Source organism: Bos taurus, chromosome 15 (genome assembly GCF_002263795.3).
Source record: "Bos taurus isolate L1 Dominette 01449 registration number 42190680 breed Hereford chromosome 15, ARS-UCD2.0, whole genome shotgun sequence".
In the NCBI taxonomy this organism is placed as follows: domain Eukaryota; kingdom Metazoa; phylum Chordata; class Mammalia; order Artiodactyla; family Bovidae; genus Bos; species Bos taurus.
The window spans coordinates 79,443,185-79,515,273 of record NC_037342.1 but is presented as its reverse complement, the minus strand read 5'-3'; the positions used below and the strand labels follow the sequence as shown (position 1 = coordinate 79,515,273).

Genomic DNA, 72,089 nt, shown 5'->3' with positions numbered 1-72,089 from the left:
CTCCTTTCTACAAGGATATTTGTGGTTGGATTTAGGGCCCACCCTGATTACTTTCTTATTTCAAAATTCTTAATTTTTAACTTAATTATCCTTTCCCCATAAAGTACATCCCCATGTACCAGCAATTAGTAAAACACTAATTTGAAAAGATATGTGCATCTCAATGTCCCCAGCAGCACTATCTACAAAAGACAAGATATGGAAGCAATGCAAGTGCCCATCAACAGATGACTGGGTAAAGATGTAATATATGTATGTACATAGCAGAATATTGTGAGCTACAAAAATTAATGAAAGTCTGCCATTTACAGCAATGTAGATTAATCTAGAAAATAGTGAAGTAAAATGAAGATAAATACTGTATGACATCACATATGTAGAATTTGAGAAGTAATGCAAATGAATATATGCAAAATAGAAATAGACTTACAGCTACCAGAAACAAACTAGTGGCTACCAATGGGGAAACGAAGGTAAAGGGACAAATTAGGGATATGGGATTAAGAGATACAAATTACTATGTATAAATAGATAAGCAACAAAGATACAACGTATAGCACAGAGAATCATAGCAAGTATCTTGTAATAACTTTAATAGAGTATAATCTGTAAAAATGCTGAATCATTATGCTGTACACTTGAAATTAATGTAATAATGTAAATCATCTAAACTTCAACTTTAAGAAAAAGAACTTGAACATCTTAATGGGCCATATTCTGCTGACCACGTTCCCCCAAATCATTCAGTTTGATAAGTTTAGTTTTTGTTTTTAATTCTCATTTCTATAGGAAATTAAACCACATTTTGAACACAATTATCCATTGATTAATATTTTCACTTCCTTTCAGCATGCATTTGAATGTCATACATACATAGATATGGTTTCAAATTCCTATTCTCTAAGTAAACCTATTGTATTATTCAAGTTATACATTTTATTATTCATTTTTAAACTTTATTTTTAGCTATTTTATTAGTTTTGTGGATAAAGAGTTAAAATATAAGTATGGCCTTCAAAGAAATTAGCATAAATGCACTTTCAAGGTTATTCCAAAGTGTGACCAGGCTAATAAAAGTATGCTTCTTCTGGTAATTCATTAGCAAAAACAAAGATTAAGAGCTCAAATGCAAACTCCCTTTTTTTATGTCTTCCACGTGCTCCCCAATCACTCTAGCTGCAAACAGAAAAGAAGATAAACAAATCACCATCTCTCAAAAGGAGAATGATTAGAAAAAAATGTATGGTGACAAACTATATTATGTTCATAATCTGGTCTTTCAAGGCAGCATAGAAAAATTTAACAGTTTTCTAACAGGAATAATTTCCAGTTCAGCATAAACAATTTTTTTTTTTTAATGAACATGGTATATGCATTATTTGAGTATTTAAACAATCTAAAATGACATATAATGGGGAAGCTGATAACATCAATACCTTAAATCATGACATATTGATCATTTTTTTACAGAAAGGAATGAAAAAAACTCAGATTCAATGGATGAAAAAAGAATATACCGTGGTGAAGGAGTTCATACTTTTAGGATTTATGACAGACCCATGGTTACAGAGAGTTCTTTTTTATATCTTCCTCATCATATATATCAGCAGTCTTTTAGGGAACATCACCCTGATTTCTCTGATCTGTGCTGATTCTCGGCTCCACACACCCATGTATTTCTTCAATGGGAATCTTTCATTCCTGGATCTCTGGTATGCTTCCGTCTATGCCCCCCAAATCCTGATGACCTGCATCTCTGACGACAAGCGCATCTCTTTTGCTGGCTGCCTAGCTCAGTTCTTTTTATCTGCTGGACTGGCCGACAGCGAGTGTTACCTGTTGGCTGCCATGGCTTATGACTGCTGTGTGGCCATCTCTAACCCGTTACTTTACTCCCAGGCCATGTCCCCAAATTTATGTACCAGTCTTGTTGCGGCTGCCTACTTTAGTGGCTTTGTGAACTCAACCGTCATCACCAGTGAAACATTTACCTTGAGCTTCTGCAAGAACAACGTCATTGATGATTTCTTCTGTGACCTGCCCCCCCTTGTCAAGTTGGCCTGTGATGTGAAGGAAAGCTACCAAGCTGTGCTGTATTTCATACTTGCTTCCAACGTCATCACTCCTGCCGTGCTTATCCTTGCCTCCTATTTCTTCATCATTGCTGCCTTCTTGAAGATCCGCTCCACCCAAGGCTGCTTGAAGGCCTTCTCCACCTGTGGCTTTCACTTGACATCTCACCTTGTACTATGTATCAATTCTCTTCATTTACTCCTGGCCAAGTACCAGCTATGCCCTGGAGAGGGAAAAAGTGGTGTCTGTGTTCTACACAGTGGTGATTCCCTTGTTGAATCCCTTGATCTATAGCTTAAGAAATAAAGATGTTAAAGATGCCTTGAGGAAAATGTTAGATAGAGCAAAGTTTCTTTAGCAAAGGCTTTGGTAAACAGTAGGTATAATGGTCATCTGAGTTAAATTCACCAATTCCAGTCCATTTTAGCTCACTGATTCCCAGAATGTCAACGTTCACTCTTGCCATCTCCTGTTTGACCACTTCCAATTTGCCCTGATTCATGGACCTAACATTCCAGGTTCCTATGCAATATTGCTCTTTATAGCATCAGACCTTGCTTCTATCACCAGTCACATCCACAACTGGGTATTGTTTTTGCTTTGGCTCCATCCCTTCATTCTTTCTGGAGTTCTTTCTCCACTGATCTCCAGTAGCATATTGGAAACCTACCAACCTGGGGAGTTCCTCTTTCAATATCCTATCATTTTGCCTTTTCATACCGTTCATGGGGTTCTCAAGGCAAGAATACTGAAGTGGTTTGCCATGGGAGAAGATACTTGAGAGTCCCTTGGACTGCAAGGAGATCCAACCAGTCCATCCTAAAGAAGATCAGTCCTGGGTGTTCATTGGAAGGACTGATGCTGAAGCTGAAACCTCAATACTTTGGCCACCTGATGGGAAGAGTTGACTCATTGGAAAAGACTCTGATGCTGGGAGGGATTGGGGGCAGGAGGAGAAGGGGACAACAGAGGATGAGATGGCTGGATGGCATCACCAACTCAATGGACATGAGTTTGAGTGAACTCTGGGAGTTGGTGATGGACAGGGAGGCCTGGAGTGCTGCAGTTCGTGGGGTCACAAAGAGTCGGACACAACTGAGCAACTGAACTGAACTGAACTTGGTAAACAGAGTGTTTTTTTTTTTTTTTTGCTTGTCTTGTGTTTTGCAGATTAGTTTCTATTTTATTGATAACAATCTGTAAATCTCAGAAATAAATAAATTAAGCAAAAATAAAATCACTGAATAATGTAGAAATACTAGCCTGTATTTGTCTTTTTAAGTCAGCACTGATGTTCTTGAATATTTTTTAAAATAAATCAGTCTGTGGCAATTGGAAAAACTACTAGGCATGCTAGCTCAGAACAGAGTCTATAGTACTGGAATTCTGAGAGTTTTTTTTTTTTTTTTTTTTACAATTGACAGCTTATTAATTAATTGTAAGTATAATAGTATTGGTTATGCAATCACTGTCATGACTAGACAGATGAAATCTCTTGGTTCCAATCAGATAAATCATAGGTAAGATAAAATAACACAAACACAGATTTTTTGATTCCAGAGGTACTTATTCATTTGTTATGAGTTAGTGCTAGTTGAAAGTTCATAAGTACAATATCTACTGTAAAATGCCATTCAAAATAAATTTATTTTTCTTTTCTGATTTTCATATTTTTGCTTACTGTGAAATAAAGATGTTCATATCTTTGTTTCCTTGACAGCATATATAGGAAAGAAACACTATATTTAGAGTCATGGCAAGCTTCCAATAAAATACTATTTTCCCAAAGAAATAAAAGAATGAATGGCAAAAGAAGAGCTGCTCCATGAAACAGAAATGGAGAAGAAGATAAAGATAGATAATTAGAGAGGTAAAAAGATTTCAAAAGCTTTACATCCAAGAGAGGATTTAGAGTTTGTCAGGGCTGCCATATCAAAATACCAGAGACTGACTGTCATAAACAATTGAAATATATTTCTCACAACTCTGGAGGCTGAAAGGCCAAGATCAATGAGTCAGCATGGTTGGTTTGTTCTGACGTCTTTTTCATTTGCTGGCACTTGGTCACTTTCTTACTTTGTCCTGGCTTGGATCTGTGTGCATGTGTGTGTGTGTGTGTGTGTGCATGAGTGCAAAAGCATCCCTGGTATCTCTTTTCCTGTTTCCATTTTTGTTTGTTTTTATAAAGGTACCAGTCAGATTGCATTAAGGTTCATTCTAACCATCTCATTTTAACTGAATTTCCTTTATAAAGGCTCTATCTCCAAATTCAGTCACATTTGAATTTACTGGAGGTTACATCTTCAATACATGAATTTTAGAGGGTTGCGATTCAAACCATGGCCCCAAGAATAGGTAGTGTTTCCTGATGAATGAGACAAGGAAGTGTAGCCTCGACAGATAGTGAAACATAGGAGAGGGGAAAACACTATGAATCACATGATAATATCTAGAAAATACAATTAGTACAATTTGGAGAGTTTTTTTTTTTAATCACGCAAATGCTGTGTGTGCCTGGTCAATTCAGTCCTGTCCAACGCTGCAACCCTATGGACCATAGCTTGCCAGGCTCCTCTGTCCATGTGATGCTCCAGGCAAGAATACTGTGGGTTGCCATGCCCCTCTCCAGGTAATCTTCCCAACCCAGGGACTGAAACTGCGCCTCCTAGGTCTCCTGCATTTGCAGGCAGGTTCTTTACCCTAGCACCACCTGGGAAGCCCACACACACAGTCACACACAGGTATGATTACATTTGACATATTCATTTTGAGAGGGGACTTTTAATGAAATGCTCCTTACCAGGGTCCAGCCCCGGCTGATCCAGGGTATTCGAAGGAGAGATGGCATCGGTGACCTATTTATTTAAATATTCATCAAAGATATAAAGAGTAATAGAATGAGGATAGCTCAGTGAGGAAATTCAGTGGAGAAAAGAGGCGGAATAATTCAGCCAGAAGGTGAGAGAAAGAACGACATGGGGAGACCAAGTTTCAGTGAACAAGGCTCGCGCTTTATTTCCCAAAGTAGTTTTTATACCTTAAGTTATGCATAGAGGATAATGGGGGAAGGGGTAGAGTCATGCAGTAAGCCAGGCTTTCTTCCTGCAAACTTATCATATGCAAAAGTTTAGGTGATTTGCATCATCTTCTGGCCCGGAGGCCTGTTAACATTTTAAGACCCTTTCTTCAGAAAACTTATTTTTCTCTAAAGGTGACTAGTCAGGCACCACCCTCCAAAAGCATTAAAGTTGCATTCCTACAGGGCAAAGGTGTGGTGGGCTACAACAAGAGAAAGAATTAACTCAAGGGTCCAAGGTTACAAACATTAAAGCTACTACTTACACCAATTATATTAATCAATACACTGCCAGGGACATAGCAGGTAAGGGATATGGAGAGTTAGCAGCAAACATTGGCCCAACAAATGAAAAACCCTTCACCAATACAATTTCTAATCAATCTTTAAACTGCTCAAAGGAATCTGTATTTAGACAGTTTAGAACATCTCATGCCTCTCACAGTTGGGAGGCTCTGAGCAATCACACGTGGCCGGAAAAACCTATTCAGGCAGGCTAGAGGACTTCCAAAGGAGTTTGTAGGTTGAAACACTATCACATCCAGGAACTTTATTAACTGGAGCTGTAAGTTAACTCTTTTTTTAGAGAGAGGTAGTGGGGAACAGCCCCCCATAAACTCAGAGGTGTAGGTGAGAGCACAAAGCAGAAAGTAGGCAGACTCTGGTTTTGGGGGTAGATGCTTGAGAATTTCCAGGGGGACTCCTGAGGCTCGATCCCGCCTTTGCGTATGCTGAGCCTCCTTCCTCATGACCTTTGTCATGGGTGGAGCTCCTGCTCCCGGCAGCTCCTCATTTTACCATATCCTAATTAATACACTATCCCCATGCTCCAAATGAGCTCCGATTGTGTCTTTGGAGAGGGAGGCACATATTTCTGGGATGCTCTGCGGAAGAGGTCCCAATGGACCATTTAGGAAACACTTATATTAGATCTAACACAGCTCCCCAAAGCATCAGAGGAGAGGGAAGAGGGTCTCACTTCCAGGAGTGTCCTTCCTGATCAAGGGTAAGCAACCAGGGTCAGGGGCAGCTAAGTGCTCTGGCTTTCTGTGACCTCAGACAGAGTCTGGCCTGGCTCTCAAAGGGTCATTCTTATGCAAACACACACACACACACACACACACACACACACACACGAGTCTTTTAACTTGAATTTCATTCGTGTTATATGTAACCCTCATTTAGAGTTCTAATTCAGTCTGGTAGCTATGCTGGGTCATCATATATTCATGTACACAGTAGAGAAAATAAGAGGCAAAAAAAGACATGCTTTTTGACTCTAGTGGTTCTGAGAATGCTGTGCTGCTCAAACAGCTAGTGTGTGATATTTTCCTTCTTGGTCCTCATTTTCTGGTGCTAGAAGGATGCATTCTTCCCTCGAATTTTAAGTGCTCCAGTGAAGGGAGAAAGGGACAGAGATGCTTCAAGGATCACACTACATATGAAGTCCTTTTATATGGGAGGCTGTACAGGACTGGCTATGACATTTTCTTTGTTGCTTATTTTATTCATTTTTTTAATTGCAAATTATCTCAAATTCAGAAATTATTTTAGTCCATCTTGGTGGTTATGAATCTTCTCTTTATTTACTCTTCCTTTTCATGTGATGTAATACACTGACCACTTGAGGGAAGATGTGTCCTGGGGAGTTTGAGCAAGGTTAGAAAGGAGACACATTTAAATTATAAAGGTACTTACTCATTAATTAATTTCAGAAATATTAATCAAGTGCCAATTATATGCTAAGAACTGTTCTATACTTTGGAATACAGCAGTAAACAAAACAGAAAAGTCTTTCTGACCTGTGTTGTTACATTCTGGGGAAGAAAGAGGGACAATAAACTTAAGCAAAAGGAGAGGATTGCAGTTGTCCAGTCACTGACTGACTCTGTAAGTGACCCCATGGACTGCAGCACTCCAGACTCCCAGGTCCTCTCCTGTCTCCCGGAGTTTGCTCAAATCCATGTCCATTGAGCCAATGATGCTATCTAGCCATTTCAACCTCTGCCATCCCCTTCTCCTTTTGCTTTCAGTCTTTCCCGCAGACTCTTATGTCTGGGGAAAAAGGGCAGGATCTGAGCAGAATAAGAAGGATGGGGATTGTTGATGGGAAGGGAATGTAAAATTTAAAATAGATTGATGAGGATGGGCAGAAATGCCAGAAAGTGCCATTTGATAGAAACTTATAGAAGATAAGAGAGTGTGAATCTTGTAAACATCTGGGGAATAGTGTTCACACTGGGGAGCAGATAGATCCAATGTATCTGATGCTGGGCCGGGGCTGCTATTCTTAAGAAACATTGAGAAAGTCTATGAGGTTGAAACAGAAATAAAGGAGGAGGGTGTCGTAGAAGGTAAGGATCTGTAGGTAATGGAAGGCCTGCTTGTGAAGGACATTGAGACCACTGCACAGACTTTGACTTTAACTTTAAATAAATTAGTAAATTCATAGTTTTTTTTTTTTTTTTTTAAGAACAAGAGTTACATGAATTCCCTTATTTTTGTAAACAACAATACTGACTGATACATTGAAAATAAACTATAGAGGAACAAATGTGTAGACCAGTTTGAAGGATATTGAAATATTTTTGGCAAAAATGGGAGTAGTTGGACCAAGATGTTGCCAGTGGAGGTGGTGAGAAGGGCTCAGATTCAGGGAATGTTTTGAAGGCAGGGACATGAGGATTCCTTGGAATTGTGAAGAGGAGGCAGGAGAGAAGGATAGTAGGTTGATTCCAAATGTGTGGCTTCAGTAGAATTTACTAATAATAAGAGAAATGAGCAGTTCAATCTGTTTGGGGGAGTAAGGGCTAGGAATTCAGCTGAAAACATGTGAAGTTCAAAGTAGTTATCACTCATCTCATAATTACAGAATATTAGCACTTCAAAGAACTTAGGAATCTTTTAGGAATTGAGTTTTTAACCTAAGAATTCATAACTACTGAATTGACAAATAGATATCTAGGGATTTGTCATCTCTCAAAACATTTGATTGTTTCAGTTCAATTCAGTCTCTCAGTTGTGTCTGACTCTTTGAGACCTCATGGACTGCAGCACACTAGGCTTCCCCGTCCATCACCAACTCCTAAAGCTTGCTCAAAGTCGTGTCCATAAAATCAGTGATGCCATCCAACCATCTCATCCTCTGTCTTCCCCTTCTCCTCCTGCATTCAATCTTTCCCAGCACCAGGGTCTTTTCCAATGAGTCAGTTTTTCACATTAAGTAGCCAAAGTATTAGAGTTTTAGCTTTAACATCAGTCCTTCCAATGAATATTCAAGACTGATTTCCTTGAAGAGGGACTGGTTGGGTCTCCTTGCTGTCCATGGGACTCTCAAGGGTCTTCTCCAACACCACAGTACAAAGGCATCAATTCTTCAGTGCTCAGGTTTCTTTATAGTCCAACTCTCACATCCATACATGACTACTGGAAAAACCATAGCTTTGACTCTATGGACCTTTGTTGGCAAAGTAATATCCCTGCTTTTTAGTTTGCTATCCAAGTTGGTCATAGCTTTTCTTCAAAGAAGAAAGTGTCTTTTAATTTCATGGCTGCAGTCACTATCTGCAATGAATTTGGAGCCCCATGCCCCACCGCAAAAAAAAAAAAAAAAAAATCTCTTATTGATTCCATTGTTTCCCCATCTATTTGCCATGAAGGGATGGGATTAGATGCTATTATTTCAGTTTTCTGAAGGTTGAATTCTAAGCCAACTTTTTACTCTCCTCTTTCACTTTTCATCAAGAGGCTCTTTAGTTCTTCTCTTTCTGCCATAAGGGTGATGTCATCTGCATATCTGAGGCTACTGATATTTTTCCTAGAGATCTTGATTCCAGCGTACACTTCATCCATCCCAGCATTTCACATGATTTAATCTGCATATTAGTTGAATAAGCAGAGTAACAATATACATCCTTGACATACTCCTTTCCCAGTTTGGAACCAGTCTGTTTTCTTCATTTTTAGTTCTAACTGTTACTTTCTTGACCAGCATACAGATTTCTTAGGAGGCAAGTGAGTTGGTCTGGTATTCCCATCTCTTTAAGAATTTTTCACAGTTTTTTGTGATCCACACAGTCAAAGGCTTTGGCATAGTCAATGAAGCAGAAGTAGATGTTTTTTTCTGGAACTCTCTTGCTTTTTTGATGATCCAGTGGGTGTTGGCATTTTGATCTCTGGTTCCTCTGCGTTTTCTAAATCCAGCTTGAACATCTGGAAGTTAACAGTCCATGTACTGTTGAAGTCTGGTTTGGAGAATTGTGAGCATTACTTTGATAGCATTGTGAGATGAGTGCAGTTGTGCGATAGTGTGAACTTTCTTTGACATTGCCTTTCTTAGGGATTGGAATGAAAACTGACCTTTTCCAATCCTGTGACCACTGCTGAGTTTTCCAAATTTGCTGGCATATTGAGTGCAGCACTTTCACACATTATCTTTTAGGATTTGAAATAGCTCAACTGGAATTCCATCACCTCCAATAGCTTTGTTCATACTGATGTTTCCTAAGGCCCACTTGACTTCACATTCCAGGATGTCTGGCTCTAGGTGAGTGACCACACCATCATGATTATCTGGGTCATGAAGATCTTTTTTGTACAGTTCTGTGTATTCTTGCCAGCTCTTCTTAATATCTTCTGATTCTGTTAGGTCCAGGCCATTTCTGTCCTTTATGTGGCCATCTTTGCATGAAATATTCCCTTTGTATCTCTAATTTTCTTGATGAGATCTCTAGTCTTTCCCATTCTATTGTTTTCCTCTATTTCTTTGAATTGATTACTGAGGAAGGCTTTCTTATCTCTCTTTGCTATTCTTTGGAACTTTGCACTCAAATGGGAATTTTTTTTTTTTTCTCTTTTCCCCATTGCCTTTTGCTTCTCTTCTTTTCACATATATTTGTAAGACCTCCTCAGACAACCATTTTATCTTTTTGTGTTTCCTTTTCTTGGGGATGGTCTTCATCACTGCCTCCTGTACAATGTCACAAACCTTTGTCCATAGTTCTTCAGGTACTCTGTCAATCAGATCTAATCCCTTGAATCTATTTCTCACTTCCACTGTATAAGTGTAAGAGACTTGATTTAGGTCATACCTGAATGGTCTAGTGGTTTTCCCTACTTTCTTCAGTTTAAGTCTGAATTTGGCAATAAGGGCTTCATGGTCTGAGCCACAGTCAGCTCCCAGTTGTTGTTTATTTAAACACAGGAAATTTTGGATGCTGGGAAGAAGATAATACTCCTTTTAATGTGTTCTCAAAGAGATCCACAAGTCTACAAATTTAATCCAAGTCAGGTAAAGAACCAGGAAGTGGCAATTAGAATAAACAACCTCAACGATTGATTTTTAGGGAAATAAGAATGTGAAAATTTTAAAGCGAAAAGAGGAGTGCTGTTTTTCTGTGGTGCATCGCGTCTCTCTCTTCAATCAAGATGATGAGACTGGCCCATGTATCCAAACTACATGCATATTTAAGGATTGCTAATCTGTTCTTCTGGAGAAGGGAATGGCAACCCATTCCAGTGTTCTTGCCTAGAGAATTCCATGAACAGAGGAACCTGGTGGGCTACTGTCCATGGGGTCACAAAAGAGTCGGACATGACTGAGGACTAACTCTAATCTGTTCTTATACATGATGTTGTAGACAACCTTTCTACTCTGATCTTTATGATAGATTCTTTTTTTTATTTTTTTGTAATTTATTTTAATTAATTTATTTTATTTTATAACTTTAGATTCTATAAGGGATATTAATAAATGGAATCTTAGGAACTAAATGCTAGAAAAGGATCAACTAATTTTTCCTGGGGTGAAATTGTGCTCCAGGGAGGACACTGGCATTCTTAAAAGCACACATGTTTGTATCTGTTGATCCCACAGTCCTAATAGGTAAGCAAAAGGATTCACTGTACAGAACAGGAAATTATATCTTGTAATAACCTCGAAATATAGGTAGAAAGAGAACTGAATCACTGTGCTATACACCTGAAACTAACACAGTACTGCAAACCAGATCTACCTCCATAAAAAAGAAACAAAAATGCAAAACATATACACAGACACACACACATAGGTGATTAGCATCAGGCTCTGCCCCTATCAAGTCAAGGCACTAAAATGTGCATTTCAAAGCCTGCCAATTATTTACTGAGTGCATGTGAGTAGGCAAATATATGTATATATATTACTTTTCTGGGTTTTAGAAAGATTATGGGGGACACCATTATTCTGGCTTAAATGGTTTCCTTGTGGGAACTTAGCCACATTGTTTTTTCTTGAGGTCAGATTTAAAAGATAGGTCAAGCATTACTCATTTTTCTCGGAATGAAAATAGCTGTTACTTTATGATATTTTCTGGTGACACTTTTATGTACATATCATTGATATTTTTCTCATTTCTTAAACATGAAAAAGTGTGGGTTGGAGGTTATTAAAAGACTTGCTCACGATTACAGACCCATCAAGTGACCCAATCAGGATTTGAACTCAGGTGCCATTCCAACTGTGCAGCTATGCAAGGCTGACTATGCCAGCCCTGTCCGTTCCCAGCTAGGCTTGCTGATGGTCTCTGCTCAGCTGTTATGTTAGCGAGGGCTAGGTGAGGAAGAATGGACTCGCTCATATGACTGGGGTCCAGCTTGCTGTGAGAAAGGAGGTCCAAAAGAGAATGTAATCAGATGTCTCATCTTTCAGCAATCTAGCTGAGGCTTATTTTTATGGTGGTGTCAGAATTTTAAAAGTGAGAACAGAAGCAGGTAATGTTTCTTGTATGTGTGTCACTCAGTCATGCCTGACTCTTTGTGACCCCATGGACTGTGGCTTGCCAGGCTCCTCTGTCCATGGAACTCTTCAGGCAAGAATGATGGAGTGGGTAGCCTTCCCTTCTCCAGGGGATCTTCCTGACCCAGGGATCGAACCTGGGTCTCCTGCGTAGCAGATGGATGCTTTACTGTCTGAGCCACTAGGGAAGCCCAGTGTTTCTTGAGATCGGTGCTTAACATCTACATGGTGCTGCCAATGTGGCAAACTATTTGTCAGTGCAAACCACAAGGTCATCCCAGATCAAAGGGTAGAATAAGAGAATCTACTCTTGATTTCATGAAATCAATTTTAAAAAGTCATTAAAATATTAGTCACATAGATCATTGGTTTGTGGTTAATTTACCTCTCTAATTTAGAGACTGACCCTGGGTCTCCTGCATTGACGGTGAGTTCTTTACCATCTGAACCACCAGGGAAGCCCATTAGAGAGTTCATTTCGTGGGCTACAGTCCATAGCATTGCAAAGAGTCAGACTGAAGTGACTTAGCACACTGCACACATGCACAACGGATAATATGATTAATCTGTGATCTCATAATGATGACTACATGATTTGGTCTTTTAATAGAATGTTCTAAAAGTTCCACCAAATTTATTTATTCACTCTTTTCAAGATTTTGGAACTTCTTGTGTAAAAATACAGAAAAGATGCTTCCACTGTTAACTAATAACTTGAAAAGATCTTGTCTTTAAGACTTTCCTAGTCTTTGAAGGTTAAATTGCTATATTAATACACATTCCTGGTTAGAAGAGGAATTGAAACTGAGAGTTGCTGAGTTTGTTTGTTACCGCAAGTTCCCAGTTTTTGCAAGCCATAGGAATTTTCCTAAGACTTCTGAGTGCCTCTTTCCTACCTTTATCAGAGGTAGCCTTGTTGCTGCTCCTGCTAAGTCACTTCAGTCGTGTCCAACTATGTGTGACTCCATAGACTGCAGCCCACCAGGCTCCCCTGTCCCTGGGATTCTCCAGGCAAGAACACTGGAGTGGGTTGCCATTGCCTTCTCCAATATATGAAAGTGAAAAGTGAAAGTGAAGTTGCTCAGTCGTGCCCGACTCTTCGCGACCCATGGACTGCAGCCTACAGGTTCCTCCATCCATTGGATTCTCCAGGCAAGAGTACTGGAGTGGGGTGCCATTGCCTTCTCCAGAGGGTAGCCTTAGCAGGTAATAAAGAACAAAGGATTTCAGAGAAATTTCTGTTAGAGGGAACTTTTCCTCTCTTTCAGTCCATTCTCTGATTTGCAGTCAAAATGAACCTAGAAAATATACTTCTGACCATGTTACTTCCTCATGATGGCAGTGTTCCCATTTGTGTTGGTTTCAAGACTCCAATTCCCAATATGGCTTCCAGTAAGCTTAGTGAATGGATAACTCTTATGACTCATTCCTGATTCCTCTCTCCACCCCTTTCTTAAGTTAACCATTCTTAGTTTCTTAGTTCACCAGACTCTCATGTTAAGGATCACACACACACACACACACACACACACACACACACACATATATATATATATATATATTTCTTTTGGTTGTGAAAATCCTCTCCTCTCTCACATTACCCTTGACAAGGGGCCAGAACTGGATTCATTTTACAGGGTCATATAAATATTTCTTCTTCTGGGAACACTTTTGGCATAGCAGAACATTTTTGTTTTGTTTTTTTTTTTTTTTTTCCCAGTTATATTCCTCTTTAGAGGGCAGTCATAGAAGGGTAGTAATTGGTCTGTGCAGAAATTTTAGTTTTGTTCCTCAGATTATATTCTATTAAAAATGAATATTATGTTTATGGTGGTACATGTAGAATATTATTCAATCATAAAAATAAAAAATAATAGCATTTGCAACCACATGGATGGATCTAGGCACTTCCCAGGTGGTGCTAGGGGTAAAGAATCCTCCTGCCAATGCAGAAGATGTAACAGACTTGGGTTTGATCCCTGGGTAGGGAAGATCCCCTGAAGGAGGAAATGGCAAACCACTCCAATATTCTTGCTGGAAAATCCCATGGACAGAGGAGTCTGGTGGGCTATAGATCATAGGATCACAAAGAACTGGACAGGACTGAGCAAGCATGCATGAACATTATAAAATCTATAAATAATGAGAACATGTTGTATAGCACAGGAAACCCTATTCAATACTCTACAATGGCCTATGGGAAAGGAATCTAAGAAAAAGTGGAGATATATGTAATGAATTTTCTTTACTGTATATCTGAAACTAACACAAGATTGTAAATGAACTGTACTCTGATATAAACTTTTTTAAAATGAGGCTTAATAAGTCTCAGATATTTTTTATTCTTTAAGTGATAATGTAGTAGAGAAATTTATATTAACTATTGAGATGGTGTCTATAGGCTTCTTATTCATTTATTTTTTGCACTGTGTTTCTTTTTCTTCTTTTAACATTTATGCTTATTAATTTTTTTGGCTGCATCAAGTCTTAGTTTCATTGTGAGACATCTTTGATGTTCGTTGTAGCATGCAGGATCTATTAGTTGCAGCATGCCAACTCTTAGTGGCAGCACATGGGATCTAGTTTCCTGAACAGGGATTGAACCTGGGCCTCTTGCATTGGGAGAGTGGAGTCTTAGCCACTGGACCTAAAAGGAAGAACCTATAATGCACCCTTTTATACATTATCAATGTAAAGAAAGCTGAGCACCGAAGAATTGATGCTTTTGAACTGTGTTGGAGAAGACTTTTGACAGTCCCTTGGACTGCAAGGAAATCCAAGTAGTCTATCCTAGAGGAAATCAGTCCTGAATATCCATTGGAAGGACTGATGCTGAAGCTGAAACTCCAGTACTTTGACCACCTGATGTGGAAGGACTGACTCATTTGAAAAGACTGTGATGCTGGAAAAGATTGAAGGCAGGAGGAGAAGGGGATGACAGAAGATGAGATGGTTGGATGGCATCACCGACTCTATGGACATGAGTTTCAGTAAACTCTGGGAGTTGGTGATGGACAGGGAGGCCTGACATGCTGCAGTCCATGGGGTCACAAAGAGTTGGACACGACTGAGCAACTGAACTGAATATAATAACCAAAAACTCCACCCAAGATAATTCTATTAAGTTTGAGTATATTTAGAAAGTTGTATTGTACAACTGAATAACAATGGCACTATAACTGTGAAGCTCCCAGGATGCATGAGAATCAGTCATGTAACTAATACACTTTGGTTGAAGTTCTAATAGATGAAGAGAAGTGGTAAGAGGGAGGATTATAAAAATTTAAGTTAAAACAAGTTTACAGAACCTAGGATATATGACTAAAGCATCTGTGCTTTAGGTATTGAGAAGAAATCCATTATATGCTGAAAAGAAATGGAACGGCCTTCAGGACTCCAAAGTTGCTTTTACCATCATGTCATCAGTCAAGTCACATCCTCTCTGAACCCTCAGCTACATTGGAAAGGTTAGGATAACAAGTCATTGAAAGGTTAAGCTACTTCACTAAGTAACAAGTGGAACCAATATACCTTGAGGGAGAACATTTGGGTTTGCATTCTAGGTATAGAACTGCCTCTGGTTTGCCTCAGAGATGAGTATTTTCACATTAAAGTAACCCCGGTTCTCTCTGTTTTACTTTCTCTCACTGCCTAATGGGGGCTTCGCAGGTGGAGCTAGTGGTTAAGAATCTGCCAGTCAGTGCAGGAGATGTAAGAGATGCAAGTTCAATCTCCGAGAGCTCTGGAAGTTCAAGATATAAACCTGGAAGGAGTCGTAATTTTTCAATGGAGCTTTGACACCAAAAAGTTGGTTCTTCGTAATATTCAACATTACTGAATCCAAATGTGCTTCAACTATGTATATAAATCTCCCATGAACTAGAGAAAAGTGCAGAATACTTTTCTCACTTTGAAGGCAAAGAAATTCAAGTTGTCAGAGAATTATAGGATTGTCTTAGCTGGAAGAAGAAGAGAAAACTATATTTACTTATAAGAGAGGTCAATGGTTTAACAGTTGAGAACATGAGGTCTTGGTACAGAAAATTCTAGGTTCAACTACTATCTCTGCTGTTGATCAGTTCTAGGTCCTTGGAAACATCTCTTAAACTACATCAAGATTATAATAATATCTTTAAAAACTGTGGAAAGTATTAAGTGGGTTAAGTATAGGATTTAGGGCTCTGTCCAAACAAAGTGAAATGTGTGTGTGTATGTGTGTGTGTGTGTGTGTGTGTGTGTGTGTATTTATATGTGTGCTAATAGTGACAGGAGCAGTACAGTGTATTGATATTTGTTGAACTATCAGCATCATGCTAGACACATAGATTCTTAATAATACATGCAGAATACTCAAAATTTTGACCACTCATCATGTACCAGATGTTTGGCTGACATTTTCCTTTGTATCTGCTTAACTCAATCAGCCAACCTGTCAGTGTCCTCATTTTGTTCATTCATTTGATGAGACTCAGATACTCACCCTGCATCAAGCAAATAGCAAGTGAAAGCCTTAATTCTAAAATCAGCTATTTTCCCCAATTCTAGTGGTCTTCCCAAGTGACAGACTGAAGATGCGGTATTTTACCGACATTGTAAGGGATTAATATGCCTCCTAGCAGTTGTTGAGTTTATTGATACCTTTACTTCTTTATTCCAAAAGAAAAATCAGCAATTTTTTTCTCATTATCTTATCAATCTTTCTCCTAGTGGACATGGATGTTGGAAATCGCACCATCCTGACTGAATTCATCTTACTGGGTCTCTCAACAGACCCCCAATGGCAACTAATACTATTTGGAGTATTTCTGACTGTCTATTTGGTAACCTTGTCAGGGAACATGACCCTGGTTATCTTAATTCATATTGATTCCCACCTGCACACACCTATGTATTTTTTCATTGGCAATCTGTCTTTCTTGGATTTCTGGTACACCTCGGTGTACACTCCCAGAATCCTGGCTACTTGTATCTCAGAAGACAAGCGCTTTTCCTTGGCTGAATGTGGAGCCCAGCTATTCTTTTCTTGTGTTGTAGCCTACACTGAGTGCTATCTCCTAGCAGCCATGGCATATGACCGCCACATGGCAATCTGTAACCCGCTACTTTATTCAAGTTCTATGTCTCATTCTGTCTGTTCCAGACTTGTTGCTGGCTCCTATATAGGAGGCTTCTCGAATGCCATAGCCCATACTGCCAACACTTTTCGCCTGAGTTTCTGTGGCAAAAATATCATTGACCACTTTTTCTGTGATGCACCACCACTGGTGAAGATGTCATGTACAGACACCAAGGTCTATGAGCAGGTCCTCCTGGGTCTTGTGGGTTTCACGGTTCTCTCGAGCATTCTTGTCATCATCATTTCCTATTTCCACATCCTTCTCGCTATTCTGCGGATCCGCACGGCTTCAGGAAGGCACAAAGCTTTCTCCACCTGTGCCTCACACCTGGTCTCGGTCATGCTCTTCTATGGATCCTTGCTTTTCATGTACTCAAGGCCGAGCTCCACCTACTCCCTGAAGAGAGACAAAGTGGCTGCCCTGTTCTACACTGTGGTCAATCCACTGCTCAACCCTCTCATCTATAGCCTGAGAAACAAAGATGTCAAAGAGGCCTTCTGGAAAGCAGCAAAGACCATAAGACCTCAGAGATGATGGTGACCTGTTTTTGCAGAATGTTCTCATTGCATTTTCTAGGCTATTGGCTTATTAACATGTTTGTAAACATTACCATATTTCAAGTAAATGCAGCATGTTGTACTTAAAAGAAGAAACACTGATTAAACCATGTTGTTTTTTATTACTTCTTTTATTGTTAACTATTTTAAACATACGATATTAGTTTGTTTGATGTTTTAAGATACTGTAGTATGCTTGATTCTGTAGTTGTGGTTTAGTTGCTTAGTCATGCTGGAGTGTTGCAACTCCATGAACTGTAGCCTGCCAGGCCCCTCTGTCCTTGGGTTTCTCCAGACAAGAATGTTAGAGTGGTTTGCCATTTCTTTCTGCAGGGGATCTTCCTGACCCAGGCATCAGACCCGCATCTCCTAAACTGCAAGTGGATTCTTTACCACTGAGCCACGATGGGAACTTACTATGCTTCTTAGCAATACTATATTTTCTGTAACATTTATCTGCCTGACTATCTTTGGAAGGTCTTAGAGACATAAAGGAATTTGATGGATTTTTGTATAAAGTTTGATTTTGAATTTTAGTGCACAAGCTTCATTCTGTGGGGAAAATATTTGGAGTGGCTGAATTTTTGGAAATTGACTCAAGATTTTATACATGTTTATTTTTAGGAAGTAACTCCACCATATTTATTCAAGAGCTCTAAATGGGTACATAGAAAATATCATTGTAAATTTTTGTCTTTGTAAAATTGATGTATTCTACATTAATTTAATATAGGGTCAAATATTTGGCAAAGTATTAAATTGATGTAGACAAAATGCTAGGTCCATGAATCAAGGCAAATTGGAAGTGGTTAAACAGGAGATGACAAAAGTGAACATTGACATTTTAAGAATCAGCGAACTAAAATGGACTGGAATGGGTGAACTTAACTCAGATGACCATTATCTACTACTGTGGGCAAGAATCCCTTAGAAGAAATGGAGTAACCATCATAGTCAACAAAAGAGCCTGAAATGCAGTACTTGGATTAAATTTCAAAAGTGACAGAATGATCTCTGTTTGTTTCCAGGGCAAACCATTCAGTATCACAGTAATCCAAGTCTATGCCCTGACCAGTAATGCTCAAGAAGCTGAAGTTGAATGGTTCTATGAAGACCTAGAATATGTTCTAGAACTAACACCCCCAAAAGATGTCCTTTTCATTGTCGGGGAATGGAATGCAAAAGTAGGAAGTCAAGAAATACCTAGAGTAACAAGCAAATTTCGCCTTGGAGTACAGAATGAAGCAGGGCAAAAGCTAATAGAGTTTTGCCAAGAGAACGCACTGATCATAGCAAACACCCTCTTTCAACAACACAAGAGAAGACTCTACACATGGACATCACCATATGATCAATACCAAAATCAGATTGATTATACTCTTTGCAGCCAAAGAGGGAGAAGCTCTATCAGTTCAGTCCAGTTCAGTCGCTCTATCGTGTCCAACTCTTTGCAACCCCATGAATCACAGCAAGACAGGCCTCCCTGTCCATCACCAACTCCCAGAGTTCACTCAGACTCATGTCCATCGAGTCATTGATAACATCCAGTCATCTCATCCTCTGTCGTCAACCTTTCCTCCTGCCCCCAATCCCTCCCAGCATCAGAGTCTTTTCCAATGAGTTAACTCTTCACATGAAGTGGCCAAAGTACTGGAGTTTCAGCTTTAGCATCATTCCTTCTAACGAATACCCAGGACTGATCTCCTCCAGGATGGACTGGTTGGATCTCCTTGCAGTCCAAGGGACTTTCAAGAGTCTTCTCCAACACCACAGTTCAAAAGCATCAATTCTTCAGCGCTCAGCCTTCTTCACAGTCCAACTCTCACATCCATACATGACCACAGGAAAAACCATAGCCTTGACTAGCCAGACCTTTGTTGGCAAAGTAATCTCTCTGCTTTTGAAAATGCTATCTAGGTTCGTCATAACTTTCCTTCCAAGGAGTAAGCTTCTTTTAATTTCATGGCTGCAGTCACCATCTGCAGTGATTTTGGAGCCCCCAAAAATAAAGTCTGCCACTGTTTCCACTGTTTCCCCATCTATTTCCCATGAAGTGATGGTACCAGATGCTATGATCTTCGTTTTCTGAATGTTGAGCTTTAAGCCAACTTTTTCACTCTCCACTTTCACTTTTATCAAGAGGCTTTTTAGTTCTTCTTCACTTTCTGCCATAAGGGTGGTGTCATCTGCATATCTGAGGTTACTGATATTTCTCCCAGCAATCTTGATTCCAGCTTGTGTTTCTTACAGCCCAGCATTTCTCATGATGTACTCTGCATATAAGTTAAATAAGCAGAGTGAAAATATGCAGACTTGACATACTCCTTTTCCTATTTGGAACCAGTCTGTTGTTCCATGTCCACTTCTAACTGTTAATTCCTGACCTGCATACAGATTTCTAAAGAGGCAGGTCAGGTGGTCTGGTATTCCCATCTGTTTCAGAATTTTCCACAGTTTATTGTGATCCACACAGTCAAAGGCTTTGGCATAGTCAATAAAGCAGAAATAGATGTTTTTCTGTAACTCTCTTGCTTTTTTGATGATCCAGCAGATGTTGGCAATTTGATCTCTGGTTCCTCTGCCTTTTCTAAAACCAGCTTGAACATCAGGAAGTTCATGGTTCATGTATTGCTGAAGCCTGGCTTGGAGAATTTTGAGCATTACTTTACTAGCGTGTGAGATGAGTGCAATTGTTTGCTAGTTTAATTATTCTTTTGCATTGCCTTTCTTTGGGATTGAAATGAAAACTAAACTTTTCCAGTCCTGTGGCCACTGCTGAGTTTTCCAAATTTGCTGGCATATTGAGTGCAGCACTTTCACAGCATCATCTTTCAGGATTTGAAATAGCTCAACTGGAATTCCATCACCTCCACTAGCTTTGTTCATAGTGATGCTTTCTAAGGCCCACTTGACTTCACATTCCAGGATGTCTGGCTCTAGGTCAGTGATCACACCATCATGATTATCTGGGACATGAATATCTTTTTGTACAATTCTTCTGTGTATTCTTGCCAGCTCTTCTTAATATCTTCTGCTTCTCTTAGGTCCATACCATTTCTGTCCTTTATCAAGCCCATCTTTGCATGAAATACTCCATTGGTATCTCTGATTTTCTTGAAGAGATCTCTAGTCTTTCCCATTCTGTTGTTTTCCTCTATTTCTTTGCATTGATCGCTGAGGAAGGCTTTCTTATCTCTCCTTGCTATTCTTTGGAACTCTGCATTCAGATGCTTATATCTTTTCATTTCTCCTTTGCTTTTCACTTCTCTTCTTTTCACAGCTGTTTGTAAGCCCTCCCCAGACAGCCATTTTGCTTTTTTTGCATTTCTTTCCCATGGGGATGGTCTTGATCCCTGTCTCCTGTACAATGTTATGAACCTCATTCCATAGTTCATCAGGCACTCTATCGATCAGATCTAGGCCCTTAAATCTATTTCTCACTTCCACTGTATAATCATAAGGGACTTTATTTAGGTCATACCTGAATGGTCTAGTGGTTTTCGGTACTTTTTTCATTTAAGTCTGAATTTGGTAATATGTAGAAGCTCTATACAGTCAAAAAACAAGACCAGCAGTTGACTGTGGCTCAGACCATGAACTCCTTATTGCCATATTCAGACTTAAATTGAAGAAAGTAGGAAAAACAAATAGACCATTCAGGTCTGACCTAAATCAAACCTCTTATGATTATACAGTGAATGTGCAAAATAGTTTTAAGGGATTAGATCTGATGGACATAGTGCCTGAAGGACTATGGATGGAGATTTGTGAAATTGTACAGGAGGCAGGGATCAAGACCATCCCCATTGTAAAGAATTGCAAAAAAGCAAAATGGTTGTCTGACGAGGCCTCACAAATAACTGAGAAAAGAATAGAAGCTAAAGGCAAAGGAGAAAAGGAAAGATATGCCTATTTGAATGCAGCATTCCAAAGAATAGCAAGGAGAGATAAGAAAGCCTTCATCAGTGATAAATGCAGAGAAATAGAGGAAAATAATAGAATGAGAAAGACTGGAATGCCTGTCTCAGAATCATTTAAATCAGTTTCTTCACCCCCAGGATTGTAGATTCATGCAAACCCTTAGGATTTAATGGCAATTAAATAAAACTGTGTTTTGAGAAATTGGGAATTAGTAAGATGGGGAAGGGGATGACAGAGGATGAGATGGTTGGATGGCATCACTGACTTGATGAGTTTTACATAGAGTTTGAGCAAGGTCTAGGAGTTGGTGATGGCTATAGAAGCCTGGTGTGCTGCAGTCCATGGGGTCATAAGAGTTGGACATGACTGAATGACCGAACTGAAGATGGAGAAAATTTTTTCTGAGACTAAATTTTCCTAGTGAGAATTTTCATTCTCATTTTTCTTTAGTTATGTAGAAGCCAAATTAAACTTATGTGTATACATATGCATATTATATATATATATATATGTTCAGAACATACATATATATGTGCATATGTTATTAAAATCATGTGCATATTAAAATTATATGTTCATTAATATTTTTTAAACATTTCAATTTATCTATTTTTAGTTGAGGGAGAGTTTCTTTCCAGCATTGTGTTGGTTTCTGCCATACAGCAACATGAATCAGCCACAGGTATATATATGTGTCTCTGTCTCCTGAACCTCCCTTCCACTTCCCACCTGGTCCCACATCTCTAGGTTTGTCACAGAGCCCCAGTTTGGGCTCCCCAAGTCTTACAGCACATTCCCACTGGCTATCTGTTTTACATATGATAATGTACATGTTCCCGTGCTACTGTTTCCATTTGTCCCATGGTGTCCTTCCACGCCTTCTATCCAAAAGTCTGATCTCCATGTCTTTGTCTCCATTGCTGCCTTTGTTACATGTTGAATACTTTTCCTCTGTTCTCCCAAATCCATGCTCCATCCTTTTAATCTCATCTCTGCTCCAGGATGCTCAGCTGTACTAACTGCATCAGTGGGCTCATTTGTTCTCTGCATACTTAGTTGTGTTTAACCAGTGGTTGTGACTAGAAGGGAAGAGAGTAGGGTCAGAGTATTTTTTCCCAGCCTCCTTTCTAGCAAAATTATCATAGCTGGCTTCATCCCTGGACCTAAACCATAGATCCTGATGGATGGCCCATTTCAAAGCTTCCCCTTCAGTGCTCATAGCCTCTTTCTTTTCTTATATTGATTCCTCCAGGAACAGAGGAGGTTAACAGCTCTCAGAAGTTATTAGTTCTAGATTTATCACACTAGTCTGGAAATTCTGCAAGCCTTAGATATCCCTTTGTATTAATACCTTTATTTAACCCTCACCAAATTAACCAGTTTGTGTGGCCTTCTGCTACCTGCCAGGTTCATAACTGATATTGGTGTTAGAGCAGTCTCAGGAGACAAACATTCAAATATAATTGAATTGTTCATATATTAGAAGATTAGACATTTAAACTTATCCTGGTGGGAAATGGCACAGGGGTAACATATAGCATCTTGGAGTAGTTTACCATGCCGTTCTCCAGTGGGTCTTCCTGACCCAGGGATCAAACCCATGTCTCTTATGTCTCCTGCACTCCCAGGTGGGTTCTTTACCACTAGTGCCACCTGAGAAGCCCCTGCAGTAGTATCAGAGTTACTTAAGTGATCACCAGTGGCATCATGGAGTGAAAGATAAGTGGAAACAAAGTACCGAGGGATCGATTCCTGTAGCAGAGAAGCATGCAGATGGAGATTATGAACATCATGAGGGGAGTTGGCTTCTGCCGCAGTTTAAACCCTAGACTAACCAATTGATAAAAACAAACAGGTGGCAGCAAGCTTAAACTATATATTTGAAGAAGTCTCTCACTTCCTCTGCTCCTTGGGAAACTATATTTGAGGACTGATGCTATGACCATATTGTAGTAGTGCAGAGTTACCTCCCTAAATAAACTTGTTTGGTATTTAAGGAAAGATAAGAATATGACCAGAAAGGAGTGACGTTCTGAGGCATAGGATAGGGGCATTTGGGCAGAAAAGTAAAAATCTGAGAATTTTTCACCTCAAGTCCTTGAGTCTCATTTCAAAAACCAATAATTTCCCCCTTTATCTAGGGAATAAGAACTTTCACAGTACTGTCTCATTATTGATTGTACCTGGAGGGTTGAACACATGCAGAAACAAGTCTCCCTTACACTCAGCCCCATCATCCTCCCTTTTCTCTGTGTTTGGTGTGAAACTTCAAAACCCGCATAGCCCAGATGGTGAAATGCCAAATCTGATCTGCTAATAATTTCAGGACATCACCTATCAAGGTTGACAAGAATCTAGAGAATATATATAGGAATGGATTCTGAGAACATGAGGCCAAGGACAATGGAACTCCAACTTTAGTATGGCTAACTGTATTGACACAGGAACACTAAGCAAGGGTTTGGATTTGAAATCAGAATGTCAGACCAACCTGGCATGGTATTGAAGATGGATGACAGAAATATTGTAAATAACCTATTAGATGTGATCTACTCCACTGCTGCCTAAAGGCCACCCTCCTCACCTCTCACCTGGCTTCTCCAAGGGCTTCGAGAACATTTACTTTTCCAAGGTATTCATTGGAAGGTCTGATGCTGAAGCTGAAACTCCAATACTTTGGCCACCTCATGCAAAGAGTTGACTCATTTGAAAAGACCCCGATGCTGGGAAAGATTGAAGGCAGGAGAAGGGGATGACAGAGGATAAGATGGTTGGATGGCATCACCGACTCAGTGGACATGCATTTGAGTAAACTCCGGGAGTTGGTGATGACAGGGAGGCCTGGCGTGCTGCAGTCCATGGGGTCTCAGAGTCAGACACGTCTGAACGACTGAACTGAACTGAACTGAAGAAACACATTGTTTAGGGAGTCATTAGCACCCTTGTAAAGCTCGGCAGGAGCTACCATCAGTATGCTATGGGTGATGGCAAGAGAAGCTGCTGTGGGATTGGACTCCAAAACACTAGAGTATGCCAGGTTGCAGTGCATAGCTGTCACTCTCACCCTAGAAAGAATGGCTTAAGTGGATGTTTTTCTGTCATGGTTTGTCTGAACAGTTAGCTACCGATTGCTGAGGGTCAAGACACACGTATGCACATATTTTTTTACTTACAGAGATGTTATATATAAAAACCACCTTAGAGGTGAATGGGCTCTGTTCCTTGTCAGATGAAGGAACTAGCAACTATAGTGGAAACCTCATGTGCTCAAAGTCACATAGGTAAAGCACAACTCTGTCAAGAACCTGGTCCTCCTGACAGATTCTAGAGTACCATGATATCTGTTCACAGAAAAAGGACAAAAAGAAAGACAGAAGGGAGAAATGAAGGAAAAAAAGCTTCAATAGCTATCACACTGAAAGGAAATATTAAGCATTGTAATAATCCATTAACTCATGATGCTTCCCCAAAGACCTTCCATTAAAGAAAAAAGAAGATAATTGCATTTTTGTGGGATTTTAGAAATCACAATGAAGTAGCCTGGGAATTTTACCCTTTATTCATTTATTTTTACAGACAGTCAGTGTTTTCTGATACTTTCTGATGAAGCTTTAAAGGGAAGGAAATAGTGTTGAGCACTCAGGGAAATAATGACACTTGGTCTCCTTTACATTTACTTTGTCCTCTTTTCTTTCTGTTTTAAAGAGCTTGTTTTCTTTTGATGTGGACTCTTTTTAAAATCTTTACTGAACTTGTTGCAATATTGCTTCTGTTTTATGTTTTGTTTTTTTGGCCATGAGGTGTGTGGGATCTTAGCTATCTCACCAGGGATTGAACCCACACCCTCTGCATTGGAAGACAAAGTCTTAACAACTGGAAAATCAGGGAAATCCCCGCAAAGTGCTTCTTGTTGAGCACATACCTCTATAAACAGATGCTGTTGCTTTCATACACATTTGGTAAAAATTCTTCAAGAAAGATAACTTTCCCTACTAAGCTCAGTTCAGAATATATTGTTTGACAGTTCACATATGGATAAATGGTAATATAAAAATGCAGAAGTTTTAAGTATATTATAAATGTCAATATTTATATACAATATATTTATAAACACTTGCAAAACCACATTAAATCTTTTTAAAGTTCTATTTCATATATGTGAAATAAAATTCATATTTTATGATGACACAAGAAAAATTTAGAGATAAAAAAAGAGTTTTGATGTCCTCTGGTCTCCTCGCTCCTCTGTGCTGTGCATCGTGTATCAGCATTACGAATCGACCGGTCAACAGAAACACGTGCTCAATCGTAAAGACCAACCCTCTCCCAGCGTCAACAGCTCCTTAAAAGAAAACCTTGCTTCTTGATCTTGTAAGGGGCCATGGGCATATTTAGATTTGGATTGTGTAACCTGTCAATGGGCTTCCCTGATTGCTCAGTTGGTAAAGAATCTACCTGCAACGTGGGAGACCTGGGCTCAGTCCCTGGGTTCTGACGATCCCCTGGAGAAGGGAAAGAGTACCCACTCCAATATTCTGGCCTGGAGAATCCCATGGACTATACAGTCCATGAGGTCACAAAGAGTTGGACACGACTGAGTGACTTTCACTTTTTTCAACCTGTCAATAATCCATTATTTAATGTACATCCCTCTGTATCAAAAAACTTCTATAACTGTGCCTTAACTTCTTGCTGTAGCTAATGGGGTTGCAAAGAGTTGAACACAACTTAGCAACTGAACAACAAATAACAACAACCTGACTTCTAAAGTGCAGAAGGCTTCTCAGAGTTTTCTGAGATGTTATAGTTCTCAATTTGGCTTGAATAAAATTTTCCATTTCTTTCTCAGACTCACTAATTTTTTATTGACATAGGTAATATGGTAATTCATGCCTGCTTGCTACTAAAAGGAATTAAGTCATGCTGAAATATAAAGACAAAAAATGATGAAAACCCCCTTTAACCTTTTATTTCGTAATACTCAAATACACCTTTCTTCTCATGAGTAACAATCTTGCCTCTTAACTTTTTAAATAGACTCTTTTGTTTTTTAAAGAATTTTTGTATCCCAGAAAAATTGAGTGGAAAGACTTGAAATAAATTATTAGCCCCAACATGGAATCTCTTTTGCCTTGGGTGCCTGTCAGTAAAACTGAACAGGGAAATGTTTCACTTGAACAGAAGCTTTTCTTCTTTTTTAAAATTTATTTTAATTGGAGGCTAATTACTTTAAAATATTGTAGTGGTTTTTACCATACATTAACATGAATCAGCCATAGGTGGACATGTGTTCCCCATCTTGAACGCCCCTCCCACCTCCCTCATGGTTATCCCAAAGCACGAGCCCTGAACACCCTGTTTCATGCATCGAACCTGGACTGGTGATCTATTTCACATATGATAATATACATGATTCAATGCTATTCTCCCAAATCATCCCACCCTCTCTTTCTCTTATAGAGTCCAAGTCTGTTCTTTACATCTGTGTCTCTTTTGCTATCTCGTATACAGGGTCATTGTTACCATCTTTCTAAATTCCATATATATGTGTTAATAGACTGTATTGGTGTTTTTCTTTCTGACTTACTTCACTCTGTATAATAGGCTCCAGTTTCATCCACCTCATTAGAACTGATTAAAATTCATTCTTTTTAATAGCTGAACAATATTCCATTGTGTATATGTACCACTGCTTTCTTATCCATTCATCTGCCGATGGACATCTAGATTGCTTCCATGTCCTAGCTATAGTAAACAGTGCTGTGATGAACATTGGGGTACATGTGTCTCTTTCAATTCTGGTTTCCTCGGTGTGTATGCCCAGCAGTGGGATTGCTGGGTCCTATGGCAATCTCCACACTGTTCTCCATAGTGGCTGTACTAGTTTGCATTCCCACCAACAGTGTAAGAGGGTTCCCTTTTCTCCGTGCCCTCTCCAACATTTATTGTTTGTAGACTTTTGGATACCAGCCATTGTGACTGGCATGAGATGGTAACTCATTGTGGTTTTGATTTGCATTTCTCTGACAATGAGTGATGTTGAGCATCTTTTCATGTGTTTGTTAGCCATCTGTATGTCTTCTTTGGAGAAATGCTGTTTAGTTCTTTGGTCCATTTTTTGATTGGGTCATTCATTTTTCTGGAATTGAGCTGAAGGAGTTACTTGTATATTTTTAAGATTAATTCTTTGTCAGTTGCTTCGTTTGCTATTATTTTCTCCCATTCTGAAGGCTGTCTTTTCACCTTGCTTATAGTTTCCTTCAGTGTGCAAAAGCTTTTAATTTTAATTAGGCCCCACTTGTTTATTTTTGCATTTATTTCTATTACTCTGGGAGGTGGGTCATAGAGGATCCTGCTGTGACTTATGTCAAAGACTGTTTGCCTATGTATCCCTCTAGGAGTTTTATAGTTTCTGGTCTTATGTTCAGATCTGTAATCCATTTTGAGTTTATTTTTGTGTATGGCATTAGAAAGTGTTCTAGTTTCATTCTTTTACAAGGGGTTGTTGACAAGTTTTCCTAGCACCATTTCTTAAAGAGCTTATCTTTTCTCCATTGTATAGTCTTGCTCCCTTTGTCAAAGATAAGGTTTCCATAGATGTCTGGATTAATCTCTGGGCTTCCAATTTTGTTCCATTGATCTATTTTTCTGCTTTTGTGCCAGTACCATACTGTCTTGATGACTGTAGCTTGTAATATAGTTGAAGTCAGGCAGGTTGATTCCTCCAGTTCCATTCTTCTTTCTCAAGATTGCTTTGGCTTTTTGAGTTTTTTTGTATTTCCATAAAAATTGTGAAATTATTTGTTCTAGTTCTGTGAAAAATACCATTGGTAGCTTGATAGGGATTGCATTGAATCTATAGATTGTTTTGGGTGATATACTCATTTTCACTATATTGATTCTTCCAATCTATGAACATGGTATATTTCTCCATCTATTTGTTTCGTCTTTGATTTCTTTCATCAGTGTTTTATACTTTTCTATATATAAGCCTTTTGTTTCTTTAGGTAGATTTCAGTTCAGTCACTCAGTCATGTCCGACTCTTTGAGATCACAGGAACTGCAGCACGCCAGGCCTCCCTGTCCATCACCAACTCCTGTGTTCCACTGAAACCCTTGTCCACTGAGTCGGTGATGGCATCCAACCATCTCACCCTCTGTCATCCCCTTCTTCTCCTGCCTTAAATCTTTTCCAGCATCAAGGATTTCCCAATGAATCAGCTCTTCACATCAGGTGGCCAAAGTGTTGGAGTTTCAGCTTCAACATCAGTCTTTTCAATGAACACTCAGGACTTATCTCCTTTAGGATGGACTGGTTGGATCTCCTTGCAGTCCAAGGGTCTCTCAAGAGTCTTCTCCAACACAGTAGTTCAAAAGCATCAATCCTTCCATGCTCAACTTTCTTTATAGTCCAACTTTCACATCCATACATGACCACTGGAAAAACCATAGCCTGGACTACATGGGCCTTGGTTGGCAAAGTAATGTCTCTGCTTTTGAATATGCTATCTAGGTTGGTCATAACTTTCCTTCCAAGGAGTAAACATCTTTAAATTTCATGGCGGCAGTCACCATCTGCAGTGATTTTGGAGCTCCAAAAAAATAAATTCAGCCACTGTTTCCCATCTATTTGCCATGAAGTAATGGGGCTGGATGCGATGATCTTAGTTTTCTGAATGTTGAGCTTTAAGCCAACTTTTTCACTCTCCTGTTTCACTTTCATCAAGAGGCTGTTTAGTCCTTCTTCACTTTCTGCCATAAGGGTGGTGTCATCTGCATATCTGAGGTTATTGATATTTCTCCTGGCAATCTTAATTACAGCTTGTGCTTCTTCCAGCCCAGCGTTTCTCATGATGTACTTTGCATATAAGTTAAATAAGCAGGGTGGCAATATACAGACTTGACGTCCTCCTTTTCCTATTTGGAACCAGTCTGTTGTTCCATGTCCAGTTCTAACTGTTGCTTCCTGACCTGCATATAGGTTTCTCAAGAGGCAGATCAAGTGGTCCAATATTCCCATCTCTTTCAGAATTTCCCACAGTTTATTGTGATCCACACAGTCAAAGGCTTTGGCATAGTCAATAAAGCAGAAGTAGATGTTTTTCTGGAACTACCTTGTTTTTTCCATGACCCATCAGATGTTGGCAATTTGATCTCTGGTTCCTCTGCCTTTTCTAAAACCAGCTTGAACTTCTGGAAGTTCACAGTTCACGTGTTGCTGAAGCCTGGCTTGGAGAATTTTGAGCATTACTTTACTAGCATGTGAGATGAGTGCAATTGTGTGGTAGTTTGAGCATTCTTTGGCATTGCCTTTCTTTGGGATTGGAATGAAAACGGACCTTTTCCAGTCCTGTGGCCACTGCTGAGGTAGATTTATTCTTTTACTTTATTTTATTTAACTTTACAATATTGTATCCGTTTTGCCATATATCAAAATGGATCTGCCACAGGTATACATGTGTTCCCCATCCTGAACCCTTCTCTCTCCTCCCTCCCTATACCATCCCTCTGGGTCGTCTCAGTGCACCAGCCCCAAGCATCCAGTATCGAGCATTGAACCTGGACTGGCAACTCGTTTCATATATGATATTATACATATTTCAATGCCATTCTCCCAAATAAATGAGGTAGATTTATTCTTAAGTATTTTGTTGTTTTCATTGCAATGGTGAATAGAGTTGTTTCCTTAATTTCTCTTTCTGTTCTCTCATTATGACTGTATAGGAATGCAAGGGGTTTCTGTGTGTTTATTTTATATCCTGCAAATTTACTGTATTCATTGATTAGCTCTAGTAATTTTCTGGTGGAGTCTTTAGGATTTTCTATGTAGAGGATCATGTCATCTGCAAACAGTAAATGTTTTACTTCTTCTTTTCCAATTTGGATTCCTTTTATTTCTTTTTATGCTCTGATTGCTGTGGCTAAAACTTCCAAAAATATGTTGAATAGTAGTGGTGAGAGTGGGCACCCTTGTCTTGTTCCTGACTTTAGGGGAAATGGTTTCAATTTTTCATCATTGAGGATAATGTTTGTTGTGGGTTTATCATATATGGCTTTTATTAGGTTGAGGTATGTTACTTCTATGCCTGCTTTCTGGAGGGTTTTCTCATAAATGGATGTTGAATTTTGTCAAAGGCTTTCTCTGCATCTATTTGGTTTTTATCTTTCAATTTGTTACTGTGGTGTATCACATTGATTGATTTGCAAATGTTGAAGAATCCTTGCACTCCTGGGATAAAGCCCACTTGCTCAAGATGTATGATCTTTTAAATATGTTGTTGGATTCTGTTTGCTAGAATTTTGTTAAGGATTTTTGCATCTATGTTCATCAGTGATATTGACCTGTAGTTTTCTTTTTTTGTGGCATCTTTGTCTGGATTTGGTATTAGGGTGATGATGCCCTCATAGAATGAGTTTGGAAGTTTATCTTCCTCTGCAATTTTCTGGAAGAGTTTAAGTAGGATAGGTGTTAGCTCTTCTCTAAAATTTTGATAGGATTCAGCTGTGAATCCGTCTGGTCCTGGGCTTTTGTTGGAAAATTTCTGATAACAGTTTCTTTTTTGTGCTTGTGACTAGTCTGTTAAGATCTTCAATCTTCCTGGTTCAGTTTTGGAAGTTATACTTTTCTAAGAATTTGTCCATTTCTTCCAAGTTGTCTATTTTATTGGCATAGAGTTGCTGACAGTAGTCTCTTATGATCCTTTGTATTTCTGTGTTGTCTGTTGTAATTTCTCCATTTTAATTTCTAATTTTGTTCATTTGATTCTTCTCCCATTTTTTCTTAATGAGTCTGGCTAATGGTTTATCTATTTTATTTATCTTCTCAAAGAACCAGCTTTTAGTTTTGTTGATTTTTTCTATGGTCTCCTTTCTTTTTCATTTATTTCTACCCTAGTTCTTATGATTTTTTTCCCTTCTATTAACCCTGGGATTCTTCAATTCTTCTTTTTCTAGTTGTGTTAGGTGTAGAGTTAGGTTATTTATTTGATTTTTCTCTTGTTTCTTGAGGTAAGCTTGTATTGCTATGAACCTTCCCCTTAGCACTGCTTTTACTGAATTGCATAGGTTTTGTGTTGCTGTGTTTTCATTTTCATTCATTTCTATGCATATTTTGATTTATTTTTTGATTTCTTCTGAGATTTTTTGGTTATTAAGAAGTGTGTTGTTTAGCTTCCATATGTTTGTATTTTTAATTTTTTTTTTTTCCCTGTAGTGGACATCTAATCTTACCATATTGTTATCAGAAAAAATGCTTGGAATGATTTCTTTCTTTCTTTTTTTTTATTTACCAAGGCTAGATTTATGACCCAGGATGTGATCTATCCTGAAGAATGTTCCGTGTGCACTTGAGAAAAAGGTGAAATTCATTGTTTTGGGGTAAATGTCCTATAGATATCAATTAGGTCTAACTGGTCCATTGTATCATTTAAAGTTTGTGATTCCTTGCTAATTTTTTGTTTGACTGATCTATCCATAGGTGTGAGTGGGGTATTAAAATCTCCCAATATGATTGTGTTACTGTTAATTTTCCTTTTCATTCTTGTTAGCATTTGCCTTACATATTGCGGTGTTTCTATGTTGGGTGCATATATATTTATAATTGTTATGTCTCCTTCTTGGATTGATCCTTTGATCATTATGTAGTGTCCTTCTTTGTCTCTTTTCACGGCCATTATTTCAAGGTCTATTTTATCTGATATGAGTATTGCTATTCCTGCTTTCTTTTGGTCTCCATTTACATTAAATATGTTTTTCCAGCCCTTCACTTTCATTTTGTATATTTCCCTAGGTTTGAAGTGGGTCTTTTTTAGACAGCATATATAAGGGTCTTGTTTTTGTGTCCATTCAGCCAATCTTTGTCTTTTGGTTTGGGCATTCAACCTATTTACATTTAAGGTAATTATTGATGAGGATGATCCCGTTGCCATTTACTTTGTTGTTTTTGATTCGAGTTTACAAACCTTTTGTGTGTTTCCTGTCTAGAGAAGATTCTTTTGCATTTGTTGGAGAGCTGGTTTGGTGGTACTGTATTCTCTCAGCTTTTGCTTGTCTATAAAGCTTTTGATTTCTCCATATTTGAATGAGATCCTTGCTGGGTGCAGTAATCTGGGTTGTAGGTTTTTCTCTTTCATCACTTTAAGTATGTCCTGCCATTCCCTTCTGGCCTTAAGAGCTTCCATTGAAAAATCACTTGTTATCCTTATGGAAATCCCCTTGTGTGTTATTTGCTGCTTTTCCCTTGCTGCTTTTAATATTTGTTCTTTGTGTTTGATCTTTGTCAATTTGATTAATACATGTCTTGGGGTGTTTCGCTTTAGGTTTATCCTGTTTGGGACTCTCTGGGTTTCTTGGACTTGGGTTGCTATTTCCTTCCCCATTTTAGAAAGTTTTCAACTATTATCTCAAATATTTTCTCATGGCCTTTATTTTTGTCTTCTTCTTCTGGAATGCCTATGATTAGAATGTTGGGGCATTTGACGTTGTCCCAGAAGTCTCTGAGGTTGTCCTCATTTCTTTTAATTCTTTTCTTCTTTTTTCTCTCTGCTTCATTTATTTCCATCACTCTATCTTCCACTTCACTTATCCTATCTTCTGACTCAGTTATTCTACTGTTGGTTTCCTCCAGAGTGTTTTGGTCTCATTTATTCCATTATTCATTATGGATTGACTCTTTTTTATTTCTTCTAAGTCGTTGTTAAACATTTCTTGCATCTTCTCAATCCTTGTCTCTAGATTATTATCTGCAACTCCATTTTGTTTTCAAGATTTTGGATCATTTTTACTATCATTATTCTGAATTCTTTTTCAGGTAGACTCCCTATCTCCTCCTCTTTTGTTTGGTTTGGTGAACATTTATCATGTTCCTTTTCCTGCTGAATAATATTTTTATTATGTTTAGATTGCTGTTTTTGGGGTGGCCTTTATGTATGTTGGAAGTTTGTGGTTCCTTTTTATTGTGGAGGTTCCTCCCTGTGGGTGGGGTTGGATGAGTGGCTTGTCAAGGTTTTCTGGTTAGGGACATTTGTGTCAGTGTTCTTGTGGGTGGAGAGGGATCTATTCTCTCTGGAGTGCAATGAAGTGTCCAGTAGTGAGTTTTGAGGTGTGTGTGACTTTTGGCTGCTTGTATCTTAATGCTCAGGGTTATGTTCCTGCATTGTTGGAGAGTTAGTTTGGTATGTCTTGCTCTGAAACTTGTTGGCTCTTGGGTGGAGCTTGGTTTCAGTGTTTGGAGGCTTTTGGATGAGCTCTTGTTTATTAATGTTCCTTGGAGTCAGGGGTTTTCTGGAGTTCTCAAGTTTTGGATTTAAGCCTCCTGCCTCTGGCTTTCAGTCTTATTCTTACAGTTGTCTCAAGTCTTGAGACAATGATAAAACATTGATAAGACAATGATAAAACATTGATAAGACAATGATAAAACAGCACCAATGATAAAACATCTAGGTTAATGGTGAAAAGATTCTCCACAGTGAGGGACACTGAGAGAGGTTCACAGAGTAACACGGAGAAGAGAAGAGGGAGGAAGGAGATAGAGGTGACCAAGAGGAGAAGAGGGGGAGTCAAAAGGAGAGAGACAGATCTTGCCAGTAATCCATTTCCTAAATGTTATCCACAGCACTGAATACCCAAACAGATTTATAGAGTTAGGTAGAGAAGAGAAGGGGGAGGGAGGAGATAGAGGTGACCTGGGGGAGAAAAAGGCGCATCAAAAGAGGGAGAGAGCAATCAAGCCATCAATCACATTCCTAAGTAAAAATGGACACTTAAGATTGGATTCTTAAGGTACAAAATTGATAACAAATACCAAAAAGCAAAGATTAAAAATCTAGAGTAGAGGTTAGACTCTCAAAAATACAATATTAACAAAACAAAATCAGAAAAATTATTAAAAATATATATGAAGTTTGCTTTAAAAGTGAGGTCTTTTCTTGCAAGGTAATAGTAGGTTATAAAAATGAAAATTAAAGAAATAATAAAGAACTTAAAAATTAAAAAAAATTAAAAATGATAATAGTAAAATATATCTAGGAATTTCTTTGGAGCTGTTGAGGACAGTGGGGTCAGTTCAATTTCATATCTTTCCTTGTTTTAGCTTATATTTCTTCTCATCGTTTATAGGCACCTTCAAGTGTGGTCAGTGCTAACTACGGGATTTTAATCTGTTGCACCTGTCACTTCCAGAGCAGTTCCGTCTTCTTTGTTTATTTTGGCTTCCTCTGTTTGCAAGTCTCTTAAGTGTCTAATTTCCACCCTGACACAAGGGGGCAAAGATGGTCACTTATTTAGGCTAACTTGTTCAGTTGTGCTGTGGGAAGGGAGAAACACTGCAAAGAAATATCACTGGCATGTGTGGGGAGTACTCACAGCGTCTGGGCCACACTGGGTTTGCCCCCGCTCATGGTATGTGTACTTTCCCGGTCTACACTGCTCAGGCTCCAGGTTGCTCTGCAGGGGAACTGTCTAAAGCAGGTCCTGGGGTGCGTGCACTTCCCAGGTCTAAGCCACTCAGGTTCAGGTTCTTGCATACTCCACCAAGGCACAAACTTGGTTGGGCCTGCATTTTGTGCCCTTCCCAGGTCTGAGCAGCTCAGGAGACCAGGTGCTTGGAGAGTGCACTCTCCCAGCTGGGCAGTGACTCTTATCACCTCCCTGGTCCGAGAACTTTGGTTTCCTGGGTGTGCAGCAAGAGCACTGTCTCAGGTGTGTCTCCTCTGGGGAGCTGATCTCTGACTGCAACCCTCCTGGTGGATGTCAACCGTCCAGGATCCCAGGAAGATTGGTTAATAACTGGGAGAATGCTCACAGTTTGGTGGAGGATGCCATCTCTGTGGTCAAGATTGCCCCTCGCCTTCAGGCTCTGGCTGTCGCCCACCTGGCTCTCAGCCTCTGGTGGGGGGCTTGGGGGAGGGGCCAGTCCACAGCCGGCTAGCTCTCCTCTGGTGTCCCCTCAATCCTTTGTTCTGTGAGTGGGCCAGGCTCTCTCTCTTTTTTTCTCTCTGATTATCCCACAGTTTGGGATATTACTATATCACATTTGCTCCCTCAGATTGTCCTCACGGAATCCAGGCCCTGTCCCCACCCTAAGCCATGCAAAATGCCTCCCTGTTCAAGCCTGCTCGCTGCTGGTGGACTCAAGCATCTGGGCTACTTCTCCGCTGGGAGTCGTGACTAGGCACATAATCTGTGGGTTCTTCCCCCCCACCCCTCCCAGTTATGTTGCCCTCTGAGATTCCAAAACTCCCCACAGACCCACCAGTGAGAGGATTTCCTGGTGTTTAGAAACTTCTCCTCTTTCATGACTCCCTCCCCGGGGCAGGTCTCTGTCCCTAACTCTTTTGTCTCTCTTTTTATCTTTTATATTTTGTCCTACATCCTTTTGAAGAGAATGGGCTGCATTTCTGGGTGCTGGTGTCCTCCACCAGCATTCAGAAGTTGTTTTGTGAAATTTGCTCAGTGTTTAAATGATCTTTTGATGAATTTGGGGGAGAAAGTGGTCTCCCCATCCTATTTCTCCCCCATTTTAGGACCGCTCCCAATAAATATTTTAAAAAAAGACAGTCTTAATAAGTCCTTAAAATAATGCATACTGTGCTTCATCAGTTGTCACAATGATTTATAGTGTAAAATACTTAATTGTAAAATGAAGTTTGTAGGAGGCAGACACCAATAATATAGATCAGAGAAGAAAACTAAAAATTTAGACCAAACATGTACATATACACACACAGACCCCTTCTCATGAATTGTCTTCAGCTACTCTCAAGACTGAAGACTGATAGGTCTATAGGAGATTTGTTTGTGATGTATGGTGTATGAGAAGTCCTAACCAGTTGACTCCAATGATTTTAAATCATATGAACAAAATATAATTATGTGTACACTCATTTCCATATCCTAACTACAATGGATCATCTCCAAGAAAAAGAAATGCAAAAAAGCAAAATGGCTGTCTCAGGAGGCCTTACAAATTAGCTGTGAAAAGAAGAGATGCAAAAAGCAAAGGAGAAAAGGAAAGATATACCAATTTGAAGGCAGAGTTCAAAGAAATAGCAAGGAGAGATAAGAAAGCCTTCCTCAATGATCAGTGCAAAGAAATAGAGGAAAACAATAGAATGGGAAAGACTAGATATTTCTTCAAGAAAATTAGAGATGCTGTCTCAATGGACATGAGTTTGGGTAAGCCCTGGGAGTTGGCGATGGACAGGGAGGCCTGGTGTGCTGCAGTCCATGGGCTCACAAAGAGTTGGGCACTACTGAGTGACTGAACTGAACTGAGCTGAACTACAAAGGAAAAAGTAATTGGAAATGAAATCTATTGGTTAATCACTCACTAGGCCATATTTTGCACAAGTGTTAAGAGTTTTTTTGATAGTCAGAATTTTGAATTAAAATAATATTTTTTGAGTGCTAATATTCACCATTGTGCTTGCTATGTATCTTCAGGAATGTCTGACTCTGTGTGACCCCATGGACTGTAGCCTGCCAGGCTCCTCTGTCCACATGATTCTCGAGGCAAGAGGACTGGAGTAGGTTGCTATGCTGTCCTCCAGGGATCTTCCCAACCCAGGGATCAAGCCACATCTCTTATGTCTCTTGCAGTGGCAGGCAGGTACTTTACCACAATGCCACCTGGGAAGCCACAGGAAGAAGTGCAAATACCAAAACATAATATAAACTTGAATGAAGTAAAATCTTTCATTTTAATGAATTCATCACTGTGCCTTCACCAGCAAGCAAAAATGAAAGAAAATACTTACTTGCATATTGAATAAGTTATACATTTGCTACATGTTGTGGAGAGTAAAACTATGACTAACCAAATTCTTTTCTCAAAGAGCTTACAATATATTTGGTGAGAGAGAAATATTATACAAATACATTTTCTTTTAAAAATACTTCTTCAAATTAATCTTCACTTCCCTTCAATAAACATTTACATGTGATTTCCCAAATTCTTTCATTACCACTCAGTGTTTCATGTAAAGTGAAAGCGTGGAGAGAGGCTCAGAGTGAGGGGATATGTGTGTAATAAGTGATTCACTCTGTTGTACAGCAGAAACTAACACACTTATGTAAAGCTATTACACTCCAAAATAAATAAATAATAAATAAAAAATTTAAAAAATAAAATCAATATTTTCAGGGAGTCATCAAAATTATAACATTTCATGCAGAATGTTAACTTGATGAATTTAATATTTCATGTCCATAGAATGGCAAAATGAGCATCTTTCCCACATACAAACTTAGTTATCTTAGATTTCAATGATAAAAAGAATATTCAAGTTTATACATGTAAGTGTATGAAGAAAGTCTCAAAAATGTAGGAAATGTCAGAAATATCACACATGTTCATAATATATACACACAAAACCTACACAATTATCAATCTAGAAGAACACGTACTAAACACATAATAACTTCCAGTGCATTTTTATTTCCTTAAATTTTCAATATTTTTCAAATTTTTACAATGTTAACATATTCCACTCAAAAGCCAAAATTGTGATGTGGTGAGTGTTTCCTTAGCTGTTTGTGTGTTTGCCTTTTAAACCAACCTAAAATAACTAATAAAACACAACTATATATCCATTACAAAGAAGTCACTGTGTGTTAAAAATACTGGAGGGATATCAATATTCTTATGATAATGGCCAACATTTATTAGTACTGCCTTAAATGATTTGCATACATGAATTGATTTAATCTTTATAGTAACTGTGTGTGTGCATGTATGCTCAGTCACTCAGTCCTGTCAGACTCTTTGCAAACCCATGGACTATAGCCCACCAGGCTTCTCTGTCCATGGAATTTTCTAGTCAAGAACACTGGAGTGGGTTGTCATTTCCTTCTCCAGCGATCTTCCAGACCCAGGGATCAAACACATGTCTCTTGCATAGACAGATGGATTGTTTACCACTGAGCCACCTGGGAAGCCCCTTATAGTAACTCTATGGACGAGGAATTATTATTTATCTAGTGCAGTTGAGGAAACTTGAGGCTTGAATTTTCAGTGATTTATGGTTTATATAAGTAATAGAGCAGCAGTCCTAGAATCTAAATTTTGGAATGTTTGGTTCCCAAGCAAGTGTTCATAATCACTCTGCTATAACGCTTCTCTCTAAAGTAAAGGAAATGACTTCTGAAATTGGCATCATTGTTCCCAAAATTGACCTCTTTTCCATCATAACATTCTCTGAAGTTGGATTACGTTTTAGAATATATATGACATATTTGAAAAGCTGACAACTATACTTTTTCATTTAGGAAATCAGTTTCACTTAAAAATGTATATAGTTAGACTAGGTTTAACATGGTTCTGGTTTCCAATTATAATATCGATTTCCAAAGGCATATTCTTAAAAATAAAATTATATTTTTTATATTTAGATAGATTACATTTAGTTAGGCAAATGATGGCTCAGCAAAATAAATAAACAAACAATTCTATTTGTCTCTGAAGAGACAGCAAGGAAATACACTACAGGAATGAAAAGAAAAATGACTTTGAAGTTTAACATCATTGTTACTTTAATTATTTGGAGTCCTTTCTCTTCTTCATGACCCTATTGAGTGCATTTTTTTACTTCTTTGTTTCTAAGGCTGTATATAAGGGGGTTCAGCATGGGGATGACAATAGTATAAAAAACAGAAGCCACTTGATCCTTTCCCAAGGAGTAGGACTTACTTGGTTTTAAGTAAGTGAAAATCATAGTGCCATAGAAGATGGTGACCGCCAGGAGATGGGAGGCACAGGTAGAGAAGGCTTTCTGCTTCCCTGCAGTGGAAGTGATTTTAAGGATAGTGGACAGGATGGACATATAGGACACAGATATTGTGATAAGAGACACCAGTAGGGTGGAGCCAGCAGAAATGAATATGATGATTTCGATGTCATGTGTGTCAGTGCAGGACAGCGCTAAAATTGCTGGTCCATCACAGAAAAAGTGATAAATTATCTTTGAGTTGCAGAAATGCAATCTACTCAAGCACAGAACATTGACAGAGGTGTCCATAAAGCCAATCAAATAGGATCCAAAGATGAGACAGCAGCATCGCCTGGTGGACATAACCACCTGGTAACGCAGAGGGCTGCAGATGGCTGCATAGCGATCATAGGCCATGCAGGAGAGAAGGAAACATTCAGTGGCGCCCAAGAAGACAAAGAAAGACATCTGAGTGAAGCAGTTCAGGTATGAAGTATTCTTCTTGGAAGTTAGTAAGTTGTCTAAGGTTTTAGGGGTGATGACGCTTGAGTAACTGAGATCAAGAAATGACAAGTGACTGAGGAAAAAGTACATGGGGGTGTGAAGCTGGGGGTCCAGGTGGATTATCAGTATCATCCCCACATTCCCCAGCACAGTGATCAGGTATATCAGGAGAAAGAGGGTGAAGAGGACCAGCCGGATCTCTTTAGAATCTGTCAGTCCCATGAGGATGAAGTCAGACACCTGTGTGATATTCCTTCTGCCCATAGTGTTCAAGTGCTCCAAATGGTTGAGATCAAAGTTTGATACTTGACATGAATTACTTCAAAAAGCTTGCGGTTTTATAAACAACATGGTATATTTATATTTGATGTTATAGTTTGATGTTTCTAGAGAGTGAGAAGAGGGTTGTAGAGAGTATGAAAAGAAAACTCTTAATTTGACTATCAAATATAGAAATAAGGGTAACTATATTTGGATATAGTGTAGCAAAACCTAATACAATTGAATAGTTAGAATGACTGATACTGTTTTAAGGTTTGTCATTATTAATGCATTTAATTACCATCAGATTATTATACCATAGTTAGTACCATTTGACACATTCTTCATATGAGAAAAAAACCACTGTGAATTTAGTTAACCCAACCAGAGTCAGAGCTATTAAATATTGGATCTGATATTCTACCAAGGTAGATCTACTGCAAAAGGAATACCCATAATACTATATTCTTATTTATGATTGATTTTAACAAACCTGAAAAATTTTTAGATATATAATAACAAAAATTGTTTGAGGTATATATAATTGATAATTTGATATATATATATATATAAATTGATACATATATAATTGTTTGATATATATAGTTTAATGCATCATGCACTGTTCTTTCTTTCCCAATATATTTACTATTATAGTAACAGTAATATTAGTATACATTATTATCTAATGAAATATTCATTTCATCTTTAGTGAATTTCAGTAGCATATGCTGAATTATAGACCATATATTAGTATAAATGTTCAAACAGCAGGATGCTTGTACAACTTGATAATTCAAAATTAAATTTCTTCCAAAATTATATTTCTAAGTATGCACATTGATTGCAGACCATGATTACATCAACTCTGTATTTCTGGTTCTACAAAACTTGTCATTACTTAGGGAAAAGTTTAAATAATATCAGTGTACATATTCTGAAAATATCTCCATTTTATTTGATTCTACCTAAAACCTTCTACCTTTGAGAATAATACTTACTGGAGGCCAAGGTTGGTAAAATACACTTCTTTCAATATTATCTGTCTATGAAGTATGTCGGCCACAAATTTTGCTCACAAATAAAACACAAAGATCATGTAAGTTGAAAATTTCTCTAATAAACATGGTTCTTTTTTGAGACAAATTCTTTTAAATTTTAATGCGGTCATTTTGTTTTCTTCAGTAGGGAAAAGTAAATCAAACTAGAAACTTCATTCAGCTCCTGATCAAATGTAAAATTTGCCAGGAAGTTATGCCTGAAAAGAATTTCATGGCTCCACTCTATAGGTACATCAGCAGAGAAGAGTGTGCTTTTTATCTCATCCTAATATTTCCAGGGTAGATCATATACTGGGAATTGTTGATAATGAAACGTTTGCTCATCCCCGTGGAACAATTATAAAGAAAGATTGCTCTGCCTGCCTCCAGGGACAAAAGTGCAAGGACCAAAAGCAGCTACGATAGGATTTGAGAATTTAGTAGTCTTTTCCCTTGCTGCTAAGTCACATCAGTCATGTCCGACTCTGTGTGATCCCATAGACGGCAGCCCACCAGGCTCCCCCGTCCCTGGGATTCTCCAGGCAAGAACACTGGAGTGGGTTGCCATTTCCTTCTCTAATGCATGAAAGTGAAAAGGGAAAGTGAAGTCGCTCAGTCGCGTCCGACTCTTCACAACCCCATGGACTGCAGCCCACCAGGCTCCTCCGTCCATGGGAGTTTCCAGGCAAGAGTACTGGAGTGGGTTGCCAGTGCCTTCTCCCTTAGGAGCCACAAAATGAAGAGCCTAATGGTTTGGTCTACCTTTGTGATGCTCTAAATTTATTCCCAGAGTGGTAGAGAAACTATTTCTAGTGAAATATCTACTCCATGATTAAAATCATCAGGGGCAGAATGATACATTTTTGACAATAAAAGTTTTATATTTAAATATGTAATACTATTTAGGGAGTAAATATGTTTGTTAAAAAGAAAACTGGAATATAACAACATTCAAAGAATGATATAAAAAAAAAACTGTTGTAACAATTTAATGAATTCCTCCCAATTATTTTTGTCATGGAGTACTTATCTGTATGCCTCTAGATTTGCATAATCACTATCATACTGTATAGTCAGTATCCACTTTCATTTTATAACTAAGTGAAAGTGAAGTCGCTCAGTCGTATCCGACTCTTTGCGACCCCGTGGACTGTAGCGCACTAGACTCCTCCGTCCATGGGATTCTCCAGGCAAGAATACTGGAGTGGGTTGCCATTTCCTTCTCTAGGGGATCTTCCCAACCCAGGGATCAAACCCAGGTGTCCTGCATTGCAGGCAGGTGCTTTAACCTCTGAGCCACCAGGGAAGCACTAAAGCCACCTCAAAAACCATGATAAATGCAAAACTATGAGGAGAAAGTTTTTCTTACTTAATATTTTCTAACACTGAAACTCATTTTGTTCATTTTAGTGCTTTTCCTGATTTCAAACTATTCTTATACCATTCATTGTGTCATGTCAGAAACCAAAGCATGATCTGAGATTTTTTAAATCTCTCTTAATTTAATGATGGTATAGCTTCATTCCCTAATTTCATTATAGTTTTAACTATGCTATATATATACACACACACACATGGGCTTCCCTGGTGGCTCAGATGGTAAAGAATCTGTCTGAAAAGCTGGAGAATAGGGTTTGATCCCTGGGGTGGGAAGATCCCCTGCAGAAGGGAATGGCTGTCCATGCCAGCCTTCTTGCTTGGAGAATTCAATGGACAGGGAGGCTGGAGGGCTACATTCCATGGTGTTGCAAAAAGTCAGACATGACTAAGTGCCTAACACTGTCACTTCCATATATATACAGATAGACAGACAGATTATACACACACACACAGACACACACACACATATATATTCCTTTTTCCCTTAATCTAGAAAGATAGAAAGTACACCAGGGATAAATACAAGGACATTTTTGGGGAAAAAAAAAATATATATATATATATATATATGGACATTTAATCATAACTCTGAACAAATAAAATATATTTCTGCTTCTTATGCTTAACAAGAAAAGCGTGGCATGTTTTTCTCTTAGAAAGGGAATAGCAAGGCAATATTAAAGCACAGAAATAAAAATTAGATACCTGATTTTATTAGCATTAAATGAATATAAAATCTTGAAATTATCTACAGAACAATATATATTCAATACAAGTGAAAATTAAAATATATATACAATTAGAACCACAGTAAATGTAAGGAAGTTTCAACAGTGAGGATGTTTCATACAATTATCAAAATCTGAGCATTGTAGTTATGATGCATGGATGAAAATCCCTGGTCAAGAAAGAAAGGGAAATATAATCAGTTTACTAATTTTCAATAATGATAATGAAATATCTTGAAGGCAACTAATCTGACTCAGACTCTGTGCTTAGAAGAAAAAAATTGATGTTAAATTAATAAAGGGAATGAGTGATGAGTTAAGACAGTATCCTCAATAAGTCCCTAAAGTAATACATAGTATGTTTCATCAGTTGTCACTTACAATACATTATAAAGTAAAATATTTTATTGTAAAATGAAGTTTTCTGGCATCAAGCACCAGTAATACATATCTGAGAAGAAAATTAAAAATTTAAACAAAACATGTATATGTGTACTCACAGATCCCTTCACATGAATTGTCTTCAATTATCCCAAAACTGAGGACCAATTATCACTACAGGAAGTTTCTTTTTGATATATGATACAAAAGAAGTCCTAAAAACTTGACTCCAATTATTTAAAACCATACGGACAAATACAGATCTACATACATTCACTTCCATATCCTAACCACTAAAGGAAAAAATCATTTTAAAAAGCCTATTAATCTCTATGCCATGTTTAATATACCAGCAAGCAATATTTTTGAAAGAATTCTAGATAGAATTTTTAACTGAACTAATGTTTTGGAGTGCTAATATACACAGGATGGTCCAAATTCCAAGGCAAGTTATAAACATGATTAAGGAAGAATCACTGATCTTAATAAATCTATTACTTTGTTTCCACAAGTCAAAAAGTAAAAAGAAAACATGTACTTAGGAGGTGGTCCTAAGATGGCGGAGGAATAGGACGGGGAGACCACTTTTTCCCCACAAATTCATCAAAAGAACATTTAAACGCTGAGTAAAATCCACAAAACAACTTCTGAATGCTGGCAGAGGACATCAGGTACCCAGAAAAGCATCCCATTGTCTTCGAAAGGAGGTAGGAAAAAATATAAAAGACGAAAAAAAGAGACCAAAGAAGGAGGGACGGAGCTCCGTCTGGGAAGGGAGTCTTAAAAAGAGAGAAGTTTCCAAACACCAGGGAACACTCTCAGTGCCGAGTCTGTGCCGAGCCTTGGAAGCACAGAAGGAAACATAATAGGGAGGAAAAATAAGTAAATAATTAAAACCCATAGATAAGGAGCCCAACTGTAACTCCCCCATCGGAGAAGCAGCGCAGACGCCTGCACCTGCCACTAGCAAGCAGGGGCTGGACAAAGAGGCGCGGGCTCCATTGTTTAGAGTAAGGATCGGGCCTGAATGCCCCCAAGGGTAATCAGAGTGAACTAATTTGGGCTAGCAAACCAGGCTGTGGGATAGCCACCACGTGAAAGGCCCTAAGACACTGCCAGGCCCTCGCACAGAATAAAGGGCAGAACAGAACTAGCTGGCTGCAGACCATCCCCCTCAGGTGACAGGCAGCCAGAGCCAAAAGAGGGCAATTGCAGTCCCAGAGAGACATTATCTACCAAAATGCAAGCAGGCTTCTTTGCTTACTAAGACTTCTTGGGGTTCTGGACAGTCATCCGCCTGAGAAGGTGCACTGGTTGTACACCCAGAAAACCGAGCGGCAGAGAAGGGAGAGGCATAAGTCGCAGTGACCGCGCTCGCCAAACACCTCATCACCCGAGCTGCTCAGAGCTGGGAAGGGCACAAAACGCAGGCCCGATGGAGTCTGTGCCTCTGAGGACTACCCAAGTGCCTGAACCTGAGTGGCTTAGACCTGGGAGGTGCATACAGCCAAGGGCCGGCCTTGGACGGTTCCCGGCGGAGCAACCTAGAGCCTGAGCTGTGTGGGCAGGGAGGGTGCACGCGCCGTGAGTGGGGGCAGGCCCAGTGTGGCTGAGACACTATGAGCTCACGCCAGTTTTATTTGTTTGCAGCGTCCCTCCCTCCCCACAGAGCGACTGAACAAGTGAGCCTTTAAAAAAAGTGTCCACCACCACCCCCTTGTGTCAGGGCAGAAATCAGACACTGAAGAGACCAGCAAACAGAAGCTAAAACAGAGGGAACCACCTTGGAAGTGACAGGTGTAATAGATTAAAACCCTATTGTTAGTACCGACTACATAGGAAGGGGCCTATAGATCTTCAGAAATATAAGCTGGACTAAGAAACTATCCGAAAATGAACTGACCCCACACTGCCCACAATAACACCAGAGAAAGTCCTAGATATATTTTTACTATTTTTATGATCATTCTTTCCTTTTTTTTCCCTTTCTTCTTCTTCTTTTTTTTTTTCTTTTTTTAACTTTTTAAAAATTTTAAGTCCTCTATTACTCCTTTAATTTTCATTTTTATAACCTACTTTTACTTTTCAAAAAAAAGACTATTTTTTAAAGCAAACTTCATATATATATATATATTAATAACTTTGTGACTTTGTTTTTTTTTTTCTTCTTCTTCTTCTTCTTTTCTTTAATATTGTATTTTTGAAAATCCAATGTCTACTCTAGAATTTTAATCTTTGCTTTTTGGTATTTGTTATCAATTTTGTACCTTTTTTTAAATTTTATTTTTAAACTTTACATAATTGTATTAGTTTTGCCAAATATCAAAATGAATCCATCACAGGTATACATGTGCTCCCCATCCTGAACCCTCCTCCCTCCTCCCTCCCCATACCATCCCTCTGGGTCGTCCCAGTGCACTAGCCCCAAGCATCCAGTATCGTGCATTGAACCTGGACTGGCATCTCGTTTCATACATGATATTTTACATGTTTCAATGCCATTCTCCCAAATCTTCCCACCCTCTCCCTCTCCCACAGAGTCCATAAGACTGTTCCATACATCAGTGTCTCTTTTGCTGTCTCGAACACAGGGTTATTGTTAAGAACCCAATCTTCAGTACCTATTTTTACTTGGGAGCAAGATTACTGGCTTAACTGCTCTCTCCCCCTTTGGACTCTCACTTCTCTCTACTAGGTCACCTCTGTCTCCTCCCTCCCCCTTCTCTTCTCTACCCAACTCTCTGAATCTCTGTGTATTCCAGACAGTGGAGGACACTTAGGGAACTGACTACTGGATGGATCTGTCTCTCTCCTTTTCATTCCTCTCATTTATCCTCCTGACCACCTCTGTCTCCTTCCTCCCTCTTCTCTTCTCTGCGTAAATCCATGAACATCTCTGAGTGGTCCAGACTGTGGAGTGCACATAAGGAAGTGATTACTGGCTAGCTTGCTCTCTCCACTTTTGATTCCACCTCATCTCATTCGGGTCACCTCTAACTCCCTCTTCCCTCTTCTTTTCTCCATGTAACTCTGTGGACCTTTCTGGGTGACCCTCACTGTGGAGAAACTTTTCATCTTTAACCTAAATGTTTTATCAATGTTGTTGTATAGAAGGAGAAGTCTTGAGACTACTGTAAAAATAAGACTGAAAACCAGAAGCAGAAGGCTTAAGTCCAAATCCTGAGAATATCATAGAACACCTGACTCCAGGGCACATTAAGTGATAGGAGCTCATCAAATGCCTCCATACCTACACCGAAACCAAGCACCACTCAAGGGCCAACAAGTTCCAGGGCAAGACATACAATGCAAATTCTCCAGCAACACAGGAACACAGCCCTGAGCTTCAATATACAGGCTGCCCAAAGTCACTCCAAATCCATTGACATCTCATAACTCACTACTATACACTTCATTGCACTCCAGAGAGAAGAAATCCAGCTCCACCCACCAGAACACCGACACAAGCTTCCTTAACCAAGAAACCTTAACAAGCCACCTGTACAAACCCACACACAGCGAGGAAACTCCACAATAAAGAGAACTCCACAAACTGCCAGAATACAGAAAGGCCACCCCAAACTCAGCAATATAAACAAGATGAAGACACAGAGGAATATCCAGCAGGTAAAGGAACAGGATAAATGCCCACCACACCAAACAAAAGAGGAAGAGATAGGGAATCTACCTGATAAAGAATTACAAATAATGATAGTGAAAATGATTCAAAATATTGAAATAAAATGGAATCACATATAAATAGCCTGGAGGCAAGGATTGAGAAGATGCAAGAAAGGTTTAACAAGGACCTAGAAGAAATAACACCTGTGGCGGATTCATTTTGATATTTGGCAAAACTAATACAATATTGTAAAGTTTAAAAATAAAATAAATTTTTAAAAAAAGAAAAAAAAAAGAAAAATTAACCTAAAAAAAAAAGAGAGAGAGATCTGTACCTATAAATACAAAACGTTTACAATGAAAAAAAAAAAAAAAAGAGTCAATATATAATGAATAATGCAATAAATGAGATCAAAAACACTCTGGAGGCAACAAATACTAGAATAATGGAGGCAGAAGACAGGAGTAGCAAAATAGAAGATAGAATGATAGAAATAAGTGAATCAGAGAGGAAAAAAAGAAAAACGAATTAAAAAAAAGAGGACAATCTCAGAGACCTCCAGGACAATATTAAACACCACAACATTCGAATCATAGGAGTCCCAGAAGAAGAAGACAAAAATAAAGACCATGAGAAAATACTTGAGGAGATAATCATTGAAAAATTCCCTAAAATGGGGAAGGAAATAATCACCCAAGTTCAAGAAACCCAGAGAGTCCCAAATAGGATAAACCCAAGGCAAAATACCCCAAGACAGATACTAATCAAATTAACAAAGATCAAACACAAAGAACAAATATTAAAAGCAGCAAGGGAAAAAACAACAAACAACACACAAGGGGATTCCCATAAGGATAACAGATGATCTTTCAGTGGAAACTCTTCAGGCCAGGAGGGAATGGCAAGACATACTTAAAGTGATAAAAGAAAATAACCTACAGCTCAGATTACTGTACCCAGCAAGGATATCATTCAAATATGAAGGAGAAATCAAAAGCTTTACAGACAAGCAAAAGCTGAGAGAATTCAGCACCACCAAACCAGCTCTCCAACAAATGCTAAAGGATATTCTCTAGACAGGAGACACAAAAATGGTGTATAAACTCGAACCCAAAACAATAAAGTAAATGGCAACGGGATCATACTTATCAATAATTACCTTAAACGTAAATGGATTGAATGCCCCAACCAAAAGACAAAGACTGGCTGAATGGATACAAAAACAAGACCCCTATATATGTTGTCTACAAGAGACCCACCTAAAAACAGGGGACACATAAAGACTGAAAGTGAAGGGATGGAAAAAGATTTTCCATGCAAATAGGGACCAAAAGAAAGCAGGAGTAGCAATACTCATATCAGATAAAATAGACTTTAAAACAAAGGCTGTAAAAAGAGACAAAGAAGGACACTACATAATGATCAAAGTATCAATCCAAGAAGAAGATATAACAATTATAAATATATGTGCATCCAACATAGGAACACCACAATATGTAAGACAAATGCTAACAAGTATGAAAGGAGAAATTAACAATAACACAGTAATAGTGGGATACTTTAATACCCCACACACACCTATGGATAGATCAAGTAAACATAAAATTAACAAAGAAACACAAACTTTAAATGATACAATAGACTAGTTAGACCTAATTGATATCTATAGGACATTTCACTCCAAAACAATGAATTTCACCTTTTTCTCAAGTGCACATGGAAACTTCTCCAGGATAGATCACATCCTGGGCCATAAATCTAGGCTTAGTAAATTAAAAAAAAAAAAATGAAGTCATTCCAAGCACCTTTTCTGACCACAATGCAGTAAGATTAGATCTCAATTACAGCAGAAAAAATGTTAAAAATTCCAACATATGTAGGCTGAACAACACGCTGCTGAATAACAAACAAATCACAGAAGAAATAAAAAAAGAAATCAAAATTTGCATAGAAATGAGGGAAAATGAAAATACAACAACCCAAAACCTATGGGACACTGTAAAAGCAGTGCTAAGGGGAAAGTTCATAGCAATATAGGCATACCTCAAGAAACAGGAAAAAAGTCAAATAAATAACCTAACTCTACACCTAAAGCAACTAGAAAAGGAAGAAATGAAGAACCCCAGGGTTAGTAGAAGGAAAGAAATCTTAAAAATTAGGGCGGAAATAAATGCAACAGAAACAAAGGAGACCATAGCAAAAATCAACAAACCCAAAAGCTGGTTCTTTGAAAGGATAAATGAAATGGACAAACCATTAGCCAGACTCATCAATAACAAAGGGAGAAAAATCAAATTAATAAAATTAGAAACTAAAATGGAGAGATCACAACAGACAACACACAAATTCAAAGGATCATAAGAGACTACTATCAGCAATTATATGCCAATAAAATGGACAACGTGGAAGAACTGGACAAATTCTTAGAAAAGCACAACTTTCCAAAACTGAACCAGGAAGAAATAGAAAATCTTAGCAGACCCATCACAAGCACGGAAATTGAAACTGTAATCAGAAATCTCCCAGCAAATAAAAGCTCAGGTCCAAAGGGCTTCACAGCTGAATTCTACCAAAAGTTTAGAGAATAGCTGATGCCTATCCTACTCAAAATCTTCCAGAAAATTGCAGAGGAAGGTAAACTTCCAAACTCATTCTATGAGGCCACCACCACCCAAATACCAAAACCTGACAAAGCTGCCACAAAAAAAGAAAACTACAGGCCAATAAAACTGATGAACATAGATGCAAAAATCCTAAAAAGAATTCGAGCAATCAGAATCCAACAACACATTAAAAAGATCATATACCATGACCAAGTGGGCTTTATCCCAGGGATGCAAGGATTCTCCAATATCCACAAATCAATCAATGTAATACACCACATTAACAAATTGAAAAATAAAAGACATATGATTATCTCAATAGATGCAGAGAAAGCCTTTGATAAAATTCAACATCCATTTATGATAAAAACTCTCCAGAAAGCAGGAATAGAAGGAACATACCTCAACATAATAAAAGCTATATATGACAGACCCACAGCAAACATTATACTCAATGGTGAAAAACTGGAAGCATTTCCCTTAAAGTCAAGAACAAGACAAGGGTGCCCACTCTCACCACTACTATTCAACATAGTTTTGGAAGTTTTGGCCACAGCAATCAGAGCAGAAAAAGAAAATAAAAGTAACCCAAATTGGAAAAGAAGAAGTAAAACATACACTGTTTGCAGATGACATGATCCTCTACATAGAAAACCCTAAAGACTCCACTAGAAAATTACTAGAACTAATCAATGAATATAGTAAAGTTGCAGGATATAAAATCAACACACAGAAATCCCTTGCATTCCTATACACTAATAATGAAAAAATAGAGAAATTAAGGAAACAATTCCATTCACCATTGCAACGACAAGAATAAAATACTTAGGAATATATCTGTCTAAAGAAACTAAAGATCTATATATAGAAAACTATAAAACACTGGTGAAAGAAGTCAAAGAGGACACTAATAGATGGAGAAATATATCATGTTCATGGATTGGAAGAATCAATATAGTGAAAATGAGTATATGACCCAAAGCAATCTATAGATTCATTGCAATCCCTATCAAGCTACCAATGGTATTCTTCACAGAGCTAGAACAAATAATTTCACAATTTGCATGGAAATACAAAAAACCTCGAATAGCCAAAGCAATCTTGAGAAAGATGAATGGAACTGGAGGAATCAATCTGCCTGATTTCAGGCTCTACTACAAAGCCACAGTCATCAAGACAGTATGGTACTGGCACAAAGACAGAAATATAGATCACTGGAACAAAATATAAAGCCCAGAGATAAACCCACACACCTATGGACACCTTATCTTTGACAAAGGAGGCAAGAATATACAATGGAGAAAAGACCATCTCTTTTACAAGTGGTGCTGGGGAAACTGGTCAACCACTTGTAAAAGAATGCAACTAGAACACTTTCTAACACCATACACAAAAATAAACTCAAAGTAGATTAAAGATCTAAACATAAGACCAGAAACTATAAAACTCTTAGAGGAGAACATAGGCAAAACACTCTCCGACATACATCACAGCAGGATCCTCTATGACCCCCCTCACAGAATATTGGAAATAAAAGCAAAAATAAACAAATGGGACCTAATTAACCTTAAAAGCTTCTGCACAACAAAAGAAACAATAAGCAAGGTGAAAAGACAGCCTTCAGAATGGGAGAAAATAATAGCAAATGAAGCAACTGACAAACAACTAATCTCAAAAATATACAAGCAACTTCTGCAGCTCAATTCCAGAAAAGTAAATTACCCAATCAAAAAATGGGCCAAAGATCTAAACAGACATTTCTCCAAAGAAGACATACAGATGGCTAACAAACACATGAAAAAATGCTCAACATCACTCATTATCAGAGAAATGCAAATCAAAACCACAATGAGGTAGCATTTCACGCCAGTCAGAATGGCTGCAACCCAAAAGTCTACAAGCAATAAATGCTGGAGAGGGTGTGGAGAAAAGGGAACCCTCTTACACTGTTGGTGGGAATGCAAACTACTACAGCCACTATGGAGAACAGTGTGGAGATTCCTTAAAAAACTGGAAATAGAACTGCCTTATGATCCAGCAATCCCACTGCTGGGCATACACACTGAGGAAACCAGAAGGGAAAGAGACACGTGTACCCCAATGTTCATCGCAGCACTGTTTATAATAGCCAGGACATGGAAGCAACCTAGATGTCCATCTGCAGATGAATGGATAAGAAAGCAGTGGTACATATACACAATGGATTATTACTCAGCCATTAAAAAGAATACATTTGAATCAGTTCTAATGAAGTGGATGAAACTGGAACCTATTATACAGAGTGAAGTAAGCCAGAAGGAAAAACACCAATACAGTATACTAACACATATATATGGAATTTAGAAAGATGGTAACGATAACCCTGTATACGAGACAGCAAAAGAGACACTGATGCATAGAACAGTCTTATGGACTCTGTGGGAGAGGGAGAGGGTGGGAAGATTTGGGAGAATGGCATTGAAACATGTGAAACGTCATGTATGAAACGAGATGCCAGTCCAGGTTCGATGCACGATGCTGAATGCTTGGGGCTGGTGCACTGGGACGACCCAGAGGGATGGTGTGGGGAGGGAGGAGGGAGGAGGGTTCAGGATGGGGAACACATGTATACTAATTAAATAATTTTCTATTAAAGAAAAAAAAAGAAGAAGAAGAAAAAAAGAAAACAAGAAATCCTTGCCCCCACCATGCAGACATCAGGTATAAAGAATGGAAAAGGAAAAGTGGCTCATCCTGCTACTGGGAAAACCAGGAGTAAGATCCCCAGATAGTACAGGAAAGAGAATCAGAGCCAGCCTTTGCCTCTCAGCTAGAGAAATGGCTGTATGAAGGAAGGGGTTTCCAGCAGTGGAGGTGGAAGGCAGTGAGTCAACTACAAGAATGGCAAGAAGACAGACTCTGAAGCTAGTCAGCCTCTATCCAATCCTGATTCTAATATTTCCCAGCCTTCTTACCCTGGATAAGTTATTTTGCTCTCTGAGCCTCAGTTTCTACATCTGTAAAATGGGAATGATGATATTTTTACCTTGTAGAGTTGTTGTAAGGATTACATGAGCTGACACATAAGAAAGTGACTAGCACAGTGTACAGTAAACAACAGCTATGATAAAAAAAAATAAATAAATAAAAAGCCTTTCTGCCCCTGCATTATGCCTTTCCCAAAATTAGAATGGCAAATCATCTTTTCTGAAAATTAGCCCAATCATGAACATCCTTTCAAAAAAAAAAAATCAAAATTAAAAGTGTCTTTAAAATTAGAATTTATAAGTTTTATTCTGTGATTCAGTACACCAAAACCAAAAAACTTTGACTGGTGAACTTTTTAAGCTTAACAAAGGAAATTTTAAAGAATTAGCATCAACTTCTTAAATAAAAATATAGAATGGTAAATAAAAATGTGTGGAAACATCAATAAAATAAAATACTAGTGTATTTGTTTAAGTTCTCCTGATACTCTGGTAGGTATAAATTTCTAGTAAACTTTTATGTCTCTGTTCTTGCCTGTAGAGCAAGAAGAGTTCATGAATGAAAGTGTGTTTTATTCCAATTTATGTCCCATTAGAAAATTTATCTATTTCACTATAGGGCACTGGGTTCATGATAGAGAAAAGTATGAGGTTTAGCTACTGTGCAGCCCCATTGACTGTAGCCAACAAGGCTTCTCTGTCCATGGAACTCTCCAGGCAAAAATACCAGAGTGAGTAACCATTCCCTTCTCCAGGGGATCTTCCTGACCCAAGGATACTAACCTGCATATCCTACACTGCAGGCAGATTCATTACCACTGAGCCACCAGGGAAGCCTACCACTGAGGTATAACATATGTAAACTTATATGCATATTTAATGCACTCCTCTTGAAGAATTGGGGGAAGAGTACATCCATGAAAGCATGACCACTATCAGGGCCATAAAGATATCCTTATTTCTCAAAGTTTCCTCTGCCTCTTTTATTTTTATTATAATTTTATAATAAAAGCACTTAACATAACATCTACCTTATTAGCAGCTTTGAGTATACAAAACAGAATTATTAACTATAGGGACTACACTGTATAGAAGATCTCCTGAACTTAATTTAACTTGAATAACTGAAACTTTGTATGTTCTGATGATCGCTTTTCCATTTCTCCCTTCCCCAGTCCCTAGAAACCACTATTCTTCTCTCTTTGCTTCCATGAGTTTGACTGTTACAGATAACTCATATAAGTAAGATCATCCAGTATTTACCTTTCTGTGTCTGAATTATTTCACTTAAAAAATGGCCTCCAAATCCTTCTATATTATTGCAATGTCAGGATTTCCTCCTTTATTAAACTTGAGTAATGTTTCAGTGTTTGTATATGTCAGTTTTTAATCCATATTTCCATAAATAGACATTTAAGTGGTTTTTATATCTTATTTATTGTGAATAATGCTGCAGTGAACATGGGAATGCAGTATCTCTCCAAGATTCTAATTTCATTTTTTTGGTGTAAATATCCAGAAATGACTGGCAAATGACATAGTAGATTTAATTTTTTGACAAACCTCTATAACGTTTTCCACAGTGGCTGTACCAATTTCCTTTATATCATCAATGCCCAAGGGGTTCTTTCTCCATATCTTTGCCAGCACTTGCTGATTTTTTATTCTTCAATAATAGCTCTCCTAACAGCTCTAAGGTTATATGCAATTGTACTGTTGATTAGAATTTGATAAAATATCCATACTACCCAGGTCAATGAAAGATTCGATGCAGTGCTTATCAAAACAACATTGGAGTCATCATGCATCCTGGTTTCAAAATATGTTACAAAGCTACATTATTTGAACAATATAGTATTGGTATAAAGACAGACACATAGACCAACAGAACAGATTAAAAAGCTTGCATATTAATTTACATATATTTAGTCAATTGATCGGAGAAGGCAATGGCACCCCACTCCAGTACTCTTGCCTGGAAAATCCCATGGATGGAGGAGCCTGGCAGGCTGTAGTCCATGGGGTCGCTAAGAGTTGGACACGACTGAGCGACTTCACTTTCACTTTTCACTTTCATGCATTGGAGAAGGAAATGGCAACCCACTCCAGTGTTCTTGCCTGAAGAATCCCAGGAATGGGGGAGCCTGGTGGGCTACTGTCTATGGGGTCGCACAGAGTTGGGCACGACTGAAGTGACTTAGCAGCAGCAGCAGCAGTCAATTGATATTTGACAAGAGTGTCAACAATACACCAAGGGAAAAGAATAGTCCCTTTAGCAAATTGTGTTGGGAAAGCTGGGTATTCACATGGAAAAGAATGAAGGTCAACCGTCAGCTTTCACCATGAATGACAATCAAAAGACTTAAACCTAAGACCTGAACTTAAAAAACTAGCAGAATATATAAGGGTAAAACTTCATGACACTGTACTTATTAATGATTTCATGGATATGACATGATAAGCACAGGCAACAAAAACAAAATTAGATAACTGAGAATACATCAAACTAAAAATATATACAGCAAAGGAAAGAGTCAAACAGAGTAAGAAGGCAACTTTCAGAATGGGAGAAAATACTTGCAAGCCCCTTGAACAGATGTTTTCTTCAAAGTAGATACACAGACAACAGGTTAGTATGAAAAAATAATATCAATAATTATCGTGGAAATGTAAATCTAAAATTTTGTTATAAATCAGGGACCAACGGACTCTATTTGTTCAACAAATATTAGCATGCATTCAATCATTTCAGGACTGTTTTCTTTTTTATTGAGTAAATTGTCATGTTGCTATTTTGATCCAGGAGGTAATTAGGACATATTCCCCTTGGAGAATCTCCTGTGGTTTCATCAATAGTTGAGTAAGTGGATATAAGCATTTTGAGCTACATTTATTCACACTGTACCTAAACCTGCCTTTGCTGATCCACAGGTAAGAGGAAACTTCAGGTTATTTGCAGAATAACTTAATATTTGCAGAATAATAATAAGACATAGTATCAGATATGACATGCAATCCTGTTAGCTGTTGCCTATCCCATAGGTGAATAAATACAACAGAGAAGATAGAAGACATTATATGATTTTAGTTAAATGAGGATGTGTGTATTTGTGCTCAGTTGTGTCCAACTCTTTTCAACCCCATGGACTGCAATCCACCAGGCTCCTCTGTCCATGGAATTTCCTAGGCAAGAGTACTGGAGTGGGTTGCCATTTCCTCCTCCAAGGGATCTTCCCAAAGAGGGATCGAACATGCACCTCTGGAAACTCCTGCTCTGGCAGTCGGGTTTTTTTTACTGCTGCACCACCTGAGTGTATTCTTTTATTTACTTGATGGATGACAGATCGGTTTAAGCCAGAAACAACCATGAAAATGTCTTATTCAAAAAGCATTTGTCCTATCAGACTATCTGAGGGATTATCTCTTGCTAAGGAAAACAATTATCCTTTTATTTTTGCCTTTGTGATGTACAAGCTACATCGATTACTACTGCTTCAGAATGTTTCTCTAGATTTAATATTTAGAAAAATCTTTGGAAAATGAACTTCCCTGGTGGCTCAGATGGTAAAGCATCTGCCTACAATGTGGGAGACCCAGGTTCAATTCCTGGATTGGGAAGATCCCCTGGAGAAGGAAATGGCAACCCACTCCAGTACTCTTGCCTGGAAAATCCCATGGACAGAGGAGCGTTGTAGGCTACAGTCCATGGGGTCACAAAAAGTTGGACACGACTGAGTGACTTCATTTTTTGAAAAATGCACATCAAAAAGCATGTTTTATTAGCTGGAGAGGTGAAGAATGAGGGGAAAGGACAGATAGGGAGTTTAGAATGGACCTGTATACACAGCAATATTTAAAATGGATAATCAATAAGGACCTACTGTGGAGCACATGGAATTCAGCTCAATGTTACGTGGCTGCCTGGATGGGAGGGGAGTTTATAGGAGAACAGATACATGTATGCATATGGCTGAGTCCCTTTGCTGTCCACCTGAAACTCTCACAGCAACGTTAATCGGCTATAACTTATAAAAAATAAAAAGGTAAATAATAAAATAAATAAAATTCTCAGAAATGGAAAGTTTTATTTCACTGAGAGGAGCAAGTGGCAGGTCAGTTTCAGAAAGAACTCATGGTATTACAGGAGGTGGTGAAAAATGATGAAAAGCAGATGCATCGTGGGGGATACCTGGGATTGGATCTGGGCTCTGACAGTTATGAGAGCTTCTATAAAGGGGAAATAAAGTAACATGTACAAAAGCCCATCACTGTTGCATGTGCTCGGTGCATGGCTGTTATTATTTTTCCTCTTCTTTGCAAGCTTTGTGTTTCAAGATTGGATCAATATTTTTGGAATATTTACCTTCTATTAGCATTGTATTTTTAGAAGAAGTTTACATTATTTTAGAAGTTGACTCTGTATTATTAAAACCTTTGAGAATCATAGTCATTTCCTCTTTAAAATTCCGAGTCCTTTCAATATAGTCTAATATTGACTAGGTTATACCTAGTATGATTTTCATTTTGGCATCCAGTAGAAAAGCCTGATTTCAGAGAAATGGAAATGGAAACCCACTCCAGTATTCTTGCCTGGAAAATTCCATGAAGAGAGAAGTCTGGGAGGCTACAGTCCGTAGGGTCCCAAAAAGTTGGACATGACTGAGCACACACACACACACACACACACTTAACATCATAAGTCTTTCACTATCTAAACTTAAACTCACTGTAACATAGAAAATAGAATTATGTGATATGTGTGTGTGTGTTGGTATTACCAGAATACAAAATTTACAAAGCTTCCTTACTCTCTAAAGAAGATACCAGAGGCATGAGTGAATAGGGGAATCAAAATCAAAATCAAATTATGATACATTGCATTTCTTCCTAGCAGAATATTGTTTTGGTATGTATTAAAAATCACAAAACAAATACATGACAAGTAGATAAGGGACAAAATATCTGGATCAAGGATCTGATCACATATATTGTAAAATTATTAGTTATAGTATTAATTTTGTAATCCAGCATTTGCTAATGTTTTAAAAATATATACATTTGGTGATCAAAGTTCAATTATATGGTCATCCCAAATGTGTAACCAAACAAGACATATTTAAAGGAAATTGTTTTACATAGTTATATTTGTTGCTTTGCATATTTAATTAGCCTGTGTGACTGTGTATTATTTTATCTGCTTGAGCATGTACATGTCTTAGTACTTTGAAGAAGGAAAACTTTAGAGAGCAATATTAACATTGCCCATGGCTCTTAATCATGAGCCTGGCCTGTGAACAAATATTTTCAGTTTCTTAATCCTGTTTTATTTGTCTTGAATGAACTATATCATTGAAATGATATTAAGAATCATAATGGGGCTAATCATCTTGTGAATCAAACTCCCATTTAAAAATAATCATTCCAATAGTATCAGAAATACTAATGTTCTGATTCTACAGTTGACTAGATAGTAATTGCAAGCCATTTTACACAATAACTGAAAGTTGTGGAATGCTGCTATTCTGTTCCAGGGATCTGTACACTGATATGCTATCTTATGTGTTTGGATATCAGAGGAAAATTATATTTTATTCAGTTATTTGGTGCATTTTAATGTGATTTAGTATGAGGACAGATAATAGAATGCAGTGACACATTAACCAGTTAACCTGATGGTTTTATAAATTACATGGATACAAGAAGTAAGTGAACACACAAATATTGGTATTTGATTCTCCAGTGAGCAACATGGACACTTTACTCACTGCTTTGTCACGTCTCCTGATCAACAACTCGGAAATGAAACATCCCCCAAAATAAATATGAGAGCATATGTCAAAATCCTTTAAGCCACATTACTGAGTCACAATGTTTTTATTATTTTGTAGTAAATGAATTGTAATTTTATGTTAAAATTTGTTCCATGAGGAGTCACCATGAAGAATACCGCTGAAGTTACTATATTTGTACTGAAAGGTCTCACAGATAATCCTGAAATACAATTTATTTTATTCTTCCTGTTTCTAGCAATTTATCTCTTTACTTTGATTGGAAATTTAGGACTAGTTATATTGGTCATTGGGGATTGCCGGCTCCACAACCCCATGTACTATTTTCTGAGTGTGCTGTCATCTGTTGATGCCTGCTATTCTTCAGTAATTACACCAAAAATGTTAGTAGATTTTATGTCAAAAAACAAAACCATTTTGTTGCCTGAGTGTGCAGCACAGATGTTTCTCTCCACTACTTTTGGGACCACAGAATGCTTTCTTCTGGCTGCAATGGCATATGATCGCTACGTGGCCATCTACAACCCCCTCCTGTATTCAGCCAGCATGGCACCCAGAGTCTACGTGCCACTCATCATTGCTTCCTATGTTGGTGGCATCGTGCATGCTACTGTACACACAGTGGCTACTTTCAGCCTCTCCTTCTGTGCCTCCAATGAAATCAGACATGTCTTCTGTGACATTCCTCCCCTCCTCGCTATTTCTTGCTCTGACACTCACACAAACCAGCTTCTGCTCTTCTACCTTGTGTGCTCCATTGAGATAGTCACTGTCCTGATTGTCCTGATCTCCTATGGCTTCATTCTGTTGGCCATTCTGAGGATGCATTCCACTGAAGGGAGAAGGAAAGTCTTTTCTACTTGTGGCTCTCACCTGACTGGAGTGTCCGTTTTTCATGGGACCATCCTCTTCATGTATGTGAGGCCAAGTTCCAGCTATGCCTTGGACCATGACATGATTGTGTCCCTCTTTTACAGTGTTGTGATTCCCATGCTGAATCCCATCATCTATAGTTTAAGGAATAAAGATGTAAAAGAGGCAATGAATAGAAGGTTCTGGAAAATTTGATTTAGCTGTAAAGCATATTTTCACAGTAAAAACCAAAGTTAAAAAATTGGGGGTAAGGTTCTTCTATGCCTCAATATCAAGAAGATATGCTGAAAATATTTTTACATTATGAATGCATTTCTTTTCTCCCTGGATGTTTTAAAACAACAATCAACCCTCTACCTATACTATATTTATATGCAGAAAAACCCATTTGCTATCATCCATGTGCTTCTCAGTATGTTCCTACCAATATGTGTATATATGTATGCTGACTGACACACTAGCACAGTCAAGGACATATGTATATATAATGTTTATTTTATAATGTTGTTTATTATTTTATCCTCATATAACTTGGATATATAGACTCCAATTTGCAATTTTATATAGTATTATAATTATAAATGACTAGCTTTATCAAATACTATTTGATCAATAGCAAAACCGTAGCTGAAATGACCTCATAACCTGGAGTCACTGGTATCTGACTTGACCTCCATTCTTAGATTTATACGTTGTCAGTCATCTAATCCCAGCCTGTGGTTTGGGGACCATAGATAACATGTTCAAATTCCTGGTGTTACTACCATGCTGATTTGAGGAAGAAGTTCCTCTTTATTTTAAATTCTTTCCAAGCACAAGCATTATATCCACCTTAGATTTCTCACAGATAATAAAGTCTATGCATTAACACTTACAGAGATCATGCTGTTGCTGCTGCTGCTAAGTCACTTCAGTTGTGTTTGACTCTGCCATAGACGGCAGCCCACCAGACTCCTATGTCCTGGGATTCTCCAGGCAAGAATATTGGAGTGGGTTGCCAGAGATCATACTTATATTCAAAAATGACAAAAGAAAACATATGAGTGAGAATGTAACAGGTTGATTCAAAGGAAATTTAGCTTATACGTTGTTAAATTTTACCTTAAATTAGTGCATCCTATAAGATAAATCAATTATTCAGCGCTCAGCCTTCTTCACAGCCCAACTCTCACATCCATACATGACCACTGGAAAACCATAGCCTTGACTAGACGGACCTTTGTTGGCAAAGTAATGTCTCTGCTTTTGAATATACTGTCTAGGTTGGTCATAACTTTCCTTCCAAGGAGTAAGCATCTTTTAATTTCATGGCTGCATTCACCATCTGCAGTGATTTTGGAGCCCAGAAAAATAAAGTCTGACATGGTTTCCACTGTTTCCCCATCTATTTCCCACGAAGTGATGGGACCAGATGCCATGATCTTCGTTTTCTGAATATTGAGCTTTAAGCCAACTTTTTCACTCTCCACTTTCACTTTCATCAAGAGGCTTTTGAGTTCCTCTTCACTTTCTGCCATAAAGGTGGTGTCATCTGCATATCTGAGGTTATTGATATTTCTCCCGGCAATCTTGATTCCAGCTTGTGTTTCTTCCAGCCCAGCATTTCTCATGATGTACTCTGCATAGAAGTTAAATAAGCAGGGTGACAATATGTAGCCTTGACGTACTCCTTTTCCTATTCGGAACCAGTCTGTTGTTCCATGTCCAGTTCTAACTGTTGCTTCCTGACCTGCATAAAAATTTCTCAATAGGCAGATCAGGTGGTCTGGTATTCCCATCTCTTTAAGAATTTTCTACAGTTTATTGTGATCCACACAGTCAAAGGCTTTGGCATAGTCAATAAAGTAGAAATAGATGTTTTTCTGGAACTCTCTTGCTTTTTCCATGTATGGATGTGAGAGTTGGACTGTGAAGAAGGCTGAGTGTCGAAGAATTGATGCTTTTGAACTGTGGTGTTGGAGAAGACTCTTGAGAGTCCCTTGGACTGCAAGGAGATCCAACCAGTCCATTCTGAAGGAGATCAGCCCTGGGATTTCTTTGGAAGGATTGATGCTAAAGCTGAAACTCCAGTACTTTGGCCACCTCATGGGAAGAGTTGACTCATTGGAAAAGACTCTGATGCTGGGAGGGATTGGGGGCAGAAGGAGAAGGGGACGACAGAGGATGAGATGTCTGGATGGCATCACTGACTCGATGGATATGAGTCTGGGTGAACTCCGGGAGTTGGTGATGGACAGGGAGGCCTGGCGTGCTGCGATTCATGGGGTCGCAAAGAGTCGGACACGACTGAGCAACTGAACTGAACTGAGAAGACAAATCCACTGTTTAACATGGATAATGGAAATGTAGTGTCTTTCATGCCATTTTTCTGTATATTTGTATATGTGTGCCTGTTTCTTACAAATATTTTTGAAAGGTGAGATTTTGTGATCCAGTGATGGCACTGTCTTACAGTTTTGTCTAACCAAGATATGTTTGTTATATAACATACAGAAGATTTAGGAAATTAAAAAAAAAAAAAACCCTCTTGTACAATAAATAATAAGCTTCAAATGAGAGATCAAGTTGCAAAATAACACATCAATAAGAATGGAAATTGTGAAAAAAAGAATCTTAACAATGTTATGTGTGTGTGTGGTCAGCTGTTTCTGACTCTGTGTGACAACAAGGACTCTAGCCAATCAGGCTCCTCTGTCCATGGGATTTCCCAGCAAGAATTCTGGAGTGGATTGCCATTGCCTACTCTTGGGCTTCTTCCAGACCCAGGGATTAGACCCACATTTCCTGTATCCCCTGCACTGGCAGACATATTCTTTACCACTGAACCACCTGAAAGCCCAACATTGTTATAGGAATACGGAATCAGTGGAGAGGTTGGCAGAGCTATGAACAAATGAAGATATTGTTAACTCTTCATGGTGCAAACAGTGCCATTGGTTACATGACAGACAAGATACAAAGGACACCAAAGGAAGCAACAATGCAACATTCAAGAATTCATATAATTGTAAAAAGTGACTTCATGGTAAAAAATCTTTGGAACTTCCTTTCTATGGTCCACAATTTATCTGTTATTTTGTTCATTTTAGAGCCAAGAATATACCATAACTTTATTAATTTTAGGACTAAGTCGATGAAGAAAGAACAGCTGTGCCCTGCACTAAAGTAGTGAGTATTCTAGAAAATGATATGTAGGTTCTCTCTGTTTCTTTATCAAAGTCAAAATGATTTTAATAATCATATTACCATAAAACTATGGGCCTTGGAACAAATATCTCATACTTTATTTCAGAATTTCAGGATTTATACTGTATACATTCATTCCTTCACTTATTCACCATTCGTCTCTTTCAGTCAGTCAGTTAGCAAGTAACTTTTGAACATCTACTGTTCAAAAGTAGATTTTGGGCTTATTTTAGAAGCTATTAATACAAAGGCAATTTATTTAGACATACTCTATATCCCACAATACTTATAGACCAGGAACTTGCAAAAGGAGAAAGGGAAAACGATGAAGGGAAAAATATTCCCAACTGACTGTAGATTTCCAGAGAATAATGAGGTAAGAAAGCCTTCTTAAGAGAGCAATATACAGAAATAGAAGAAAATAATAGAATGGGAAAGACTTCAGATCTCTTCAAGAAAATTGGAGATACTAATGGAATATTTCATGCAAGATGGACTCAGTAAAGAACAAGGACCTAACAGCAGTAGAAGAGATCAAGAAGAGGTGGCAAGAATACACAGAACATTATACAAAAAAGTTCTTAATGAGCCAGATAACCACAACAATGTGCTCATTCACCTAGAGCTAAACATCCTGGAGGATGAGGTCAAGTGGGGCTTAGGTAGCATTATTACAAACAAAGCTAGTGGAGGTGATGGAATTCCAGTTGAGCTAACTTAAACCCTAAAAACTGATGCTGTTAAAGTGCTGCACTCAATATGCCTGCAAATTTGGAAAACTTGGCAGTGGCCACAAGGCCAGAAAAGGTCAGTTTTCATTCCAATACCAAAGAAAGGCAATGCCAAAAATGTTCAAGCTACCAAACAATTGCTTTCATTTCACATGCTGCCAAGGTAATGCTCAAAGTCCTTCAAGTTAGGCTTTAGCAGTTCATGAACCAAAAACTTCCAGATGTACAAGCTGGATATAGAAAAGGCAGAGGAACCAGAGGTCAACTTATCAAACATCTGTTGGATTATAGAAAATGAAGAGATTAAAAAAAAAAATCTACTTTTGCTTCATTTACTTTCCTTAAGTCTTTGTTAGGATTGCAACAAACTGTGGAAAGTTCTCAAAAAAAAGTGAAGTTGCTCAGTTGTGTCTGACTCTTTATATCCTATGGACTGTACCCTGCAAGACTCCTCTGTCCATGGAATTTTCTAGGTCAGAATACTGGAAAGGGTTGCTATTTCCTTCTCCAAGGGATCTTCCTGACCAAGGGATCAAACCCAGGTCTCCTACACTGCAAGCAGACTCTTTACCATCTGAGCCATCAGGAAACTTCTTAAAGAGACGGGAATACCATATCGTCTTACCTGCCACATGAGAAATCTGCAGCCAAGAAATGTTTAGAAATGGACATGGAACACTGGACTGGTTCAAATATGAGAAAGGAATATTAAGGTTGTATATTGTCACCCTGCATATTTAACTTATATGTAGAGTACATCATGCTAAATACAGGGCTGGATAATTCACAAGCTGGAGTCAAGATGGCAGGGAGTAATATCAACAACCTCAGATATGCAGATGATACCATTCTGATGAAACAAACCAGCAGGAACTAAGAGTTGAAAGAAGAGAGTGAGAAAGCAGGCTTAAAATGCAACATTCAAAAAACTAAGTTGATGGCATCTGGTCCCATCAGTTCAGTGGCTCAGTCATGTCTGACTCTGTGACACCATGGACTGCAGAACACTAGGCCTCCCTGTCCATCATAAACTCTGGGAGTTTACACAAACTCATATCCACTGAGTCAGTGATGCCATTCAACCATCTTGTCCTCTGTTGACCCCTTCTCCTCCAACCTTCAATCTTTCCCAGCATCAGGGTCTTTTCAAATGAGTCAGTTCTTAGCATCAGGTGGCCAAAGTATTGGGGTTTCAGCTTCAGCATCAGTCCTTCCAATGAATATTCTGGACTGACTTCCTCTAGGATGGACTGGCTGCATCTCCTTGCAGTCCGAGGGACTCTCAAGAGTCTTCAACACCACAGTTCAAAATCATCAATTCTTTGGCGCTCAGCTTTCTTTATAATCCAACTCTCACATCCATACATGACCACTGGAAAAACCATAGCCTTGACTAGACGGACCTTTGTTGACAAAGTAATGTCTCTTCTTTTTAATATGCTGTCTAGGTTGGTCATAACTTTCCTTCCAAGGAGTAAGTGTCTTTTAATTTCATGGCTGCAATCACCATCTGCAGTGATTTTGGAGCCCATAAAAAAAAAGTCAGCCACTGTTTCCACTGTTTCCCCATCTATTTCCCATGAAGTGATGGGACCAGATGCCATGATCTTAGTTTTCTGAATATTGAGTTTTAAGCCAACTTTTTCACTCCTCTTTCACTTTCATCAAGAGGCTCTTTAGTTCTTCTTCACTTTCTGCCATAAGGGGGGTGTAATCTGCATATCTGAAGTTATTGATATTTCTCCCAGCAATCTTGATTCCAGCTTGTGCTTCATCCAGTCCAGCATATCTCATGATGTTCTCTGCATATAAGTTAAATAAGCAGGGTGACAATATACAGACTTGGAGTATTCCTTTCTTGATTTGGAGCCAGTTTGTTTTTCCATATCCAGTTCTAACTGTTGCTTCGTGACCTGCATACAGATTTCTCAGGAGGCAGGTCAGGTGATCTGGTATTCCCATCTCATTATGAAATTTCCACAGTTTGATGTTATCCACACAGTTGAAGACTTTGGCATGTTCAATAAAGCAGAAGTAGATATTTTTTCTGGAGCTCTCTTGCTTTTTTTCCTCAATAAGAAGACATCAGCAATATAGATAGCTCCAGGAAACTGCACTCAAGTGATTAAATTCATTCTAATGAGGATCTCAGACCATCCAGAACTCCAGATTCCTCTATTCTGGGTGTTTCTGGTCATCTATGGAATGAACATGACAGGGAATCTGGGAATCATCATCCTCACCAGCTTGGACTCTCAGCTTCAAATTCCTGTGTACTTTTTCCTCTGGCACTTGGCTATCATCAATTTGAGCAATTCTTCTGTCATTGCCCCTAAAATGTCGGTTAACTTCTTGGTTACAAAGAAAACCATATCTTACTATGCATGTGCAGCCCAGCTGAGTGGATTCATAGCTTTTGTTGTGGCTGAGATTTTCGTGCTGGCTGCCATGGCCTATGACCACTGTGTGGCTATTTGCAGCCCCCTGCTCTACCAGGCGGTGGTTTCTCCACGGATCTGCCTTCTCCTGGTGGCCCTTATACATGTCTGCAGTCTGACAACAGCACTGACGATTTTTCCTGTGTGTTTACCGTGTCATATTGTTCATCCAATATGATCAACCGTTTTTATTGTGATTATGTCCCTTTGTTGCTACTGCTGCTGCTGTTGCTTCAGTCATGTCCAACTCTGTACCACCCCATAGGTGGCAGCCCACCAGGTTCCCCTGTCCCTGGGATTCTCCAGGCAAGAATGCTGGAGTGGGTTGCCATTTCCTTCTCCAATGTGTGAAAGTGAAACAGGAAAGTGCAGTTGCTCAGTCGTGTCCGAATCTTCGCGACCCCACAGACTGCAGCCTACCAGGCTCCTTCATTCATGGGAGTTTCCAGGCAAGAGTACTGGAGTGGGTTGCCATTGCCTTCTCTAGGGAATCTTCCTGACCCAGGGATCGAACCCACATTTCTAGTGTCTCCTGCATTGGCAGGCTAATTCTTTATCATAGCACCATGTGGGAAACCATAATTCTATGTACTTCTATTCTATTATTTATAAATTTAAAGATGCATAACTGTATCTATTTTCTCTGTTTATGGATAGTTTTTTCCTATATTAGTGTTTATTTTTCTTTAAAACTAAAATTTTGAAGCATAAAATTTATTTTTGTGATATTGAATTATGCTTAAGAATCTCTTCAATGCCGAATGATACACACACACGCATACACACACTATTCAACAACATGTTTGCATAGTTTGGATATGCAACTATAACTAATATCAGCGAAAATGGTTTAGTTTTGATATTTAGTAGAAGAAACTGTATGAATAGCAGCAAAGAGAGTATCCCAAACAGGAGAAATAAGAGCAGATATATTGCATAGGAATAAATATAACAGCTTCTCTGATGGCTCAAGCAGTGAATAAGAACCTGCCTGCAATGCAGGAGACCCAGGTTCAATTCCGGGTCAGGAAGACCCCCTGAAGTAGGAAATGGCAACTCATTTCAGTATTCTTGCCTAGAGAGTTCCATGGACAGAGGAGCCTGGCAGGCTATAGTCCATGGGGTCGCAAAGAGATGGAGATGACTGAGCTACTAGCACTTTCAAATACAGGTAATATAGGTAAGGGAATTCTGCACAAGAACTGTTGAATTATAATTTAAACTTAATCCCAATTCAGAAAAGTATCATTAGGTTGGACTCTAAATCTCAGAAAATTGTCTTTGATTTAAAAATAAGGATGCTCCTTTAAGAAGAGAAAGAGTTTTTGCAAAATTGTGATTAAAATTAATAAATACAAATGAGTGAAAGCAAGAAAGGAAAACACTACATCTTAAAGTTATCTCTGAAGGACACATGTCCTCACAATGAAAATGAGGTCTATTGGAAACAAGGCTTAAACATGCATGTAGGAGGGACCCTTCTGTAATGAGGTTCTTGGGCCTGAGCATGAGGAGTGGGGTTTCTGCAGGGGCATATCAGAGTTGAAAGGGTCCAAGGAACAGAGAGCTAAAATCTGACTCAGCACCAGACCTGTAATCAAATCCATAAAGGTGGATTGGGGCTCAGCTGTGGAAAGAACTGAATACACAGGCCAGTTATACAGTACTCTCTGAATTGTGTTTGTCTTTTTTTAATGTGTGATTGTGATAGATGTCAATGCCTGGACTTTATTTTCTGTGAGAAATTAAAGATTTGTTTAGCACTCAAGCTCTGAATTAAATAACAAAAATGGAAGAAATGCATCCTTACAAATCAGCACGGTAGTTAACACCAGGAATTTGAACATGTTATCTGTGGTCCCCAAACCACAGACTGGGATTAGATAGCTGCCAGTGAATAAATCTAAGGATAGATCAGAATGCTTTGAAATGAATTCAGATACCAATGACTCCATGATATGGGATCATATGAACTGGGGGTTTGCTATTGATTAGTTGGCATTTCATCAAGCTAGTCAGATATAATGTTAATTACAGTTGTGAATATTGGGGACTATACTTTCAAGTTATATCAAGATGAAAGAAGAAAAGAATACATAATATGCTAAAGAAAAGTTACATATACATATGTCTGTGTGTGTTTGTGTTATATCAATTAGCATGCTTTTACATACAAACGTGTATAGGTGTGTGTGCATGTGTTTGAGTGTGTGTGTGGACACCTCTATCAATGGGATAATATTAAGGCACAAATGGATGTTACAATTTTTCTGCATATAAAAATAACATAGGTAGAAGGTTAGCTATGATGTTTATATTAAAATATCCAGGAAGAAGAGAAATATATTAATAAGATAAAACAAAACAATTTCATCATATCTTCTTGGTATTATGGTACATAACATCACTCTTGATATTTTTAGATTAATTTTTACTGTGATAATAGACTTTATTGGTAAAGTATTTTTTTGCAAACACTCTTCATTGCCTCTTTTACATCTTTGTTCCTTAAACTATAGATGATGGGATTCAGCATTGGAATCACAATGCTATAAATTATAGACACAATCATATCATGATCTGTGGCATAGCTGGAACCTGGTCTCACATACATGAAGAGAACAGTACCGTGACAAATGGATACTCCAGTTAAGTGAGAACCACATGTAGAAAACACTTTCCTTCTCCCTACAGCAGATGGCATCCTCAGAACAGTCAGCAGAATGAAACCATAGGAGATGAGGACAATCAAGACAGTGACTATCTCAATAGAGCCTGCAAAGTAGAAGAGCAGAAGCTGGTTTGTGTGAGTGTCAGAGCAAGAAATAGCGAGGAGGGGAGGGATGTCACAGAACACATGCCTGATTTCATTGGATCCACAGAAGGATAACCTGAAAGTAGCTACTGTGTGTACAGAAGCATGCAAGATGCCACCAACACAGGAAACAATGATGAGTGGCACATAGATTCTGGGAGCCATGCTGACTAAATACAAGAGGGGGTCATAGATGGCCACGTAGCAATCATATGCCATTGCAGCGAGAAGAAAGAGCATTCTGTGGTCCCAAAAGTAACAGCAAGGAACATCTGTGTTGGACATTCAAGGAAGGAAATGGCTTTGTTCTTTGACATAAAGTCTGCTAACATTTTGGGGGTAATTACTGAGGAATAGCAGGCATCCACAGATGAAAGCACACTCAGAAAATAGTACATGGGGCTGTGGAGCCGGCAATCCCCAGTGACCAACACAACCAGTCCTAAATTTCCAATCAGCATGAAGAGGTAAACTGTTAGAAGCAAGAAGAATAAGATGATTTGCAGTTCAAGATTGTCTGTGAAGCCTTTCAGTAAAAAGGATGTTACATCGGTGACATTCTTCATCTTCATACCTCATGGAACAAACTTGAAGAAGATTTTCAAAAAATTGCAATTCATTTCCTACCAAAAGAATGAATAACATTGTGATTCAATGGAATGTGATTTGTGTCCTCATATTTGTTTTTTGCCAGAGTATAATTTCCCAGTTGTTCAGAACATGGTGACAAGACTCTGGGTCAAGCGTACATGCCACTCACTGAAGACTCAAATGGGAAAATATGTGTATTCATTCACTCATGGGCTGAATTCATGCCATCTAAATCCATTAGATAAACCAGTTAATTTACCACTGAATTCTATTAGTTGTTTCCATATTAAATTAGCTTAAAACACCAAATCATTGGTTAAAATCAATTTCCTTCTCTCATGCAATAACATGACCTAGTGTATCAGTGTGTAGATACCTGGAATAGGATATCAGCATTCTAATTACTTTCAATAACTGTGTAAAATTGTTATAATTTGTTTATCTATAGAATGAAATCATTAATATTGATTTAACAAAGTGGAGTAAATCAAACTTGATTTACAAATATTGTAACATAAAATACACTAATAAAACTGAATATTCAAAATGATGTTAATTAGATAATGCTAAATTAGTCTGGGCCTACAGAGTAGCAGCCTCTCAGGCTGTAATATTTTATGAGCTATTCCCTAGCTCATAAATTCTTTCTAACAATTTTAGCCCTTTTTATGCTATGCTAAGTCACTTCAGTTGTGTCTGATTCTGTGCGACCCCATAGACGGCAGCCCACCAGGCTCCGCTGTCCCTGGGATTCTCCAGGCAAGAACACTGGAGTGGGTTGCCATTTCCTTCTCCAATGCATGAAAGAGAAAAGTGAAAGGGAAGTCGCTCAGTCGTAGCCGACTCTTAGCGACCCCATGGACTGCAGCCCACCAGGCTCCTCCATCCATGGGATTTTCCAGGCAAGCCCTTCTTAAGTGTATCCAAAAGAATAATGAAGATTTTTTTTTAAGATGTTGGGCCATAATTAAATTATTATATGATAACATATTTCATTCAAATGTATTTCTCCATTATTTTGCATTGAATTGTGTTTTTTATTTTACTAAATAGTCACTTGTATTTATTACTTTTAGATATCTAAAGTCTTTGCTTTTCAACTGTCTCAAGACCTGTGGTGAAAATGTAAAGAATTTTTCTGAAAAAAACAAAACAAAACATTTTTTCCAAATTATTATACTTGTTTAGATATTGTTTACTGTGGATCTAGTGAATTATCAACTAGACAAGCTGAGTCACAGTTAAATTCACTTGTAAAAAATTGTAACTAATCTATGACAACAGTAAATAACCAACACAAACTTAAACTTTATTTTCTTTGACGTATTTATTCATCTATATGAGAGACAACAACTACTAATGAAAGGATTACACAACATATCTTGATATTGTTAGGTCCAAACTCCTAAAGTACTCAGCAAATGCCTGAAACTTTCTCTTAACCTGTGGATTGGCAAAAGCAGGTTTTGATATACTCTGAATGTAATTAACTCAAACTGCTTATATCTACGTACTCAACTGCTGATCAAACCACAGGAGAGTCCTCAAGGGGAATACACTCCAATTATGATCTGGTTCAAAATAGCAACATGATGATTCACTCAATTAAAAAAAAAAAAAAAGTAGTCTTGGAGTAATTCATGACCTAGTAATATTTGTTGAATAAATAAAGTCATTCAGCCTCTGATTTGTAATAATTATAATATTTGTATTTCCCTAAAAACTAGTGGTTTTATGTACTTTTTCATACTAACCTGTTGTCCATTTGTGTGTCTTCCTTGGAGAAGATTCTGTTCAAGTGGTTTGAACGTTTTCTCCCACTCTGCAGGAGGCCTCCTTACTCTGTGGATTGTGTTCTTTGCTGTATATACTTTTAGTGTGATGTATTCACACTTATCTAATTTTTCTTTTGTGCCTGTGCTTGTGATGTGTTATCTATTAAATTATCACTAGTCTAATGTCATGAGGCTTTTCCTTTATATTTCTTCTGAGAGTTTTATAGGGTCATGTATTATGTTTAAGTCTTTAAGTTTACTTTTGTTCATGGTTTAAGAGGAGGGTTGAGTTTTGTTATTTTGCATGTGGATATCCAGTTTTGCCAACACAGCTTGTTGAAGTGATTATCCTTTTCCCACTGTCTTTTGTCGACACCCTTGTTGAAGATCAATTGACTAAATATATGTGAATTGATTTGTGGCCTCTTTATTCTGCTCCATTGGTCTATATGTCTGTTTTTATACCAATACTGTATGGTTCAAGTACTGTAGCTTTGTAAAACATTCTTGAAACCAAGATGCGTGATGACACCAGCTTTGTACTTTTGCACAAGATACCTTTGGATATTTGAAATCTCCTTTGGCATCACATAAATTTAGAATTTTTTTCCTATTTAAAAAACCAATGTTATTTGATAAGCATTGCATTATATTTTTTATTGCCTTGGGTAGTACAGAAATTTTATCAAATGCAAATCAAAAGTGCAATTGCATATCACCTCACACCTGTTAGGTTATTATTAAAGAAGAAAAAAACCTACAAACATGATAATCACAGAACACAAGGAATAAAATGATCAGTGGTTGCCAGAGGTTTGGGAGCAGGAGGATAAAGAGACAGAGAACAGAGGACTTTTAGGGCATTGAAAACAATTCTATATAAGAATATGATGATGGATTCATGTCATTGTATGTATTTTTGAAACTGAGGACAAAGAGCCCCAGTAGTGAAGTCTAATGTAAATAATGGACTTTGAGTGATTATGATATGTCAATGTGGGCTTATCAAATGTAAAAAATATACCACTTTGATGAAGAACACTAATAAGGGGCATGCATGTAAAATATCTGTACCTCCCTATTAATTTTGCTGTGAACCTATTACTTCTCTTTATAAAGTAATTAAAAAATTGAATGGAAATTATACATCAGGCAGAAGAAAATTCTCATTAATAAGCCAGA

The 72,089-nt window shown here is 38.3% G+C and overlaps 4 protein-coding genes and 2 pseudogenes across 4 annotated transcripts; 4 read left to right on the top strand and 2 right to left on the bottom strand.

Moving 5' to 3' along the window:
- Positions 1-1,500: 1,500 nt before the first annotated feature.
- OR9G10C (olfactory receptor family 9 subfamily G member 10C) lies at positions 1,501-2,431 on the top strand. Its single transcript, XM_015474953.2, is given in 2 exon segments — positions 1,501-2,234; positions 2,236-2,431. Coding segments are annotated over 2 exon segments (930 nt in total).
- Positions 2,432-16,636: 14,205 nt separating this feature from the next.
- Positions 16,637-17,575, top strand: OR9G4 (olfactory receptor family 9 subfamily G member 4). The gene has a single exon (NM_001389781.1). The coding sequence runs from the start codon at positions 16,637-16,639 to the stop codon at positions 17,573-17,575; it is 939 nt and encodes a 312-aa protein (NP_001376710.1).
- A 21,508-nt stretch (positions 17,576-39,083) lies between these two features.
- OR8H14 (olfactory receptor family 8 subfamily H member 14) lies at positions 39,084-39,992 on the bottom strand. The gene has a single exon (NM_001389859.1). It carries the CDS (start codon positions 39,990-39,992, stop codon positions 39,084-39,086), a length of 909 nt encoding a protein of 302 aa, NP_001376788.1.
- Positions 39,993-58,645: 18,653 nt separating this feature from the next.
- Positions 58,646-59,566, top strand: OR5T2 (olfactory receptor family 5 subfamily T member 2). Its single transcript, NM_001390737.1, has one exon. The coding sequence runs from the start codon at positions 58,646-58,648 to the stop codon at positions 59,564-59,566; it is 921 nt and encodes a 306-aa protein (NP_001377666.1).
- On the top strand, positions 65,386-66,077 carry OR8X1BP (olfactory receptor family 8 subfamily X member 1B, pseudogene; annotated as a pseudogene).
- OR5T23P (olfactory receptor family 5 subfamily T member 23, pseudogene) lies at positions 68,176-69,107 on the bottom strand (annotated as a pseudogene).

What these genes read in the sequence shown, in the direction of transcription:
- OR9G4 (NM_001389781.1), top strand. Translation starts at nt 16,637, where the DNA reads ATGGATGTTGGAAATCGCACCATCCTGACTGAATTCATCTTACTGGGT.
- OR8H14 (NM_001389859.1), bottom strand. Translation starts at nt 39,992, where the DNA reads ATGGGCAGAAGGAATATCACACAGGTGTCTGACTTCATCCTCATGGGA.
- OR5T2 (NM_001390737.1), top strand. Translation starts at nt 58,646, where the DNA reads ATGAAGAATACCGCTGAAGTTACTATATTTGTACTGAAAGGTCTCACA.